General features: G+C 35.7%; 2 pseudogenes; one reads left to right on the plus strand and one right to left on the minus strand.

Moving 5' to 3' along the window:
• Positions 1 to 1,694: 1,694 nt before the first annotated feature.
• Positions 1,695 to 45,613, minus strand: LOC149566685 (DNA replication licensing factor MCM4-like; annotated as a pseudogene).
• Positions 45,614 to 46,363: 750 nt separating this feature from the next.
• Positions 46,364 to 47,859, plus strand: LOC149566686 (cullin-1-like; annotated as a pseudogene).
• The last annotated feature ends 13,741 nt before the right edge of the window (positions 47,860 to 61,600 follow it).

Here is a 61,600-nt window from a genome sequence, read left to right on the forward strand (position 1 = left end):
AAAATGGGATCTAAGCATTATTCATAAGATCATAGTGAACCTAGTGATTTCAAAAAGAAGGATCCTAGACTTGTTGGATGTATCAAAAGGCATCATGCACCTGAGAAAATCATTGGAGATTAGTCAGTTGGTACAATGAAAAGGAAAAAACTAAAAGGTACATGTTTTCTTACTAAATTTGATCCTAGATCTATAAAAGATGCATTAGAGAATGAAAGTTTAATTGAAGCAATGAATAAAGAAATTGATCAAATTGAAAGGAGTAAGACCTAGAGTCTTGTTCCTAGACCCAATGATAAGAGCGTAATTAGCACAAAATGGGTATTCAAAAATAAGTTGAATGAGAATGGATAAGTTTCAAGAAACAAGGCAACACTAGTTTACAAGGGCTATGCTCAAGAGAAAGGTATTGACTATGGAGAAATGTTTGCTACTATTGCTAGGCTTGGAGGTTTTAGAATAATCCTTGCATATGGAGCACACAAAGAATTCAAAGTGTATCAGATGGATGTGAAATCAACATTCTTGAATGGAATCTTAGAAGAGGAATTCTACATTGAGAAACTAGAAGGTTTTGTTGATCCTATTAAAAGGGACATGGTTTGCAGACCACACAAAGCTTTATATGATCTCAAACAAGCCCCTGGAGTCTAGTATGAGAGATTTCACAAGTATCTTATGAAGATTAGTTTTCAAAGAACTCATGACAAAAAAAACCTATATATCAAAGAAGGACCAGATAAGAAGATTGTGTTGGCAAGATTTTTTATGGATGATACATTGTTTATTGGAAATGATGATTTTTGCAAACCTTTTTCTGAGGAATTGAGTAAGGAATTTGAGATGTCAATTTTTGGAGAGATCAAATTCTTTGTTGGCTTGTAGATTCATCAGAACAAGGATGGTATCTATATTACTCAATCAAAATACATTAAGAAGATATTGAAGAAGTTTGGAATGGAGGATTCTAGACCATTTGGAACACCTATGTCTATTGGACACAAGCTTTTCAAAGATGATGATTCAAAAGAGGTAGACCAAACTACATATAGATCAATGATTGAAAAATTTCAGTATGTGGTGCATACAAGACTTGATATAACATTAACAGTTGGAATGGTGGCAAGCTTCTCGGCTAATCCAAAAGAAAATCATATGATGGAAATCAAAATAATCATGAGGTATCTAAAGGGTACTAAAGGTTATGGTTTGTGGTATAAGAAATGAGACAACTTTGAATTGAAAGCATTCATTGATGCTAATTGGGCAGGAAGCATTGATGATAGAAAGAGCACTAGTGGTGAAGCATTCTTTCTTGGAAAGAGGCTAGTAGCTTGGACAAATAAGAAGCATAATTGTATCTGTCAATCAACAAAAGAAGTAGAATATGTTGTTGCAGCAGTCAATTGTTCAAATATTTTTTGGTTCAAACAAATGTGAGCATGCACTGTCCCCACCTATATCTGTCTGAGGTCTCAAACATCATCTAGAGCATCTTGCCCCATTTGCACTCTAATCTGTGTTGGCATATGTTAGTCATCAAGAAATAGCTAATAAAGATCCCCAAAACTGATGCTAATTTGTGAGTATGACCATAAATATGCACGGGCTCATCCCATATGATCACTCTTCCTATGATTAAGTCCTACTGAAAGATGGCCTGTAATGCCTCTGTGCATACCCTCAAAATTGTGTCATAGACCACTCTTGGCCTGTGGAATGGTATGTAGAGAATCCTGGAGATGCCCTCTGGTGTCACTGCCATCTCCCCCTGGAGCATGTGGAAAGTGTTCATCTCTGAATGGAGGCACTTCACTAGTGTTGTAAACAGGTTGTGATTCACCAACACTAGTGGAATTCAGAATAGATGCGATAACCCCAATCTGTCAATATGTACCATATTGGCATCATCAAGACTTCACAACAAAGCTCCATATGGTAGGTAATGGGATATAAATCTAATATCATCAAAGAGAACTTGCACACTCGAACAAGTACAACATGAAAATGATCAGTCTTTTCTTGATAGACGAACAAAAATGCAAAATTGCGAAGAAAACATCAAAATTACAACTTTTAATTTTGCAATTATCACTAGATTCTCACGCAAAATTTCACTTCCCCACATGAGATTGCACATCTTTTCACGAGGATGCAACTCTTCGTGTGAGAAGCGATTGAACTATAAGCGAAAAGTGCCTAAAATCTAGCATTTCTCACGCGACACATGGGCATCTCCCATGCAAGAAAACCCATCGTGCTAGGTGAAGAAGTACAAGCCTAGTACTTCTTCACATGAGAAGCGACTTGGTTTGCACGAGGAGATACATCCTCGCATGAGAATCGACACGTCAAACCTTAACAAGCCCTAAAAACATGCTAAAATACATCAAAAAGTGTGAAAAATTAAATACGAGACAAGGTTATTGAACACTCACTAGAGGTCCACACTTCGTTGGCCAGCTGTGTCATTGGGAGCGCTCGAATCGATGAAAAGACACGGGACTGCCATCTTCACCTCAAAGCTCTCTTCTTTACTAAAGACAAAAGTGAAAATGATTTGAAAATGATCTTGTGGGCCCTTATATAGGTTTTGACCTAATTTTTCAACGTGCTGCAATTGGTGTGAAAATCATCCCCTAGCTAATTTGACCATTCTAAATCCATTTTCAAGATCGAATTTGAAATCTGACACAATTAAGCAAATCAAAAACACATTATTTTTTTTGGGATTGACACGATCAAACACTTGTGCAGTTCATTTTTTTGATACTTTGTGAATCTTGGTATCTTTTTGAATCACAATTTCTTCAAATTTTTTGGAAAAAGTTAACTTTGGTCAACTCTAGTTAACTTTTGGTCAAACTTGGTCTCCTGGACCTTGAAATCACTCCGGTTTGACTCCAAATTTTCTTCTAATTGTTTTGATCTCTTCTATAATCTTTTCAATCTTAGATTTCTTCTGTATCTCTCGATATATCACTCTACATCATATTTTTGGTGTGTCATCTTTTGATTTAGCTCCCGAGGGGACAAGATGATTACATCATTGAATTTGGCTTCAACTCAATCTAAACCTTATGTCCTCATCACTCAGGGCATCTCACCACTTGAGGCATCTTGTTCCCCTCTATCTAGCACTACTACATTTAACATCATTTTTTGACCAAAAAATTTGACCATCAACTAAATATATTTAGGTTGGTCGAAATGTAAAGGCAAAAATTTCATTTTTTTACATATAAGACCCGTGTTAGTCAAAATTTTGACCAACATAGGGCTTATACATCTGCAAAGTTAAAAAAACATTTGCTCTATTACATCTTTCACGCCCAGTTTCATTTGACATTTTTGAAGCATTTTCGCATGGTTTTCTCTGAGCCCAATTTCATTTTAGGTTTTCTCCACCCACTTGATTAATGATGCCCGCTAGTCCTAAGAATAATATGAAAGGGGGCCCTGCATTTGCATCAATATAGAGGGGGTGGAATAGTAGTTCGAAACTCTCAATATTGTCTTTCTTTCATTCTTCCTGATGTGCTCGACTTCAAAAGCTCTTCCATTCACGACCTCCAATCACAGCTGCATGTCCGGTGGTGGAGGAGAGGGATTTCTCTTCGAGCATATTTCCATAGGTGCATGTGTATTTTTTTTGTAAGTTTTTATGATAATATTGAAGATGGAAGTGAATACTATTACTATCATTATTATTTTTTATGCCAAAGTTCAACCATTTTTTTGTAATATAAATGGGAGAGTCTCCGCTCAAGTGTTTTTTCTCAGTGATGTTTTGATGATAAGTGTTAAAAAGAGTCTAGTTGAAAAAATAATGTAATGTACTTGTTGTTTCATTTTATTGAAAGTGTGTAGATGTAGATTTATCATTTGGAATGTTGGTCTATTGTAACAACTATTATACTTTTTGTTATAGTAATGAAAGAAAAGAAAGGAAATGTATATGCAGAAGCTGTAGTTGTAAAAGCTTAGAAGAAATAATAATGACAATTTTTTTTTTTTATAAATATAGTTGTGTTGGTATCATATTTTTCTTGTATTTTTGTTTTAATATACATAATTATATTGTATCATTTAGACAATAGTTTCATATTCAAAAAAAGAACAAAAAGAAAAAAAAATTGAGGGTGTTTCTCTCTTCAACTCTAGAACATTCAACTTAAACATCAACACATAAAGATAATAATTTGAAATCTAGTGTGTTTAGTGCTTGGAGTTGTACCCTCAATACCTAGGCCATGTGGGCTATAAAACATGATATTCATGTGATTCTATGTTAGATGATGATGATGATAATGAATAATCACCATCTACTACTAGCTCATGTAGTGATAAAAGGTCTTCAATGCACCTCTAACTACAAGTATGCCATGGAAAACTTGTGATGGAGATGACTCCTCAAACTAATAGACTATCATGGAAATTTTTTGATGAAGATGACACCTAAAAATACTAGACTATCTTCAAAAACTTATGATGAAGATGACACCTAAATTTACTAGACTATAATTGAATTGATGTACTTTGGATCCTTCACCGAAAGTCTCTGTCATTTTGTTAAAAGATGATTTATCTTCTAGTTCAACCAAAAGAATCTCTCCTATATTTCAACATTACATTTAATTGTTGCATTGCAATTAGGTCTTCCCTATAAGGGTTTCCATTTGGATGAATAACAAACTTGTTGGTGTTTTAAAACTACTAAGCAACAAAATGCTTAATACCAAGATGACAATACTCACACAGTCTAAAGACTAGCCAATTCTTATTATCAATTGTATGTGCACACCATTTGGGCCCAACTTCTACAAAACCAAGGGTGGTTTTCTACTCTTTTGGCTCTGCAAAACTAGGGTGGGTATACCCAAGGATGATACAAGACTGGGAAAACTGTATGAAAATTATCTTAGTTTCATTCTGATTCTCATCTCAAATTCTTCAATACATGTACAATTCTTGATACTTTAATAAACACATCCCATATAACAGATATGGCCAAAAATCTTCTATAGGTCTGCAGATGTTCTCAGCAATAATGGCTAACTAAAGCTAAAACATTCCATGCAAACAAGTAGAGGCCAACTTTGAAGATCTACAGGAAATAAAAGTAAAGTTGATTATAATTTTGCATTTTGACAATCATGTGTGACACATTTCTCTTTCAGTTGGATTAAATTTGATCAGTGCCTAATCCATTGGGGTTTAGAGTCTACTACAAATCTCTAGATCTAATTTGTTGCCTTACAACAAATTTTATCAGCAATTCTTATCAAAAATTGTCATTCAAAATCCTTTCCACTACTGCAACAACCTTATCAAATTCATCAAAGCTTTTACTTAATCCATTGAATTAATAGCCATGATAAACAGATATACAACCTAATTGAACTGCATTCAATTGCACAAGCCTTTACTTATACAACATCAAGATAACCAAGTAATCAAAAGAAGACAAAGTTCAGAAAGAACTGATATGGGGACAGTTCATAATTTGTATTCATTTTCCTTAAAAATTGTATACAATTTACAATAGACTCAGAATGACCTTCAGAAAGAAACACAAATCATTCTATATTCATGTATTCTCAAGATCTGACAGAGAAAATAGATCACAAATTTTTGCTCAAAAATGGTGGGCCAAAAACAGACTAAGTGTATCACTTAGCAAATAGAATTTGGACCTTTTCTCTTGCCCTAGAATTTCACTTATATAGTGTGAAATGCAACAAGCTTCAGGCTAAGAGAAATTGACAGGTGTCTTTTAAAAGGAATATCTACATACACCTATCACAAAATGACAAAACTATGGGTAACAGAAGATATCGAAATCAAATCATTCCTTTCGGTGGGTCAGCTTCTGTTACATGTTTTGATGTTGCTAAGTTGGCTATTGATCTGATTTATCTTCATAACTAACTGCTAAATTAGCCAATGATGAAGCTTGTTCTGACGAGGGCACATTAACCTCCACCTGTAGGCTTCCACCACCTTCACTCTGCATGGTAAGGATAAATTCTACATTTTCCTTTTCTTTAATTGTATTGGCATCTTGTGGTCCCGGTTCTGTAACTGAAAGTGAGAGGTTTTTCTTGTCTTCTTCTTCTTATTGGGTTTGAGTAGTGATGGTATCAATGATTTGGACTTCCTCACCCTGCACCTCATCACTGTCAGTTTCATCTACATCAAACTTTCACTAGAAACCATTTCTACCATCCACCTGTCAAATAATGTGTCATCTAGCCAATTGAATTGCAAAATATCCTTCTGTTTCTTTATTATATAATCAGCCTCATTATCAATATCAAAAAATTCCTATTTTAAAGAATCAAAGAATATTTTGGCTTTCACCATTTCTTCTGTTGTGGTGGCCCACCATGCATGCCCTATTTCATTTACGACTTGATTCATTCTTAAACAAAATAAATCATCAAGTTCCTTCGCCCATTCCTCTTTGCTTTTCAAACTATTTTTCTTATCTAGGGCATGAGGAAATAAATTGAATTTTTGGCTCTTATATTTGTCTAAGTAGTCTATTATTATCTTCTATAAATGTATCCTTTTTCTATCAAAATCAAAAACAATGTCAAAGGTTTTTTCAATCTGATCATGAGAATTATTTATAATAGATAGACACAAGAAGGTTATTGCTTTCTCCCTTCTCACCCATTTTTTCACAATAGGCTCTAAAGCCTCATCATCTTCTTTTAACTCCTTCCAGATGTTAATCACCCTGGCCAATTGATCATGGATTAGTGGTCATTCAACCTTGTCTCCTAGATGTGTAAGAGCTGTTCTTAGTTTATCTTTATATTTAGATTCCAGCTCTACATGTAAGGCCCACAGTTTACTCTTTTCTTCTTCAAAATCCTTAGCAATGTAATACTGTGGCCCTTGGGGTGTGTCTGGTATTTCAATGAGGGGGGTAGTTTTGAAAGGTTCAACAAGGGGGTGAGGGTATGTTATTTTAGGCCTGGTGGATTTTCCTAGTAGCTTGTTTTCAAGCTCAACTCTCCTTTTTACCTCTTTATTGTAGGTATTCACAACTACCTCATATTTGCTTTTTAATTCAAACATTTCCTTTTCCTCCCTTTTAGCAGTAGCCAAGGAAAACTAAGAATAATCCACATTCATGTGGGCTACCTGTACGTGTGTGGTATCAGTAACTCTCCTCATAATAATATTCCCTATCAGTCCCGAACCATCAGGCTGTGCTGATACAATCCTGGATCCTCTTCTTAATGACCACATAACAAGAGTAGCTTGATCATCACTAAAAGCAGTCCCTACAAATTCCTTTTTATTTGGGTCTTGTAACTCTAGTCTATTAGAAATAGAGTTGAAAATCAATGCATCTGCAATATCCCAATTAGGCAACAATAGTATGTTAGAAGTTTTTACCATTTGCCTTCCCTCCTCAGGGGTAATGTTTTGGAATTCTTGCATCATTTGCTCCTTTATTTGGTTTTGGATGGAGGCTTCATCCATTTCTGGATGCTCTGTTTCCATGTTCTTACATCTTTCCTCAAAATTGTGGATATTTGCCCTCCAAGAAAATTGATAGAAAGCTCTAGACCTTACAAAACTGTCATCTAACAAAAATTGCTGCCTGGCTTGTTCCAAAACAGGGTCCAATTCCCTTCCCTTAAAGTCAGCTATAGTAAGCTCAAGGCTTGGCATAAGAGGTTCCTAGGGGTTCCCTTCATCGATCTCTACTTAGAGTGACAAAAACTCCCCCTTGTGATTTAATTTGTTCAATTTGCTCAATAGTGAGCTCCTCCTCCCTGGTTCTCAAAGGGGTCTGTGGAGGTGAATACTCCTCAACATGAGAATCCTCCTCTCTTATTATTTTCCTCCTCTTAGGGGAGGGCTCAGTAGGCCTCTCTTCCAAAACCCTACTAGTGGACTCAATTATTTGTTTGCCTTTGTCCATTGTATTCTTTTTATTTTGAACAATAGTATATCCTGACTTTTTTTGGACAGTTAATTGATCTGCTCTTATATTGGGAGTAAAACCCAATATTCCCGTTACTTCCTTGGAATTATCCGAGTAGAACCTAATAAAGAATTGCTTCTTTTCATTCATTGCCTCTATTATTTTAGAAAAATTATTCATAAGTTTTCTCATCTTATCTACATTTGTAACTGCATCATCCAAAGGACTATAATCTGGATCAAAATAATGAATGAAATCCAAAATTTTAAAAAAGGCTTTCCACTTTTCTTTCCTAGTCTCTTGCTCTTGCTCTTGCAAGGAGTACCCATTCCTTATTAAGGCTTTAGGAAAATAAAATTCATGCTCAATTTTACCAAGCTTAATTCTGTGCCTTAGAGCCAAATGATAAAATCCTTCAGAATCACAAAAATGAAGATGGGAAGTGGCCATCTTATAAGGATTCAAAATCTTGTGCAGAGAAAGACAACCTCCTTTTGTGATTACAAAATGATGAGCCACTGTGCAAGTAGAAAAAATTGACCCCTTTTGTCTTTTCAATAGAAGGGTTTCCTCCACTCCTAGCTACCACAATATCTCAGCAACTCCTACCTTCAAAGGCACTTGGTAGGGTAGTAAGTGAGGGCTTCCTTTAAAACCATATATTCTAAATACATTAGAAACAGAATATGGAATGACATCTCCCCAATTATGTGAAACTTTCAAACCACTTGGGTTGTCCATAGGCCTAATGAGATTCATTAATGCTTTGGGGATTTTGGGATTGTCCCTTAATAGGAGGCATCTCAACTTTGAAGCTAAATACCTATCAAACCTGACAAAACTGGCATTCTCTACATCCCAAGTCATATCTACACTCCACAATTGAACTGGTAATGCTTCCCCACTCTCTTCTCTATCTAATTCCATTTCTTTACTAAAATATGTTACTCCCTTGAATAAGAACATGTGCATTAACAAAGAATAATGGCCAAAAGTTTGTTCCACCTTACCCTTAGCAATTCCAATCAGTCCAATGTGAATCTCCTCAGTTAAGTAAGAAGCAAAATAAAAAATTATATCCACACCAAAAGAGGAAATCTGAGTATCATATACATAAAATCCACAGGCATGAACTCTTCTTCATCTCTCCCAAAAACTTTACACAAGGACCTATATATTTCTATAGCCCTAGAATTAAAGTATGCCCTTTTGAAAGGCTCCCTGGAGGATGCTGTTATTGCTGGTAGTGTTCTAATTCTACCTATGTGTGCACTCAATGCTCCTTGCCTAACTGAATCTCTCTTAGACATATACTCATTTTCTAACCCTTTCAAATCAACAGGCACATGATAATCAGTGACAGGCCCTAAACTGAAAACTTCCCTAATCTCTTCTGCGCTGATTGTAATCAAGATTTCACCATCAGTTCTCCTCACTAGCCTAAGGGCTTGGTCATAATTCTAAGCTATAGCTTCCAAAAGATCACAATCCATGACAACATTGGGAACCACCAATTTCCCTAGACCAAAATTTCAGATGTTGGCATGTGGGGCAAAAAGGTTCCTCTCTGAAAACCATTTTTTGAATAAAACAAGACCAATCTATGAAGTTGTTGCATCCCTAACCCAATTTCCTTTGTCATACAGCCCATCTGCTATTTCTAGCCTAGGGTTTAATGAAGTTAGCCTCTTAACTTCTACAGTTTCAACAGTGGAAGAAGGGAGCAATTCAAGCAAATCATCGTGGACATTCCTATCCAAATAATTCTCTTGACTAGAAAATGCTTTCTATTTTGGAGCCATTTTAATTAACTCTCGAAGGAATTGAAATAGTGCAAGGATTATAATGCAAGTACTTACTTTGAATTTCACTCTAGTTCTTCTCAGTGTTATTGCAATCTTTTTGCAAACAAACTGCTTCACAATCTTATCGAATCTAGCGCAGTCTTCTCAACAACTATTTCTGCTTAGAAATGCTCTGAATCTTTGTTCAAGTACGGTGGAATTAAGAAAATCTTCTGCGTTATACTCTATTTTTCTTCACACGCGAAGCTTGTATCTCTCATAAATGCACAGGGTGGCATCACCTTCTATATTCAAATTTACACTGTGGATTTACAAAAAATCCTACGATCCAGGGATGCAACCAAAGATGACTCATGTTCCTCTTGACAAGTTGGCAGTCAACCCAATGAAAATTTTCCATATGTACCTTTCCTTCATTGTTGGCACCTCTGAACTAGACCCATATAACTCTGAGGCCATGTGTCACTTAGGCGCTATCTCGCTATACATAAAGAGTGAGCACCTTGCCATAGCGATATAGCGCCCGTCATTGATCCTGATTTGATCATGCAGATGACATTCAATGCATTGCTCAAAAGAAATATGGTGGGCCCCTTGTTGCCATGTCACTATTTGTAACCTTTGTGCAACTTTCCATAGTGAGATAGCAATGATCATGGATCTGAGATAGATTTGACAATCAGAGTCTTTCATATATTTTGTGAATAGGGTATGGGTCCAATCATTGATGACGTGATGAAATCCTGCCTTTCTGGCATTTGGATTCAAATTTTTGAAGACCTAGCTATATTATCATGCTGCTTGGGGCCCGTATTTGTTTATTTCTCGGCTGGGTGCTATGTCGCTAATGACAAGAAGAACAAGTTCTCGGTAGCAACATAGCGAATCTCGGTGTCTTTTCTTTTTTCGACGTATACGTGTAGCCCATTAGATGCCAACATGTTCTAAAGCTTTATAATTGATATCTGATGGAGTACTTTTTGGGACCCACTTACTCTGAAAATTTTTTGTAGTACTACTTTCCGTCTAGGTGCTATGTCGCTAATGGCGAGAGACACCAATTCTTCGATAGCGACATAGCAATTTTTGGTTACTCATCAAAATTTAGGGTCGGAAAGATAAAGGCGAGTGAAGTCATAACTACACTTGTTAATGCATCTAACACATAATAAAACAACACGTGCACCACATAGCCTGAAAAAGCTTACGATCATTGAAAAATTTAAAAGTGATTGCCGACCATTATTTTTGGTGAAGGCATCATGTCGCTAACGACGAAGTGCCCAATTTCTTCGATAGCGACAAAGCGACTAATCAGAAAAACTAAGATTTTTGTTGACACCTTTTGTACCTCAATGTTGTAATTCCTTTTCAGGTTCTGACATGTCTGTTATAAACGTGATGAAATATCTCTGAAACAATACAATCTTTGGTCACCGTATTTCCAGTTGACGGTACCGCTTTTCAACTTAGCGGTGGTTGCTATGTCGCTAAGGGTAAAATACTTGTATCTTTTCATAGCGAGACAGTGATTGCCGTAGATCTTTTAGGGATCGGGCAGTCAAAAACACAAAAGAAAAGATGTGACTCAGGGCGCAGAAAGTTTGAAAAGGATGGGAATCTTCGCATATTTTTAGTTTCACGCTCGAAAAATTTAAAAGAAAACAAGACCTAGGGTTTCGACAAAAAATTGCTTCAAAGACCTAAAATATGACTTGGCTAGAAACCCTATTCACCATAGGTGGATCCCAATCTAAATTCTTCTATACCTTGGACAAAGGAATTCGATTATGCAAAAATTCAGACCAACAAAACTATCATGGAAAAATTGTGACGAAGATGCCACCTACAACTATTAGACTATCATAGAAAAATTGTGATGAAGATGACATTAAAAAGTATTGGACTATCATGTGTACAAGTCACAAAATGATTCCAACATATGAAATTAAGTGTACTACATAGGATAGTGATGACTAAATTTCCATGCCCTCCAAATTTGGTGGTTGTAACATTTACACCAATTTCATTTGTTGGATACACACTCTTGATAAGTTAGTTAGCCTTGCGACTAAGGTCGATGGGGAATGTTGACACATGCAACTTGAGCATGATTTTGAATTTGGTATTTCCTTGGAGATATTTACTTATTTTCCAAATAGAAGGTATCATCTCCATTTTGTCTGTCATGATAAGTTGTCACAAGTTTTTTGAATGAATTTATTTTCTATGTGTATTTCTTCTCATAGAATGAACTTAGCCGAATGAAGCTGAACATGTGAATGCTTGATGACCCGGTTCAAGAATATTGTGTATATAGAGGCCTTGTACATTCTAGTATAATGTCTTCCTCATATAAGGTCACTTATGGATTCAGGAAAATGTAAGATGCATTTTCAAAGGGTGTCTTTTGTTAGTTTTGAGACACCAATAATTATTGAAATAAATAATTTATCCTCAGCAAGATATTACTTCAAATTGTCATAATCTGTGACTTTTGTTGATAGGTTTAGGCATCTCTCTCACAAGTAGGTCATTGAAGCTAATTACAGATGATACCAATCTAGATAATACATGCTCAAAGGAATTTTCTACTATTAACATTAGGAGTGGATAAGAGTAGGTAGTTATTAAAACCATTTCAAATGACGTGGTGATGTATGAACTCCCATTAAATTTCTCACATAAGCATGATTAAGATGTTGAATTGAGATCTCCAATCGAACATGTTCATGGCAGTGAAGCTTGCAGCTCCAACAAGACTTGTCATACTGATAAATTAGGAGTACATCTAGAAAATCATCCTAGGTGGAAAGGGAGACATAATGAGAGTGAATCACAAGGAAATTTAATGGTGGATTCTACCAAACACATAGAGATCATAATCAACTTCTTTCTGGAATCAGTAGTAAGACTCTTGATCATGTACATGTGAGCAAAAAAAGATCAATTTTCCCTTAATTCTTTTTGATCTTTTATTTAGGGTATTTTGAATTACAATTATGCTGATAAAATTGAATTTGTATTGGAGATGGAAGAACTGGTAAATAAAGGCATATTTGTTATGGTTGTTAAAAATATCAAGCAGTGGAATTCAAACTTCTTTGAGGAAAATCTTGTGTTTCTATTTCAACTAAAGAAAGTATTGAGATGTTCTCATTGATTATAATTTTTAGTATATTTGATATAAAAGGATGGTCAATTATTTGTATATTCACAATTATGATAATTTTAGACTACTAGTTATGATATATAGGTTGAGTTTCTTAAACTTGTAAGAGATAGGGATTATACGGGGACTCTTAGAGTTTCACGATCTGGCATGGGTCCTTTTTCTTAAAGATATTCAAAATTTTTGAAACCTTTGAAAGAGATAATACTGACATTGACAAAGCTATATTATAGTGCATCAATAAATTAGTGCATTTTTTAAATTTTTCTTGCGACTTCGTTTCAGGTATGATCTAGAATTTTAATGACACAACTATTAGTGATGTTATGACATGAAGGACTTGCTATTTTGGTGCATCATTTTCTTATTAATAAACTTGTGCTATATTAGAAATGCTATCATAGTACAACATGATTATTTTATCTCTAGCTTAACAATTTGTCTTATTTTATCACCACATATTTCATCTCTAATAGTGGATCCTACTTTTCAATCGATGTCATTTCTTAGATTACATACCATCTTATATCTATGTTGTATATTTATATTTGATGTCTACATTGCTGTGTAGAATCTTTACTCCTCTTCCATGTGAATGTGGAAAGCAGATTCCATTCATCCATATCTGATGCACCACATATTGCCTTCAACGTAAGACTCGTTTCAAACATGGAGATATTTCTCTGTCATAATCATCTTTACCATAATCTTCAAGTTGTAGATGTGCTTTACACTCCATGAAATTAAAGACTTCTTTTACTGCAAAATTTTAGTAGAATATAATCATATCTTTCTGACATGCCCCGTGTAGGGCCATGTCCCTACCAGGCTTCACCCACATAGCATCTTATATAGACTATCAAGATCGCTGGTGATTGGAAAATGCAGAAAACAATATTGAAAGTGATTTCAAGAAGATACTTACAGTTCTAGCAGTCAAACTATATATGCAAAACCTGCAAGAAAAATTGATTAATCACATCATCAAGAAGATACAAGTTAGTGGATCCATCGCATTAAGGGTATTCATATAATTTAAGAAGGTATTAAATGTGATCCTAATTTCCTTAAAAAATTCAAGCCGGGGACAACACACATTGGTAATGGAGGAATCTATTCATTAAGCATCTTTCCATGTTGCTATATTTTCTACTAACATTATGCACACCCACACATTGCATAAAGAAGTAGGCATTGTATTAGATTTACACATATAATATGAGAACTAAACCTATTCATGAAGATCAAAATTAGCTAATACTTCTGTAGTTTCTTTTTCAAAAAACGTTTCAATGCAATATTGGTTTGATGTTTTAATTTTGAACACCCCTTTTACAAACAGCTTTGTTTTTTACTCAGTTTTGATTAGTTTAAAAAGTCATTGAAGATAAATTGATGTAATAGCTCAAATGTTCAATCAAATTTACAGGGAGATTACTCCAAACTTTGGTTTGGTTTGGATCAATGACCTAAAAATTTGGCTTGATCTTCACAAGGAGAGTTACTAACACTGTGTGATTTGTTTGGGATGGTAAGCTTCCAAGAGAAAAGAACAACTTACCAAAGATTGGTTGAATGGTTTTTAGCAGTTTGGTCTTGTTGTGGAAACATGACATCATTAACATTACCTTCATGAATCTTAAGTCAATATTCAGTTGAAGATCTTGCAGTCTCATTGTTTTGATCCTAAATCATAAATTGATCTCAAACTGTATTTGAGATCAACTGAAGCATGAATCTTCATGCATATTGTGCAGTATTTGACATTTTCTTATTAATAGACATGAGCAAAAAGAGTAAAGAGATGTGTCATGTCACCCCTATTCGACATGCCCATATTGTTCTTTCTCCCTTCAGATGGTTCACCAAAGCCATGAGGCTCTGCGATGGGCTTTCTGATGGTTTGATGTATTGTTATTTAATATTTATCTAATTAATAATATTATAATTTGATTGATCAACAAGATAATAAAAGAAGTGCTAAAAAATTACTATGTGGAACCATTATAATGAGGGTTATAAATACCAATCATGGAATTCCTCAAAACTAAAAGAATTGATGTTCATTCTTTGAAAGTTTCAATAATTTCAGCTCTGTTCAAGTGTCCATTATAAGAAACTTTCAATAATAATTTCAATACCATTACCGAATCCTCAGCACAATTCTATGGCAACCTCGAATCTTGAGTCTCTCTTGTCATATATTACTTAGAATAGTACTCCATGCACACACAACATTTGTTTATAAATACAATATGTTCAGCCACTTATGTCAAATCATTGGCAATTCAATCAATTGTAAATGCCTTCCATTAAATACCACACTGCCACGTTATCATTGAAGACAACAAAAATTCAAGTTCACTTTGAAATACACATATGCATTCTCTTGAACTTGCAATCTACATTGCAAAACAACAAATAGTCAATGGTATGGAGTCTAGAGTTCAATTTATATACATACAATAGATACAAAGTCTAGTTCTTGTTACCTTTATCAACTTTGCTGGGCATAGTACAAAACTTATTAATGCTCCACCAAAAGCCGTAGAAAGAACAACAATCTAAAGTTTGGGCTTGCCGCTGCCAGGATCTCCTCCCTTTCCAAAGAACCCCAAATAGCAAAAGCAAACAAACAAATTCAAGACCGTTTAAGCTTTACCCAATAATAATATCCTAGGAGTCCAAGAACAACATTTGACTACAAGGGTGGGGCAGCATCCCTTCAAACCATATAAATTCTTCTACAGTTCATGTTTTGCTTGCCAAAAAAACCCAAAATTAACATTAGAATCCATGGTTTGAATAATATAAAGTCTTAGAATCAATCAATACAAAATCCATGGTTTGATTGCTATGAAAACTTAGGACCAGTACTAAATTTCATGCTTTGAATGCAATAAAGACTTAGAGTAGTCATATAATGTTTTGTAACTCAACATTGCACTCTTCCCTGGAACATCCAATATAAAACCCTAGGTCACATTGCACTCTACCCTGGAACATCCAATATAAAAGTCAAAACTCATAAACAAAAAATCAATCAATTTCATTTCTAGGGCTTTTATAATTCCTCAATAAAGTTTGACTCATGAGGCTTCACCAATATGTCACTTTAATGACTTATATAACTATTTTTTGTGTTTGAATTAAGTTATGTCATTATTAAAGGCATACTTTTCCATTAAATATAATGGCTCCTCAATAATACTTTATGAAGATAAGTAATAAATTTACAATATAACCATTATAAATAGCTTTATTACTATTACTATGATTTTAATATCTCATTGATTACTCATCATCTCTCTGTCTCATCTGAACCAGTTGGTCAACCATTGCTTCCATCGCATAATCAACTGCCTTACTAAAAATATTAATGGTTCTCTCTATTAACTCCTAACCTACTATAACTAGTAATTCCTTGAATATTTGATAAAATCAGTAGTGCCAAGGGTCGTCACTGTGTTGAGATTAGTCCAGGTGCCTTGCCAAATGTAGAAATGTTGGATACATAACTTACTATAAATATTAAGTGTAGCTGACTGAAACAAACGAGGAGAAATCCTAAACACTTCTGTACTATAGAAGGGAAAGATCCTCTTGTTTTGCTAGATGGGGCCCTCTAGCCATCAGCCTTAACCTATGAGGGCCAATAATAGGTCAATCCAAACATAAACCATGGCGAGCTAAAATGAGCACATTACACTTTATAACCAATCCTACTTGTCAAAAAACACATAGGACACTTCAACAAACACTTTGACTTAAATACCTTTAGGAAATTTTGGCAACTTGACCACATTATGGAACCACGGGAAAGGTATGATGACACATCTAAGCAACTCTTGGCAAGGGAATGTCCATTTGGTGTTTCTCAAATCAAATATCATGGTTAATCTAATTTGACATTCAAACACTTTCCAATACTATACATGAATTCGATGTTCAACAGTTGTGCATTTTAGGCATGTAACATGTATCCTTGTGATTTGACCATGTGTTTTCATTATGAAAGTCTCTATGATTTAGCATTCAAGGTCATCCCATTTGACTTGACAGTGATAATATTTTATTAATATTATGAGATTTCAATTATAAGACAAATGTATTAAATACAGTTTGCTACCTACATTGCTTCTGATGTTTTGAAGAGTATAATTTGGAGATTAGTTATCATACAATTGTCAAAGTGGATATGTAAGACCAAAATACCTTAAAATTTGAGAAAATACTTGCATAAAAGCTCTTGAATTCCTAGCTCAAACTTTGTTTCTTTAGAGAAGCAATTATTTGGATTTTGTGCCTGTACAATTGCTACAAGAGTCCATGTGGCTACTATAACTGGAGAGTGTACAAGAGGGGTCTATTGAAGAGGGATAACTTGTGATCTTTACAAATACACTAGAATGTATTTCAGGTTAGTTCTGCTCAACATATAGAGAAAAATGTTCAAGCATTCCTGTTAGTGGATGAGAATCTCTCTCACTTTTCTTTTCATGTTTACTTTTGAAATGATGATTTTTGCTAGTTACTTTAGACACTTCAAAGAATGTAATCCATGGTTGATCTGATATGATTACCAATTTCTGTAGTATTATGGAGCTGGCAAGGGAACAATTGTATTGATTTATATGACTGATTCTAACATGTATTTTAATTTATTTTAAATGTGTCCCAGTTGGGCACAACTTACAATAGTTTGTATGGTCTCTTTCACTTTAAACTTGAGCATAGATGATATGTTATAGGAATTGATACCTCAGATTTTGTGAAGCATAGAACTATTTTCAAGTTGACAGCTATATTAAAATTAAAAAAAATCGTTTGCTTTTTACAAAGACTACTCTCTGCAGCAAAACAACAGTTAGGGGAGATCATCTGAGCATTTGAATTTCTAGATCATTCTTCTCCAAACATGGTAAACACAAACTTCAATTTAAGATTATCTGCATGGTGGCAATTTCTCAATAATGATATTTGTTTATTTAATATTCAGACAAGGAGACTTTTGAAATATGTTTCAGTATTATTTTTCTCCATACTAACCTATTTGACATTTTGTCTATTAGTAGTGTTATTTAGTAGATGTAGTTTACATTATATTCTTAGATGAGACTTACATTTGGGATGCTGTATGGTGAGCAGAAACACTCTGACCGAGCAGGCCTGCATACCTCTCTCTGATTTGGAGAGATCTGTTAAAGACATTGAAGGGTTATTTGCTAAAATAGGTATGTTGACCCAGGCCTTTTCAAAGATTCAAAATATTTTATGACATTACAATGCGTAGATTGTTAGTTGGACATTTTTATGCTGATTGTGTCAATTTATAGAAATGGAAATCAATATAGGGAATGGATTCGAAATTCCATACCTTGTAAAGTAGCAGTTCAGTGTTATGGAGGGTAATCATGTAGGGACACCGTATGAATCAGATTTTCTAGTGTTCCATGTACAAACATACCATTTTTATAAGATGTTCCACACACTCATGTATTATATTGCTGCCAAATATTAGTCATCCTTATATTTTTGAACATAGATATTAATACTCATTCTATTAAGCATTTGAGATCTATTTTCTATAAGCTACATTGCAAGATTCTCCAAACCTAAATAATATGATAATATTTCACCTACTCACTGCCATGAAACTATCATATGTAGTTTTGATAATTTTGATTCTGTTATTCATAACTTTTAAACTATACATTATTATACCAATCACAATGGCGAGATTGTGTATATTCAGCCTTCCTAAAACATATCCAAAAATCAGAATCATCCAATAGTTAGATAGAAATTTATGGCCTCTGCACTGAGACCGATTATTATTGTCATAGAATTTATGAGTTTTGCCCTCTAGAATGTCAAATAACTTCCAAGATACAAAACCAAACAATATCAAAACAAATTTATTTGAAAGATGCATGAATCTTATTTCCCAAAAGGTAAAACTCAGCATTTTTCCATGGTCAAAATGTGTTATTTAATCAAACCCTTATCACTAGGTCTGTAAATAAGAGTTTCAAGACAATTTTTACAAAAACCAAAGGATTTGTCAATATATTTCTCATCCAAAACCTCTAATTTTCTTCAAATGAAAGAGGATTAAATATACTTCACTTCCAAATAGATTGAACTTATTTATCAATCCATTAACATAACAATAAATGCATGAAAACAGGATGTAACATGACTACAAACAAAAAGATAGTTTTGAATTTACACAAATCATATTTAAAATTTCCTTGAATATTCTTACAAAGTTTAGCCAAATGGTTTTATTCATATGTTGACCCTTTCTTTACTTCTTTAAAAGTCTTAATTCACGAAGCTCCTCTAAGTCCCATTGTAGTTGGGTTACTCATTCCTTCTCTAGCAAGACTGGTTGATTCTAAGTCTCTATGCTTTTATGCCTGTAATTTCATGCTCACCATATAGGTCTGAAATGAGACAAGACCATCTTTAAAAGAAGTAACAGTACCAACATTATATATTTCTCTTCCTTTGGAGGAATTGGCATCATTACCATTGCTATCAATATAAAAAATTGGGATCTCATTAGATTATTTTTCTCCCTCTTAACTTCAATGAGCCCTATTCATCTTTAGAGATCCCATTTTTCATCACCAAATCTCCATTAAATGATCTCTATCTTCTCACAGAGTCCTATATTAGAAGCTTCATACATAGTATCACTTCCATCATCTGCAATAGCCGGTGATAATCCAGATGTAACCAATGCACGATTGCCAGCTAAAGAAATACTAGAGCCAATGTTGAGATCTAACTCCACAATAATAGCTAATGAGTTTCCATGTTTTTTTATCAATGGGTTAATCTATTGAATTATTAGAAAATTTATGAGTCAATTAAAAAAACTCATCAAATCAAGCTCGGTGTTATTCTTAATTATAACAACAACCATTTAGGCTAACTGTTCGTAAACTACATATTGATATTTGGTTCAAACTCAATAGCTTGGATGGTGAATCTGATAATGTTTTTATGGTTGTAGAAGAAGAACTCATTTTTAGCATATCCTTGCTCAAAATAGTTTCCACAAAAATTAAGATCCACCAAATATTCTACACCTCAAAATAGAAAATATCAAATGATGCTAGTTGTGCACACCATGTTTACTTTGGTTCTAATTATCTTCCTACCAAATAATAGTATAGGGCTTTTCTATAAAACAATGCTACTAGCTGCCACATTTCTAAAGTGATCAACTGCATGCCACTATCGACTATACTCTTGCACCTATGCTTGGTGCAAGCACTAGTATATAGTACTTAAGATACCACTAAATATCTAAATCATTATTTTTCAAAGAAGCTGTAAGGCATAATTTGAGTGAATTTAAATACTCGAGGCAATTCTTGAGTGCGAATGTTTCAATTCCTTAGTGTCAAAACTTGAATATATTTCATGCTTATCATTTCCTCTAGCAATTCTTACGTAAAACATCATTAAAATAATTGTTCCCTTTGACAGCGTCAAAGGGTGTATATATACAATATTTTTGAATTTTTTTTGTGCTAAATGAACCTTTTGTGATCAAGTCTTGTAAATATCTTGGTTGGTACAATTGCAGATTTCTTACTGGCTTTGTACTAGTACCCAAGATTAACATTGATGACATTAGTAGAATTCCAAGTTTTGCTCTTGTATTCCTATTAATTGTACTTGATTGTCGAATATGTTAAAGAAGAAACAAATGCCAGTTAATTTACAGACTGTAACTACCTGAATTGCTTGATGTATTTTTTAAATGTTGAGATGCATATACTAAGAATTTTTTGTTGCTACAGGCCAAGCCACAGCTGACCGACAGGTCAAAGCTTCCAACTATTGTGGATCCTGTGATTAAAGAGTTGTTGAAATTGAAATATCTTAAGCAAGTAAGTTGCATGCAAAATATTTTTTTTGAAGGGAATTGACATTATTTTTAAAAATACATTTAGTTTATACAATTTTACTCATGTTTTGGTGGATAAAAACTTAACGTTCTTCCACATTTCTTGCCCATTTTATTGCATATCTGAAATAAGACATAATCTTTCCATTTTCCAATAGCTAAATGTCTTTAACTGTGATTAGAATTTGGCATAAAATATATTTTTAAGCTTAGATTGTTAGCTAGTTCTGGTTGATCGACATTTGAAAATTAGAGGTGCTAATCCTTTCATTGAAGATAAAATTTATAGTGCACTACATACCATCACACTTACCCAAAAAAGTTGAGGCAAACATTTGATTATCTAGATTGAAAGTCATTGTCCACTTCATAATCTTAGCAAGAAGAACACCATAAGCACTTGTGAACCAAGTATTTATGATGAAGCAAGAAGGAAAGAAAAATGAAAAAATGTGTTAAGTCGAGAGATAGACATTGGAAAGAAAGCCATTGATTATAAAAAGTATTAAGATCAAGTTTAAAAATAATGTTTTAATTGACAAGAACAAAGCAAGATTAGTAGCTAAAGAGCAACAAACTTTCCTTGTACATCCGTGCACTATCTCCATGATTCCATGTTTGGTCCTGAGCCTCTTTGCAATAACCACATGATTGATGATTGCCAAATAGTGCCAACATACTATGCGGAAAGGCCCTTTCTAGATCATATTTCAATGCAACAATTTATCAAACGATGGCGCTTTGAGGGGACAATGGTCATCTTCAATCGTGTGACTTTGGCTCATTGCTTCAAATTTCTTAGAGGATATAGAAACTTACTGACTGTGAACAACAAGTATGTTCTTAGAAAAAAAACCCATACTCATTGTAAACAACAGGTATGAACTTAATGCATATTTCATGATTTGTGGTTCATAAAAACCCATACTCATCAGCTTGAATTGTTTTTTTTAATACCCAATGCATTGAGGTGATGCTTACAATTTGAATTCATAACAACCATTTCTCATCAACTTGAATTGTTTGTTTAGTACCCATTACATTGACGTGACACTTACAAGGTTGAAGTATTGCAACTTCCTAGAAGGTCTGCCTACTCAATTCTATGATGATCCAACTTTCCTTGATCCTTGGGAGAATGATGTAGGAGCATCAAGGTCAAGGTTGAAGGCATGAGAAGAGATTAAGGTCTCAAGATAACCAACATGACCATGTTAGAACAGTTGATGTAATAAGACCCTGTGAAGGTCCTTTTTGATATGTTTGTAATCATTTTAGTTACATTTGAAAATATTAATTAACAAAAACCATATGTGCAGATATAAACATTAATCACAACATGTCCAATTTATTTGTAGGTATATTTTCCTGTGAAGAAAGACCACACCTAACAATATGAATCCAGAAGAAAATAATGAGACAATGGCTGCATTGTGGGCTTAGTTCTGAAGAAAACTTGATAAATGTTATTGTCCTCGCAAAAAGTGTAAGGGTTAAAGAATTGAAGAATTCTAATCACAACAGCCCAGAGTCATTGTAGGCAATATGGTCCTGTTGAAGGGGGCCACAATTTTTGTCCATTGCTGAATGTGGATTTCCTACTGGAGGAACATGGAGGTGTGAATATCCAAGCTGAGGATAACACTCCCATGGAAGAAGATGATAATATGCTAGAGGACATGATTGAAGAAGATGGTATTGGGGTAAGTGATGAAGAGGCTCACAATGATGGTACTAGCGAATCTGATAATAATGATGAAGATGGTCTTGATATACCTTTACTTGAGAAGGCACACGAGCCCTTATACCCAGGTTCCCAAACAACTCTACTGTCGACTATAGCGTTGTTTGTGAACTTAAGGGTTATGAATAGTATATCCAATGTAGCAATATCACGTATGCTAAGGTATGTCATTTTTGTCATCTTCAATGTTAGCATACAATTACTATCCATTATATTAACAATGCATATTTGTTGTTGTAGGTTGATTAGTGACTTTTTGTTACCACCATCAAACATTTTGCCTCATTTGTACTGAGAATTATCTAACATTATGGACTAGATTGGAATGAAGTATCAAACAATAAATGCATGTCCCAATGATCACATTCTATATCATAAACAACATAATTTGCAATAGAATGTCCTGATTGTCATGTTAGTAGATATCAGTCAGATCAAATAACAAAAAAAGTGCCTCACAAGGTTCTTCAGTACATTCTCATTATTCCACATCTTGAATGGTTATTCAGGTGCGCTAGCTTGGCACAATTTATGGATTACCATGCACGCAATAAAAGTCAAGATGACATTATGCGAATACCTATGGATGGTTCTACATTTAAAGAGATAGAAGAAACATGGTCACACTTTAAAGAAGAAGATCATAATCTGAAACTTTCATTGGCAGCGGATGGTGTCAATCCATATGGAGATATGAGATTTGTTTACTTAGTATGGCCTATTTTTGTTATTAACAATAACATTCCTCCTTGGATGTCCATAAAAAGGGAGCACATAATATTGTCAATGATTGTGCCAAGTATTTTTTTATTTAATAGTTATCTAAATTAATTTATAAATAGTGCATAAAAATGGTTATAATAATTACGTAATGTTTATGTTCATTCAATTGCTAGGTAAATACCAAGTTAAAGATATGAACATGTATATTGATCCCCTAATTGACGAGTTGTTGAAGTTATGAAATGGCATCACTATGTATGACATCTCTAGACTAATAGGACATCGACAATTTAAATTCCATGCAATGCTTGTATGGACAATACATGATACCCTTGAGCTAACTCATTTTTGCGGTATGTTATATTGTTAAGATCACAAATTTTTGGTCTATTATAGTGCTTACACATTACTATCAAATGCTTAAGTTAGGCATGATAATTGTACATGATCCAATTATACATGATATTTTAGGTCTTCAGAGAAAGGGAAAATTTGCATGTCCAGTTTGTGGTCCGAAGATGAAATGTCGTCATTCAAGAAGTTTAGGAAAGCAGGTGTTTGATGAGTTTAGACACTTTCTCCACAATAATCATATGTATCAAATTTTTGAAAAACATCTTTTTAATGAGAAAGAAGAGACATCATCAAGGTCACGAAGAATGACACCTCATATATGGAAGTTGGAATACAATCGACTAAATCATCGAGGTAATGTCCAATTTGTCGTTCGAAGTTTACAATTTGTATTTTGATATTGTCTTATATTTACTAATGTTGTAATTGATGCTCATGAAGGTCGTCAAGGCATCAATGACCAACTTCTTAGAGGAATGAAGAGTTATCCTACTCAATTAAGTGGGTTACCATACTACAAGGATCTCCCAATCGCGCATTTTTTTGATGCTATGCATATTGGAAATAATGTAACAGAGACACTATGGAAAATGTTGGATGGAAGGCATGATAGAGAACAAATTGCTAAAATTTGTACTAACATTCATGAATCTAATCATGCACTAAAAGTTTTCATTGAATCAAATAGGAATGGAGATCACATAAATACAAGTGCCCTCCCTTGGTTATTAATGGAGCAACAAAGTGATGCATTAAAAAAAGCCATAAAAAAAACAAAATTTCTAATAGGATTTGCTACAAATATAAGCACCCTTCTATCAAAGAAAGGTGATTTTGGGCTAGGGTTGAAGACACATGATTGACATACCTTTCTCAAGGTAAGTCATGTTTTCTATTTACAATATATTTGTAAGATTGAATGCAGTACCAGTTGCATTATTTAATAATATATTGAAATGATCATTTTTTAATTATTGTAGTTCATCCTACCTCTATCCCTTTCACAATAGTTTGACAACAGTATTAAACAAGTTATATATGATCTTGAAAAATACATGAGGTTATAAGAGTGTTTTTTCTTAGATTTGTAACTTTTTATCTAAAATCTATTGTATAATTTTATTTGAAATCTCCTCTATGTGTTTTTGTGTGTTGAATCTCATTTAGGTGGTTATCATCTAAAGAAATTGATAAAAAAGATATAAAATATTGGAAGAGAAAAATTCCATAGCTTATGTGTGAAATGCAAAAGTGTTTACCTCCAACATTTTTCAATGCCCAAGAACACTACCTCATACATCAAGTTGAGGAGATTGAATTGTGTGGACTTGTACAAGCTAGATCAATGTGGATGGTTGAGAGGCATTTGAAATTTATGAAGGGTTTGGTTCGAAAAAGAGTACATCCTGAGGGTTCTATGATAGAGGGATATATGATATACCAGACCATGGTGTATATTAGTGAATATCTTCCAAAGTTTGTAGCAAGTATCCATCTAGATCGCATTTGGGATCCCAACTATAATGACAAATTCAAAGGGGAGTACTTGACGGGGAAAGGTAGATTGAGGAGGGTGAGAAGTAATTATAAGTTTTTTTTTGTAATTTAACAATTCTTATCCATCATCAATATATATAAGTTGTTTCTAACTGGTGCAATTGTCTTCTTTATAGTTGGTCATGAGTGAGATGCACTACACTTGTATATTCCAAACAATCTTGATTGGACGATAGTGTGGATTGAATAGTCTTAAGAAAATGGTCGCTCATTAACATGAGATGGTGTTGCATCATTGGGTAAAGAAACTCATCGTAATGGAGATCCCAATGTTATGCCAATGGTACTTGATCTAATATATGGCTTAAGAGATACAAAGGTATGCATAAGATTACTAATCATGAGAAATAAGTATAATATCAACTCACAGATCAATGAGAAGATTCTTGACATGTTTGAATAATTGTAGGTCAAACACCACAGAGCTATATACTACCATGGCTATAAATTCCGCACAAAAAAGTTAGATGAAATGAAGAAAACATGTGATTTTGAGATAAGTGTTGTCTTCACAGTCACCAATATTTCATCTAGAACTGACATACATCCTCAACAATCTGAAAATTGATACTATGGCATTTTGGATGATATACTTGAGTGCGACTTTAATTCATTCAAAATAGTTCTATTTGTCATCAAATGGTTTAGGTTACAACTAAATCGAAATGATCTCGATAGGACTATTATTGAACATGACAGTGGATTTACTATGATTAATACAAGGCCATTTGAGCTAGTCGGAGATGAGCCCTATGTTCTTCCAAGTCAATGCGAGTAAGTGTTTTACTTTGGTGTTCCAAAAAAACCAGGTTGTTCATTTGTTGTTAGACATGACCCAAGAGGAAGGCCAGTAAAGTATAATGTGATCGAAGAAGAAGATATTGAAGAAGCACAAGAGGAAGTAAATGATTATCAAGAATGACAATTACCCAGTGATGAAGAAGAAGAAGATGGTGATGATTTTGGTCATGCTATCGATAATGGTGATAATGATGATGATGATGCTGATGACGATCATGATCATGGTGATGAAGATGGTGATGTTCATGGCGATGATGGTCATGATGATGATAGTGATCAAGAGGATGATGATGGTGATGAAGATGGTGGTGGTGACAACAACGATCAAAGTGACAAGTATGATGATGGTGATGATGATAATGATGATGATGATGATGACATGGATGACGATCATGATGATCAATGAAATCTTCAGGTACGATCAATGTCAACTATGATGGGGTCTTGTATGACCAAATATTTCTTTTCAAACCATATGTGCACATATAAACATTAAGTAGAACATGTCAATTTTTTTTATAGATATAAACATTAGTTACACTAAATTTTTAACTTAAAACAAATGATTTACGTATACAATCTACTTTATTATTAATATTTTTTTTTTGTAAGTCTATTTTTTCATAGGGCGATATGGATGCACCATGTCAGACACCTTCAGTAGAGGTAAATATTAATTATTTTAAATTTTAATGTTAATATAGAAACAAATGTCCTATTATTATGTTCTTTTCTTTATGGCTTTGGAGTTATTTTAAAGAAAGTATACGAATATTTGATGTCACAAATGATAGGAAAAGCTACAATGATCGCTGATCAAATGCAATCTGAAATATGGGCATCATATCTACATGACATTGGCCTTAGTACTGACCTTGTATTCATCACCCAAAAAATGACACTAAGATACACTGATGAGCTTGTTCAAATTATCATCAAGGGTGACAGAAGTGAGGAGAAAGAGGCACTGAGAATAGAATTGGACTGTAGAATCCAATCTTTGAAAGTAAGCAGTAATTCGACTAAAGCAGTAATAGAAGTTCAATAGATATTAATATTTAATAGTATCTTATGGATCATGATCTCTGATTTTATGTGTTCTTGTATAGACATATGTGCCAGTTGCGACATCACATGCTGAACATGGTCAGGGTTGTGTCACAGTACCTTTATGTAAGTAACACTTTGTTTGTTTTGATCAACATTATAACACTTACCTTTTTTTTTGTCGATGTTTCTCGCTAGTATCCCATTTGATCTTTATCCATTGCAAATGTCTTTGCTAACAATATTCTATTCTTCAGCTCATGATGAAGTGCAGACTCCTCCTTCGGTTGGCAGTCCACTATTGTCTTCTGCATTGTCGGCAACAAGGACCATGCAAACATCATCGTCAATTTGTCATGGAGTCATTGTGATAACCTATAATTCATTTAGGAGAACAAGTTAACATAACATGAGAATTGCCTTGCATCTAGATGCATTCTTCAGTAGAAGTATGATATATACTGTTACTTTTTTCACGTGTGTAACTTGTAAGCATACTATACAGAAATTGAATTTGAGAATATATTGAGCTAACCTTCTTGCTACTGCCAAGGAAGTTTCCTATCCTACGCATTTCAACATAACCACGAATCAGATCTTCTGCTGCCTCATTAGATATCTTAGGATGTATATGTTGTCTTGCATAATTGATATACGAAGTGAGAGTCAGGAGGTCAAATGCATCTAGCATTTGGTCCTAGAATCATAATGTAGTTCACATCAAAAATATTAGGTCATTGGACCCTCCATTAATTACTACATAGTATTGACCAAATCAGAACTTACCTTTGGCTCGTCATAATGTAATGCAACAAGATGCCTTGCAAGGCGCCTATCCGTTTGTTCATCAACTTTATCAAGCACTAGGTAGATCAAATCAAACCTATAGGCATTTTTTGTGATTCTTTTATACTTGAGTGACAACAAATAAATTCTCCAGCTTGAATTCTAAAACCAAACATACTCCACCTAGAAAGCAATGTTGGAGGAAGTTGGATATTGTCAATCACTGACAATCTAGTGTTGTAGCGTAAACCACTAGGATTGGCACAAGCTAAAATAGATGTTCTTGCGTGCAGAGATGCTATGATCCCAGCTTTTGCAATTGACATTGTTTGTTGTTCCATAACCTACTTCAAACGAATGACCAGACATTGATATACAAGTCAACCAACAACATAGATTACGAAGTCAAGAAACTAGTAAAAGCACATAATTCAAAGAGCTCGAAGAAAAATCACACCACATGTAACATGCTATGAGAATTGTTTGACATCTTGTCAAACTCGTCTATGCAACAAACACCCCTATCACTCATTACCAATGCTCCACTTTCTAGAACTTGTTCTTAAGGAAGAGGTTAGTGGTCTTAAGGAAGGCTAATCAAAATTAAAGAAAGATTAGAAGATTTTGGAAGAGGTTAGTGGTCTTAAGGAAATTGGCCAAGTTTTGGACAAAAAATAAATAAATTATTTTTTTGGGATTTTTGGTCAATTTATTAATTAAATAATTAATAAATAAGAAAATAATGTTTAAATAAGATTTAAACATTTTTGGGAGGGATTCCTTAATTAAATATTTTTAATTAAGATAAAGGGATTTAATGGCATAAAAATAAATAAATAAATAAATAAATTAATTAATTAATAAATGATGATGTCATCAATTTTTTTTTCAGAAAATAAAAATACTTTATTTTCTAAAGGATTTAGGTGTCTACATTTTATCCCTCTTTGATGTGATGCCGCAAGTGGCATGGCATCAAAGATAAGAAAATAAGATGCCCAAGGCTAGAGTAGAAGAGGAGAGAATGGATTGCGAGATGCCCCCTCAAGAAGGCGGCAGGGAGAGAAAGTGAGGCTCAACGGCTTCTTGAAAAGTAAAAGAATCTGAGATGAGCAAGGAGACTCAGATTGGCTTAAGAGAAGAGGTTTAGTTAGCTCAAGCTCTTATTGCAGGAGAATGATAAAGGGAGAGTCAGAGGCATAAGAGGAAGCAAGCTTAAGATCTCAAGGATTGTAGAGGATGAAGGAGCAAAGCGCTATAAAAAGGATTCCAGGATAGGGAGATGGATGATGGGATGATAAAGCTGATGCAACAAGATTTCAAAGAGTCAGATTGGCAGAAGATGGGTTTCAGAGATCCCTAGGACTAGGATTGTGGAGCTCAAAAGATGAGGCTTGGTGGATTAATTGGATTGGTGGATCCTTAAGACTAGGATTGTGGATCCCTAAAGCTCAAAGTACAAATTGATTCAAAGAGATATTGATGCATAAGCTGGGGTAGGAGAGACAGATGCTAGATATGGATGGGGGATAATGGAGATGAAGGGAAACCATTGAAGCTTTTTTGAGTAGGGGGATACTTCAAAGATAAGTACCACCATGTAGTTGAGCACTAGATTTTCTATAAGACTGTTGGTTAATTGCTAAGGTTACCAAGAACATCAAGGCCTTTTCACCAACTGTCAAAAGGACTGATGGATTGACTAAAAATAAACATGCAAGGATTGCCTCAACATCACACATGAATCCCAAAGGAAGCAGCGTGGAACCGACACTGGGCAACCCACAAGCAGAAAAGAAAAAAGAAAAAAAGACCTGATCAAGACCTTACACTCAGATTGCCCCATTCACATTATACCATGATATGGAATATCGTGGCAACTTTGAGGAGGGAACAAGGAGATTGCTTGGAAAAGATACTTCAAGACCCAAAAGGGAAGATTCCAAATCAAAAGAAAGAGAGAATCCAAAAGAGAACCATTTGCCAACGAGATGGGTGGGATGAGGTACTAACGGACCAAGATCAGACATGTGGAAAGCTATATCCTGCAAGGATCTATCAGAGAGCACCTAAGCTGATGGATTTTGGATGAGTGATGCGTCTGGCAAGCTAAACTAAGAAGGATAACACTTTGGTGATAGGAGATCTAGCTAAAGGATGCATTGGAATAGCTAACCAAGGGTTGTGCGATGTGTGCAAGATGCTGATCAAGGAGGAACTGACACACAAGCTGGATAGATACAATGGTACTAAGCTAAAGAGGATGTACAAGCTGATGGACCAAGATATGTTATAAATGTACAAGGTTTGTTCATGTTTTGGTTTTTGTGAGATGGAAATGTTCGTGAAGGGTGGGATGTCTACAATAGTTGATAGGCGGATAGGTAGATGGTTTGCGAAAAGCTTAAGAAAAATGAGATTTTTTGTGTGCATGTGATAGGATACAAGCCAGGATACAAGATTTGGCATATAATACAAGCTAGAATATGGTACAAGCTTTGAACAAGATTTGGATATACAAGCTATGATACAAGATTTACAAGCTGGAGTACAAGATTTACAAGCTGAGGTACAAGATTTACAAGCTGTACAGTAGGTATTTACAAGCTTAATTAGATTTTGGATATTTGGTTGGAACACCAAGGGAACAAGCAGGTGTGTTATGGGATGGTGGGTGAATGGATGAGGGATAGGACAATGATAGATAATAGATTATTCTTAGTACATAAGGCACCTGAATTACCAAGTTTTCACCAAAGTACCTATCCAAGGCGCTTGAATTGCTAAGTTTTCACCATTGGACGTTTATTTCTCTTTACTATTTTTTTTGTATTTTTCAAAAGCTGGGTATACCAAGGATCTTCAAGCATAGAAATTTTTGAAATGAATGATGTTAGTAGGATCATTCAAGAGTTCTCCTTCTGGTGTAGATAGCTAATAGGCTCCAAAGCCAAAGGATGTAGTGACAACATAAGGACCAAGCCATGTAGGTTCAAACTTGACTTTCTTTTCTCAATTAGCTTGGACTTTCATATTTTCTTTGAGGACCATGTCACCTGGCTGAAAGTGTCATGGGAGCACCTTCTTGTTGAAATTCCTTTTGAGACGAGTTTGATAGATTGTGAGATGATCATAGGCTTGTTGTCACTTCTTGTCTAAGAGATCTAGCTGGGTGAACCGAGCTACTCTGTATTCTTCATATGATATTTGCCCCTGCAAAGATATGTGCAAGGAGGGAAGTTCAACCTCTATGGGTAGTACCGCTTCGACACCATAGACTAAGGAGTATGGAGTTGTTCTTGTAGATGTACAGAAGGAGGTTCGATAGGCCCATAGGGCTTGATTTATTTGTAGGTGCCAATTACAACCGAAATCATTGACAACTTTCTTTAGGATTTTGAGGAGGGTTTTGTTATTTGCCTCTGCCTAGCCATTACCCTGTGGGAAATATGGGCTAGAAAAGCAGTAATGGATGCGGAGGGAAGTGCATAATTCTTCCATGTTGAGATTTTCAAAGTTACCTCCGTGGTCGGTGAAGATGGTGGATGGGATGCCAAAGTGGCAAAGAATGTGGTACAAGATGAACTTGGAGACCTGAACTCCTGTAGCTGAGACTAGGGGGACTGCTTCCACCCACTTAGTGAAATAGTCTGTAGCTGTTATTATCCATTTATGTCCATCAGATGAGAGAGGTGTGATAGTTCCAACTAGATTAAGGCCCCAACAAGCGAAAGGCCAAGGTGGTACAATAGGCTGTAGACCTTGTGCTGGAGCGTGCACGAGATTTGCGTGCTGCTGAGATGGGAGACACTTTCTGACAAAGTCACATGAGTCTTCTTCAATGGTAGGCCAATAGTAGCCTACTCTAAGGATTTGTCGTGCTAGGAAAATACCACTCGTGTGGGCACTACAAAGTTTGAAATGTACTTCTTTTAATGCCATCACAGCCTCATTTTCATCTAAACATCGAGAGAGAGTATCATGATAACCTCGACGATATAGGGTATTGGCTATGATAACATAGCGGGATGATTTTTAGATGAGATTCTGGCGTTGGGTACGTGTGAGGTGAGGGGATATGATACCATCGTTAAGGTAAGTGTGAATCTCATGGCACCAAGGGGATTGGGGACCAACTAAGATACAAACACGGTTTGAATCCTCATTCGCATAGGCAGGTGTGAGGAGCTACTTGACTAAAAACTCATACTGTGTAGCTACTTGGGGAATTTCCAAGAGCGAGCCTATAGTAGCCATAGCATCTGTTGCTTTGTTCTGTATTCGAGGCACTTGTGTAAACTAAAGCCTTGTAAAATGTTGGGTTAGCTGATCAACTAGCTCTTTGTAGGTTAATAGCTTTTCATCTTTGGTTTGATATTCATTTAGGGCTTGCTTGATGATGAGTTGAGAATCACCAAAGATTTGTAACTCGGTAATGTTCCATTATGTAGCTATCTTTAATCCTACTATGAAAGCCTCATATTCAGCTATATTGTTGGTGCTAGGGAATTGTAGCTTGAAGGCTTTTGGAATGTAATCTCCTTGAGGTGTGACCAACAATATTCTTGCCCCTGATCCATGAGATGTGTGTGAGCCATCAAAATAAAGTTTCCATGGGGGTTGTTCTTCAATTAGACAGACATGTTCATCTAGAAATGCCTGTAAGTGCTATTTTGGAGAGCATATACTTGAAAGGGTCAATCTTGGAGACTAGTTGGATGGTATGACTTAGCATGTAGTGGCGAAGCTATTGAGTTGAGAAAACAACTGCCAAACAAGCTTTTTCCATAGGAGTATAATTGAGTTCATAACTAACTAGGGTTCTACTGATGTAGTAGATGGCTCTTTCTCTGCCGTAGTCATCGAGCTGTGCTAGAAGTGCCCCTAGAGCAGTAGGCATTGTTGATATGTACAAAATTAGGGAACGACCAGGAACTGGTGGAACCAAGATAGGGGGATTGGTGAGATACTGCTTGAGCTAATCGAAGCTGCACTGACATAAAGGATCCCACTTGAAGTTCTCATCCTTCTTCAATAAATGTGCAAATGGTGTAGACTTATTTGCAAGCTGAGAGATGAAGCGTCGGATGGATTGAAGCTTTCTCTAAAGAGAGCGAAGCTATCACAGTGTCTGGGGAGAAGGCATGTCTAAGATAGCCTTGACCTTCTTGGGGTCGATCTCTATACCTCGTTTAGAAACTATAAAGCCTAGAAGCTTGCCAGATGTCAACCCAAAGACACACTTCTTGGGATTCAACATGAGATGATATTTGGCTAACCTATCAAAGACTTTCTCTAGGTTAGCAAGATGATCCATGAAGGTATGAGATTTGACCAAGATATCATCCACATAATCCTCCAAAATGCTATGGATAAGATCATGAAAAATGGCTGTCATAGCTCTTTGATAGGTAGCCCCAGCATTCTTTAGGCCAAAAGGCATCATGTTGTAGCAAAAGGTTCCCCAAGGGGTAGTGAATGCTATCTTATGCTGATCTTCTTATGCAATCTTGATTTGATTATACCCAAAAAATCCATCCATGAGGTACAGAATTTCATGTCCAGCTGTAAGGTCTACAATCATATCTATGTTGGGTAAGGAAAAATCATCTTTTGGACAAGCTTTGTTAAGATCTCTGAAATCAGTGTAGATTTTGATGTCACCAGAAGGCTTAGTGATGGGGACCATGTTGGAGATCCACTCTGAGTAGTCGATAGGTCAGATAACCTTAGCAGCTAACATTCTTTCTAATTCAGCTTTGACTAGTAATGCCACCTTGGGGTGCATTTTTCTAAGCTTTTGTCTGACAGGCCTGATCTTTGGATCGACTGCAAGATGATGAACTACAAGCTTTGGATCAAGTCTTGGCATGTCCTGATATGACCATTCAAATCGGCCAATGTTCTCTCTTAAGACCTCAAAGAGGAGATCAACTTGGTCTTGTGATAGGGATGCAACAATGTGAACAAGTTTGGGGATCTCTGAAGAACTGATGTTGACTTCTCTAGCATCCTCAATTAGAATAGAAGATATCTCTGATCGATTATCTTGAGGAGGCAATGCTAAATCCTCATGTTCTTCTTGTGACTCTGGATTTTCTTGCTGAGGGGTTCTGTTCACTGCCTTAACTAGTCTTGGTTTCACCTTAGTTCCAGTTTTGGGTGTGTCAGAACTAGGTTGGGGATTTTCTCCAAAATACCCCTTGGGATCTAGCTTATAGATATAGGCAAAATCTGGCTTTTTTTTCTTGTGAGGATTTTCGGCTCCCATGAATCTCAAAAGTGCTTCCTTTGATGTGAACTCATCAATGTGTATGACGCTTGGTTGGTCCCAATCTATGAGTTGTGGATGGGCGAGTGGTAGGTCAATGAAATGGATGGATATTTCTTGGAGAATAGAGTCTCCCAGGGAGATTTGGTCTAGGATATTGTCGTAGGCTCTCTTTTCAACTTCTTTAGGAATGTCTTCGATTTTGACAAGGTCGCGGTGAATGTTTGAAAAAGCATTACCGTTCTCATTGGTGCCCCCTGTTGTGGGTATGCCAAAGCCAAGACCTGACTTCGATTCCCACTTGTGTGTGTTGATGGGGCACTACATGCCTCTTTCTTCTAGTCCTAGACCACCACCTTGATAGTTCCATTTGTCAGTGATGAGCTTATGTTCTTGGAGATACTTTTGGCTGAAGTGATCAAGGCGTGCTTGATTTCTTGGAGGTGCATCCTTATGTAACCAATTGTTGATATCTGGAGTGAGCTCCTCATGAAGAGGGATTTTTGAGGATACAAAGGTTGTTGGGCCAAACTGTTTGTATCGAGGAGGTGGAATCTCCTTAGCTTTGTGATATGTCGATCGTCCATGGTTGTGTGGATCAAGTGGGAGTGCCCCAACAACAAATGCATCTCATAGACTATACTCTCCACAACCTTTGTTATTGATCTTCACGGTAGATAAGGTGGAGGCGAGGATGGTTTCTGGGTCATTACAAGTGTGGGATGCACTGGCGATGGCTGTGCCGATATCAATTCTAGGGCAATGGTTTGCATATGAAGCTTCAACTGCATTGCAGTAAGCAAAGGGTTTTGGATCGGCATGGATGGTTACCTTAGTGCCCTGATGCAAAAATTTGATGCATTGATGGTAAGTGGATGGAACGGCTTTCATGGCATGAATCCATGGGAAACCAAAGAGGATGTTAAATGGTAGGTTTAGATCAATAACATGGCTGAGTGTTTCTTCGATGACTGGCCCAACCTTGATTGGTAGAAAAATAGTTCCTTTTGTGGTTCTTTCCAAGTTGTCATAAGCTTTGATGGTGATAACCTCATTGATGATATCTGGCTCAGTATACCCAGCTTGTTTTATGAATTTTAGGGTGCAAATATTCAAGGCTGATCTATTATCTATCATTACTCTTTTTACGGAAAAATTGGATACCATAACGGCTATGCAAAGTGGAAGGGTGTGATCTGGCTCGACCACAGGTATGTCAGTGGGTTTGAAATAAAGGGCACATGAGGAGGATAGGTGTCCAACGAGATTATGAAAATCAGTAGCGTTGATATCTAAAGGAACACAGGATTCTATGAGAGCACTGTCAAGGATGTTTTTGTACACAGGAATAGTGTGAAGAAGGTCTAAAATGGAGATTTGGGCTGGCATGTTCCCAAGGTGTTCCAAGATATTGTACTAGCTTTTTGATGGAGCTGATGGTGCTGGTGAAATGGGTGGGCCTGCAATGTTAAATCGTGCTCTTCGAGTGGTGACTGTACACTCATTGTTTGCTCCTTGGATATTGATAACATTGACAGAAGGCTCTTTCTTGAATATACAACCTATGAGGCTACCATAGTCTATATAGGATGAAGTGTGGTCATTTTTCTTTCCATGCTGTTGGTTTGGCTAGCGGTTGTTGGTTTGGATAGGTGTTTTTTCAAGATTTTGATTGTTGTGAGGAGGAAAAGCATTTTGATAGATCTATAAGCCTGCATTGGGAGAGGTTTGGGCACCAACGGTGATTTCTTTCCGATCAATGAGGTCCTAGACATAATCTTTCAGTTTAATACATCTGAGGGTAGTCTGACCTTTTACCCTATGAAATTTGTAGTACTCATTATCTTTGTACCATGCAAGTTTGGATTGGCTTGGGTCAATTTGTTGGGTAGGAGGAAATTTGATGAGGTTTTCCTTAGTCGATTTCTCAAAAATGACATCCAATGGCTCACCAAGGGGTGTATAGTTTTTAGGTGCAGGTTGGAATTTGGGCTTTTGCCCTGTAGCTACATTGATGGCATTAGCTTGATTGTTAGACCTTTGAAAGTTGGGTCCTGGATTGTGGTTTTGATAGCTTTGGTGATTCTGCTGTTGGTAGTTGAGCTTGTTGATTGTTTGGTTGATAAGGTGGGTTGGATTGATTTTGGGAAGGACCAACAATATTCACATGTTTCGTATCAGTAACCCCATCTATTGCAACGTACTTGTTTTTGTTCCAATACCTAGACTTGTCATTTGAATGTGTTTGATTTTGGTTGGCTTCTTTGTAGATCTTGACCACACCATCTTTAATGAGTCCTTGCTCAAGAATCATTCCTTTCTCTTTGATATCTTTGTAGGTCTACAAACAGTTCATAGTCATGTGGTGAGCCAAGCTGGGATGGGCATTATCGATAAACATTTTCACCAAATGGTGCTCTAGCAAGGTGCAAGATATGCAGGTGATAAGGGTTTGCCATCTTTGCAAATATTCAAGAAAGCTTTCTCCACCTTTTTATTTAGTGTGGACAAGATCCACTACTGATAGCTCTGTTTCAACAAGATGGGCATATTGGGCTACAAATGCCTCAGGCAATTCAGCAAAGTTTTTAATTGTGCCATATGGTATTCTATAAAACAATTCAAGAGCTGGTCCGACCAAGCTTTTGGGAAAGAGACACAAGAGGAAGACGCCATCATATGCCACTTCTTGGCAGTGCATGTAAAATTCTTTGATATGTGTGACAGGGTCTCCTTTTCCTCTGAATTTGTCAAACTTGGGTGTCTCAAAATGCTTGGGGAATGGAGTCATAGTAATGGCTATGTCAAATGGGTAAGGACACACATTCTCAAATTTGAAGGTTTTTGGATCATTTCCTTCTTGGATGTTCTTCAAAGCTATCTTCATGGCTTCCCATTCTGAATTAATGGGTGATGGCTGGGGTGCCCCCCATGTAGGAGTGCCCTCAAGTACATATGTGCTAGATGGGGCAATGGAATATGGATGGCTTTGAGGTATGGGCTAGTAGGATTGTACATGGCTTGGTCAACTGAATGGTGGATGATGGGTTGCTGTGGTGGAGGTGGCACATATTGCTGGATGTGTTGTGAGGCTTGCTGTTGATATTGGATTTGAGGTTGGGATTGAGGAACATAAGCTGGCTATGGGATAAATGGATTTCTTTGTGGAGGTAAGGTATAAGATGGTTGTGAAGCTTGGGGAAAGGATCGAGGAGCTTGTGGAACTTGACTTTGGATTTCAAGAGTTTTACCAATATATGTGGGTTGTGCCCCCATTTGGGAAGGTATCTGCATGGAAAAAGAGGCCAAGTAATTGGTAGTTGGTGGTGGTGGATTTCCTCCTAGAAGTGGCAAAGAAAAATAGTTGGTAATAGGAGGTAATGGATTAGTTGGTGGTGGAGGTGGTGGAAATTGAAAGCTTGGAAATGGAACTGATGGGGTTTGATAGCTTGGTGGTTGGATTTGAAAGCTTGGTAGAGGGGTGGTAGGAGCTTGGGTCACTTGAGACCTTGGCAGAACATTGGTAGTAGCTTGTGGGGTTTGATAGCTTTGTAGAGTGAGGGTAGTAGCTTGTGGATTTGTGGTTGATGGCACTGAGCTCCAAGGACCTAGTGGAAATGATGGAATTGTGTTCTGAGCTGAGGTAAACAAGCTGGGGGTGATGAAGGGTTGATTACTTAGCCCCATGGGTGGCATCTTGGTTGTATATTGCTGAGGTTGGCCAAAGATGCTAGCACTGATTTGGGATATGGGTGGATTTGGAAGGCTGGGTTGGAGAGCAGTAGCAGCAATAGTGAAGGGAGTGAATGATGAGGTGTTTTGGGTGAAAGGGGCTTGGGATGGAGTGGTATGGACCAATGGTGGAATGGTGGTGGTTGGATTGGCTTGCGAAAGGGAGATTTCAACTTGAGTGGAGGCTGGTATGTTTGGGTCTGTTGGATCATATGGGGTGGGTTGTGGCTCTTCTTTTGACACATATTGAGGATAATCTGAATCATAAGAGCCTATTGGGAGTGGTAGTTGTCCAAACAATGGGTGAGATAGATCTGATAAGGGAGGAGGTCTTCCAAAGTCGAAGGCTCCTATATTGTTCCTTCGAAAGTTAGCCATGATTATTTCTTTGTTTTTGTCTATAATGGCATTCACCAATACTGCATTTCCTAGTTGGTTCATGAAAGCTTCAATGTTAGTAGGTGATGATATAGTGTTCTCTAGGCTGAAGGATGGTTGGGTGCTCAAGGGGAGCGAAGCTATTTGATCCAAATGATAGGGATCCATTGTTTCCTTCTTCTTCTTGGCTAAACGAGTGATAGGTGGCATGAAAATGCAGAATGTTCCTAAGGATGAGATGCAACAATGCTGATGGATGCAAAGGAGGAAGGCTTTTCTATGCAAATGATTTCCTAGGTTGAGGCAAAGCTGTATGAAAAAACCTAAGGAGGATTGGATTGGGGATTCTAACTTCAAAGATATGTTGCCAAAGCATGAAAGGTCTGCTTTCGTATGTGCAAGTTTGGTGGTGATTGTGTCAACTTAAGGATAGACTGATGATCCTTTAGGAAGAACACGAGATTGACCACTTGTGGATCCCAACCTTTAGCTCAAGGTGATGAGGGATAACAAGTGACAAAGCTAGATTACTCTAGACAAAGCTCTGTCAAAGGGATAACCTTGGTGAGATTGGTGGATTTGGAAGATGTTAGGAATGGAAAACTTTTGGCAAAGTGACAACAATTTTGAAGGCTTGGATGTGAAGATTTTGGATTGCTGGCTAGATGGTTTGGTTCTAAATGAGATGGATTAGCTAAAATTCTTAAGGGGAGGACTAAAGATGGCTGGCTTACCTACAATGATGACTCTAAAGTGAAGCTTATGCAAGAAGATGTGGAGAAACAAGGGGGTCTAATCATAGAAATCATGCCTAGTTGGTAATGCATAAGCAGGGTTAACTCCTGGATGTTGGTTAAGTTGGATAGTGCGATCTAACTAGGTGTCTTGAAGGGCTTCGTCGAAAACTTTGTCTACTTTGTGTAGTTTGGCAATTCGAGGGCTTGGTGTTATTTGCTTTCTCTTGGCTAAAAGTTCTTGGTATGCCTGAGATGGCTTGAGTTTGACTTTGTGAAACTTCTATTTGGGTTTGGGTTGTTCTGACATAAATTCCTGAATGTGCTTGGCTTAGAGAGCTTTTGGTTATTTTGCTTCAACTCGTTCAACCTCTAGAACAGGAAGTGACTACACTAAGTGTGCCCTAAGCTAGGATTGACCAAGTTTTGCAAACATTCATTCAACAAGTAAAAAATCAAGCAATAGATAGGAACAACCAGATAGAAGTTTATGATTCTTAGAATGTGATACTTGTGCCATGGAGTGTGTATGTTCTACAAATGTTTTGATCAGTCACTTCAAACACATTAACATCTTAGATGGTTTTCTACAAGGCTGACAGTTGGTTTAGCTAAGGAGTCCTCGATATACCCAAGGTACGTGAGGCCCGAATTTGTAGATGAAACCAAAATAATGTCACACAGCCGAGAGGAGTGGTAACCCACTTCTCCTCTTTCACTTATCAAGGGTATAAAGTTCCTTGAGGCTTAGCCCGAGTGACAAAATCTTGATTCCAAGAGAGGTGTCTTTGGATTCACCTCCCGATCTTTATACTCCGCCGGAATGCTAGAGTTGAGGTCATCCCAAGGGGTGATGAAATCCCCAAGCAGGCCTCCTAAAACTTAAACAAGATTTTGGATCCTAATCTTATGCACCCAAGATGGCCTCGAAAGATGACAAGGGGAGAGAAGACTTGGATGATCTTGGGCTAAAAGATAGAATTATTTTCCAATTGATGTTTAAGTTTTCTAATCTATACCTTGCAAACACACATGTTTAGGATGCAAATGTTCAATTCCAACTTGAAGCGTTAACAAAAGTAAAATCGATCGAAGAATGAATACACCAAGAAGATTTAGGGTCAACAAAAGTAAACTCGCGCGCTCGGAGGCCCTCCACATCAAGTATCAATTGATTTTTCTTTAAGGCATTCAAGATTGAGTGTGAGTTTGTTTTAAGCCCAAAACAAAGATGTGTGAAATTCGATTTCAAGCGCACGCTCAGAGGCCCTCCACGTCAAGATTTGTTCAATTTTTTTTATGCCCAAATCAAGTGTTAGCGAGACTAATGTGCATTCAAAGAATTTTATAACTTAGAAAAATCAATAAAAGCTTAAGTGAGTGGAATTTAATTTTTGTGGAGCACTTAACACCTTCTTAGGTAGACCCATCCCCATATATGGCGCTGATATTGCAACCAATGGTTAGAATGATGGGTGATTAAAGAGGGTGAGTCCAACAACAAATTTACTCAAAGTGTCTTTATTTGTTTTTATAATTTAGAAAGTTTCTAAAATGTAGATTCTTTTTATGCCCCAAAAGATGAAGTGTGAGATATTGTAATGATTAATTGACCTTTTACATTCAAGATTGGATTTGTTTTTTTAATCATGCATTCATAAAAAAACAAACTTGATTTTAATCCATGACACTCAAGAGTGATTTTAGCAACATGCATTCAAAGACAAGTGATTAAACATTCAAGTTTTTTTTCTTTGAGCATTCAAGATTGAGATTTTGTGTGTTGTTTTAAGAACTTTGAAGTGATTTGTTTTAACTTTAGATAATTCAAGATTGTTTTGGACTCAAAAGTGAACATGACTCTTTGGACTTTGCTTTCCATTCAAGATTTTGTGTTCTAGTTTGCATGTTTTAAGCCCAAAAATGATATTTCTAAATTTTTTTGATGCATGAAAAACTTAAGAAACATTCAAGATTTTGCAACAAGACATTTGTTTGGAACAAATAAAAAAGCTTTTAGGACAATTTTGGCAACCATTTAGGACTCTTAGTTTTTCATGAGATTTTTAAAAGAACTTTAAAATACTTGCAAATGAGGTTTGTTTTATCCTTGATTGATGCTTTGAGTTTGATTTAGATTTTAGTGTGCACTTAGTGTTGATTTTGAACCTTTCGAAATGAAAACTTGAAGTTCTTTTTAAATTTTCAAAAATGAAGTGTTCCTAACTTTGCATGAATGCATCTAAAACTTTGATGTTGCAAGGATGCAAATGATTGGATTGGTTTAGTTTCACTTGTTAAAAGATTTATTTTTTTTGCAAATTTTTAGTTTTTAATGGATTTAAGTATGATTTGGGGGTTCATTTTAAGCACTAAAAAGAAGTGTGTATGATTTTGCTTCCTTAAAAAAAAAATGGCCAAAATCTCTCACAAGAAGAAGAAGAAGAAGTAGATGGAATAAGAAGAATATAGACAAGAAGAGGAAGAAGAATTCCAAGTGCTTTGTCTACCTATAAGCTTGAAAAATCTGCAAACACTATGAGATAGACTATGAGTTCTTTTGTCTTCTTCATGCTCATGTGGACCTACAAAACCAATTTATACAATCCTACCAATCACAAAAACAAGCAAAATTAGCCAAAATTAGCAAATGACATACAAAACTTGACTAAAAAAGCTAATGAAGATGACCCATGCGGGGTCCCACCGGGCGTGCCAAAATGTATATGAGCAATGTTAGTATGCTAATAGAAAGCAAATTTAAATATAGCTTCTACAAACTAAACAAAATTCATAAAATTCAAGATAGACTAAGATGAGCTCTCAATTGAGAATATGGGCCATTAATGGGCTCTCTCAATAAGAAGCTCTCTTGTTGAGTGGCTTTGTCTAAATAGATAGGATGTATGATCAAGCTTATGCTTCAAAAAGGGCTTCAAATGGAGTTGGAATTTGGGTGTGAGTGTATGGTTTTGATGTAAAATGGCTTCTTAAAATGGCATTATGACTTTACTTCATGGATTGTGTTCTTTTGCAAAGGGGAAGGATCCAATTTATAGGCAAGAGGCTTGAGGGATTGAGGGCTAAGATGCAAGGATGGGGAAAAGCTCATGGAGGGCTCATATTGCATGAGAGGAGAGCACATGGATTATGCTTCCTTACAACCAATCAGGGAGGGACACATGCCACAGGGTGAGAGCATGGAGGAAAGGGGAAGGATGAGTCAACAAAGGAGGCTCAAGGGATAAAAATCTTCATAAAGACCCTCATAATGGCTTGTAAGAGCAATGAAAGGATTTGGAAGAGTCATTTATGGCCTAGTGGACTTCATAAAGTTTTATGGTTGGGATATTTTGAGGGAGATGAGAGGAATTTCGACTTGGGCTTGATTAGGAAGGTTTTAAGCTTGCTTAAGATTGTGCAAATGATTAGAAGATGGATTAGGATGGTTTAGGATTAGCTTAGGCATAGGCAAGTGGATGACATTTAATGAAGGTGGGTGAAGGAGGAGATATTTGTTAACTTTGGCTTGGGTTAGTAAGTCTTAACCCATTTTTAGGGAATGTGACAAGGTTAGGAGGGGATTAGGATTAGGTTTAAAGACATCTTCTAGAAGAGTCTAGACTTTGGATGAGGACGAAGACTTTCTAGAAGAGTCTAGAACTTCTTAGGATGAGGATAAATTAGATTTTTAGGAAATAAATAAAGTTTTATTTATTACAAAGGTTTGGGTTGAGGAGATATTTATTAAAACTTTTTTAATAAACATGAGGATTACTATTTAATCTTAATTAAATATTTTGAGTTGGGATTAGGGGTAGGAAATGATGGGATTAGCCTTTAATCAAAATTAAATAAGAATTAGAAGATTTTGGAAGAGGTTAGCGGTCTTAAGAAAATTGGCCAAGTTTTGGGCAAAAAATAAATTAATTATTTTTTTTGAAATTTTTGGTCAATTTATTAATTAAATAATTAATAAATAAGGAAATAATGTTTACATAAGATTTAAACATTTTTGGGAGGGATTCCTTAATTAAATATTTTTAATTAAGATAAAGGGATTTAATGGCATAAAAATAAATAAATGAATAAAATAAATAATTAATTAATAAATGATGATGTCATCAAGAATTTTTTTAGAAAATAGAAATACTTTATTTTCTAAAGGATTTAGGTGTCTACAGTACCTAGATCCCCAACAAGTAGGATGTTGATATCAACACGAAAAGTAACGCCTGAAGCTAGTTTTACTGCAGTTCCCCTGAAAAGCTGTTTAAGAAGCATAATGGTTAACATATGGTTCAAAGAACATGCAACAAATTACCAATTAATCGATAATGAATGCAAAGAAAGATACCTGGCATAAGATCCCTTTCTTTACATCTTCTAGCTCCCAAATACTCAGAGCTAAGGACCTAGTTAGCCTCTCATAGATATTGGGCATGCGAGATAGTTCTTTCAACTTCTCAATTTGGAAATTGGCAGTCAAAATTCAATTTTAGAGCTTGCAAAATTCATGTTATATACAAAAGGTAAAAATTATGAGTTTATACCTTAGCTTCATAATCAGCTGGTGACATATCACCCTCTTGAAAAGAGGCAAAACTATCACTATTGGTATCATGTTCCATTGGATCTTCGGCTTGCAATCTTGTCTTGTCTGCCTTTTTCAGATGAAGGCAATTGATGTAGGTCTGCACCAGCAAATGATTTACAAATTAGAATTAGAAATCATAGAATACAACATTAAGGTCCTCATTTCCAACTTAAATGGATTAAGATAGGCTTGAGAGCTTTGCTTTAAATAGAGATTTGACAATCCTTTGGTTTGGTCCCACTCTAACTGTCATAGCTCTGAAAATCCTAGTAACCTACAAAAAAAAACCAATGTCAACCTTCAAATGCTAACACTTGACAATAAAAATGAGTGTAGAATTATTATATCATGTAATGTCAGACACACCTCGATTCAATCACCAGGTTTGGCCGCATCAACAAGTTTGTCGTGCATCAACAAGCTAACAGTGTGCAAAATTTCCTCCTCTGGAATGGCATCAGGCATTTCTTGTAGCCTTAAAATATGCTTATCAGCAAACCTAACCACAAAGTAAAAGGATATAGTTGTCTTCAGAGTCTTGAAAATGCAGCTTCAAATCATGCATAAACTAAAATCAACAAGTTCCTACCTGCATCTGTTATGCATCAATGTCAAATAATTCATAGCAGCACATTCTGGCCTTGCACAACGTGTAGTTTCATCAATCTGACCTGAGCATTTGAAGCATAAAATAGGATGTGAATACAAATCCAACAAAAACACTTTTAGACAGCAAGTACCATTGTACGTAGTGAAGCAAAGATATGAGATTTTTTTTAAAAGCATGAAATACATTTGACAAAATTCGGTAGAAGATTCTCATGGAATATGAGAATAAAATTTGGTGTGAAAGTTCTCATACAAGGATTTTTTCACACTAAAAAAATGTGCTCTCTCATATATAGCTTTCATCAAGCAAACATCTCAATGTTAGAAGAACCTCATGTACGGTGTCCTATTAGTTCCAATTAAGGTTACAGAGAGCAGATCAACAGTGGCTGTGTCACAATAAGGAGTAAGATCTTATTTGCAAAATCTTGGAATCTAAAAGCTTCTGAGATCACTTTCATAAGCATGAATCTGTTTAAAGCCGTAGATTCTCCACCATAGTTTATGCAAAATAGAATTGAGAAACAAACATAACATACAATGAAGACACAATTAACTATTATATTAAGAGTTCAATTGCAATCCAATGAATTACCTCTATCAACAGGTATTGGTGCTGGAGCATATCCACAAACAAGGCACCTAAAGAATGCCTCTTTGATTTCTGGTATAATTGAGCTGCACCGAATTATCATTCCTTTGACTGAAACCATCTTCTCAATATCTAGATTTCATAGACAACAAAACCCCCTTATTAGATTTTTCAAATAGCATTGAACAATGAAGATGTAACTTTAAAAAGCATTGCCTACCTAATGGATTCAGATCTTGCATGTTAACTGTATCTCTAAGATTGAATATTCTTGCTTGAATGCAATGGCAGTTATATGTAAGTCTGAGGCATATTTATGTGCATAAATAAACAAAATCTGAAACAACAAAGTCATTAAATGAAAACATACTAATTGACAAAACATATTTTTCCAAAAATACAATTCAGTCACTTGTATGTGCTTCTCCCACAAAGGCTTGAGGTGAATAGCTACATCCATCAATACAATGTCAAAAATGGTGAGAACTTCAGGAGGATATCTGACCATCTTGCCATAAAGGTCTTCATCATATTCGAAGATGTTCATTGCATCAATATTCAACGAATCACCTTCGACTTCCATTGTCTAAATGAGAAATCAACTAAATGAAGTGAATACAAAATAAAATGTGCTCAACCAATAATTTGAAATGAGACTAGATGGTAACCATAAGAAGCCAGCAGGGACAGATTTGAACCTGTTCCAAGAGCCTCATGTATTTCCCCTCGAGGTCTAAAGGATCATCCCTAAAATTCCTTAGAAAGTGTTGAACTGCTTGATTGACATCTTGAACACTTATGTTTGTGCCCCAAACAAGCATAGGGGGGGTTTCCATCAAGGTCACCCTCGGAAGACTGGGGCATCTAATTATAACAACCAAAAGAGGTAATGAATGTGTGTTTCAACAGAACATATTATACAAATTGAAAAGAAACGATTGACTCAATTGATAGGCAGCTCTCTGTCCAAAAGTTTTCTTGGTACAAGGCAATATCTTCAAAATAGGTTTCTTTAATGTAGAAGGCACCAAAAGTTGGTACATAGGCATCTGCTATGTTGATTCCCTGAGGAGACAGTTGCTTGGATAGTCAATGTCGACCACCCATTGAGGTTTGTAGAATAGAAGGGTTTTCTGGTATGACCCATTTGATAGGACCCTGGGAATCTCCATGGTTGAACTAACCTAGAATTTGGGTGTGCAGGCTAACATACCATTAATATAGTTTTTAATGCTTCTCACCAGCAATAAAGAATGTTTTATTAGCCCATTATTTAGCTGGTTCACCTTTATTACTTCAAACAATCTAATCCAATGTTTATAAAAGTAGAGTTCTGTTTATTAGAATATGATACATTTTCTATTTTGGTATGTCCAGGTTACATACTCCATATTCTTAATAGATGGTTCAATTTCTTTTTGTACTAGTCTAGTTTTAATTGCTTTAAAAAATTTTAAATGACTATTGTTTGGAATTATCAAGTATAGATTAACCCAGACTTTGCCAAAGGCCATAAAGCATGAGGAATGGAAACTTTACACATCTGGAATTCATGATGTGAATGAAAACTTTACAATCTAGAATTCATGACGTGAATAACAATCTTCATCCATATAATGCTATTTTAAAATTTAGGACTTTGTCTTGTTATGTGTTGTGATATATAATTAATATTTGTTGAAATTGCAGGAAGAAGCTTGCACAAAGACTTTTTTTTGATAAAAGTGCAAATGATGATCATGAAAGAAGCATATTGAAAAAGCTGAAGCAATAGTTTGGTGGCCAATTTACTTCTAAAATGAAGGGAATGGTATGCTGCATCATACATAAATAAAAAACTCACTTTGATTCTTATCAATGAAGTTAATCTAATTGTAAATTGTGTAAAAATCTGTGTGCTTGTATGTAGGTCACAGATTTAACATTAGCAAAGGAGAACCAAGGGCATTTTGATGATTATATTAATGAAAATTCTCAAGCACATCCTGGCATAGACTTGACTGTGATAGTTTTGACAACTCGATTTTGGCCGAGTTACAAATCATTTGATCTTAACCTGCTTGCCGAAATGGTATGCCCATTTTGTAGACAATATACCTTTTAAATTTGCCAATTTTTGAAGTAGGTTAACATTTTGACCTTTGCTACTTAATGCAGGTAAGATGCATAGAGGTGTTCAAGCAGTTCTATCAGACAAAGACAAAGCATAGACAACTTACATGGATATAATCTCTGGGTACTTGTAATATTAATGGGAAGTTTTACCCTAAGCCTATGGAACTTGTTGTTACTACTTACTAGGTAATTTCCTTTTTGGTTGATTACTGGCTAACAGTTAGATTCCTTGATTCATGTAAAATGGCATTAAAGGTCATTTTATACTGATCATTACTGGGAATTTCTTCTTCCAGTTTCTGGTTAAGAATTAGTTGGGTAGGATAAGTTAAAGCAATGGTTAATGTCATTAATTGTTAATGACCATACATTGATAATTTGATTCATTTTCTACTTATGCTATCTGTTTAAAGGAAAACTAAAATTGATGTGTTATAGAAACCATAAATATGAAAAGTGAATACATCACATTTATCAGTGTCAGTTTCCTTGATATATCTGGAATTCACTTCTTTTTCCTTGTGTAACTTACTCTGTGGTTATGATATGCAAGCATCAACATTCTTGCTATTCAATGCATCTAAAAGGCTAAGTTACTCAGAAGTGAAGACTCAATTGAATTTGACCGATGAAGATATTGTCAGATTGCTACATCCTCTTTCATGTGTGAAACATAAAATTCTCAATAAAGAGCCAAATACAAAAAATGTGGCACAAACAAATGTCTTCGAAGTCAATTCAAAATTCACTAATAAGATGAGGAGAATCAAGGTATGAACTCTGATATAAAAAATTGTATAGTATTTTGCCTATCTATTTTTAACAAAAATTAATGCATGTGGAGATCACATGGGAATTGGTTTCTACCTGATTGCAGATTCCACTCCCACCAGTGGATGAGAAAAAAAAGGTGATTGAGGATGTGGATAAAGATAGACGTTATGCAATTCTAATCAATAAATTATGAGTTAGCTAAAGATCAATGCTAATATGTTTTCTCATGAATCTTTTTCCAGGGTGTTGCTACTCTAACTCCTAGATTGATTTCACTTCATTTTAAAGTACTGGCATTTACTCCTAGACTGATTTAACTTCATTTTAAAGTACTGGCTTTGAATTTGTATTTATTAGACATCATTTTAGAGTAGTAAAGTTGTAATATGGATAATATGGTAACAAAATGTGATCAATGCCAATGGTAGTCACCTGGTGTTAAAGAAATCAGGAAAATCTTAGAGGAGACTTGGAATATTGTATTGGCTATGTCATTTGTGGTTCTTCTGATAAGGTGTTTAATTGTTGATAGAAGCAACAAAAGTACTTCCTCCCAGACAAATAGGTGTTGAAGCTCCGCTTCTTGTCCTCCAAATGATCAGAACTTTTAATATGGATAATATAGTAATCAAAGTTGATTGAATGGTATTTACCTTGCATTTAAAAAACTGGCAATATTCGAATAGGAAAATCTGGAGCGAAATTTACCATACAACATTGTTTAAGAGCATCACTATGTTTGTTCATCAGTCACCCACTGTTCCTTTCTCTGTTCACTCTTTATAGGAAATGAATTTGTGAATAGAGGGACATTTTTTGCTATGTGAATACTAACAATGATGATGCTCGAACACATAACGTTGTTCAGAATTTGCAAGTGTCTAGTTGTTGTATCAAGACTAAGGAAATTGTGACGAATTTGGGTTTGGAGCTTCAAGAGGAGGGCATTAATCAAGCTCCTCTCTGGCTCCATCTATAGCAGATGTGGAAACTTGACTAAGTGTCAAAAAAATCAACTTTTTCAGACTTGAAAAATGATTATGTTGGTAAGGACAGTGAGGACAGTGCCATGAAGCAACAATGGTTATGAAGGTGTGAAAAGGTCACACTAGTACTGAAGCAAAATTTCAATCAAAGAATAAAAAGTTAAAACTTAGCATCTACTGGATGTGTAATCCAATGCTTTTATTCTGTTGAGGAATGTTGTGTCACTGTTCACCCTGTTGCAAGCAGGTGCACATGAGGATGAAATAAAAAGTAAGTTCCACCCTTGAAAAATGATTATGCTGGTAAGGACAATGCCATGGACATTTATATGCAGCCTGAAAATGGTGTTATTGAAGTTTGGTTTTGCAAGCATTTAACTTGAGGAACACAAACGAGGTTTAGAGCTTAATGTGCTTGTTTTATTAGCTCCAATGAAAATGGTTCTAATGATATTTCTGGTATTCATGTTCCCTCTTCATGAGAATTAGCTCAATTTGATGCTTGTTTATGATAACACATTACAAATGATTAAAGGAAATGACTATGCAATGAATCAAAACATGTACAGCTAAATGATATGGCAAAATATGAGTTTATTGTTTACTGCTAAGAATGAAAAGAGAGATTACAAACCTATTATTAGTCACAAATCAAACTGTAACAATTCAATCCATTAGTTTTAATGCCATATAATCAACATGTATCACATCCAGATGTTAGCTAGCTATTGTAGGCTTTTGTAGACCACTTTGGGACTAGTAAATGACCACTTTAAGGTATGATATGAAGTATGATCTGCAACAGAAAGACTAATATTATCCTACACGGGTTTGATATGCAATTTCTAGCCATCATATTCAGTGTCATGAATCTAATATGCACTTTCAATGTGAGGCCTCACCCGATCCGTCATAGTACCAATGAGATAATTGCATTACGGTGATTTTAATCCTATGTATTTATACACTTTTGAGACTATAGGGTTATGTCATTTAGATATCTGCATTTTGATGATCCGCAATTACCTTTGCATATTATGACCTAATTGATGCATTTAATGATTCTATTCATGTTTTAAGCTATTGACATTGCTTTAATAGAAATTGAATGGTAGAAATGCTTGTAATGTAAGAATGTAATGTTTAAAGTTGAAATTAGAGTTAAAAGATAAATTTTGTTATGCATTGAGACCTAACCTGCATACCTAGGGATTCAATAGTTGTGAAATTTAGCATCTTGTTGCAATGATTAAAAAAATAGACTATAAAGTTATTCAGAATACTAAATTGACCATGTTATGTTGATAAGTAAAGTTTGATGTTATAGTATTTTGAGCATTTTACATGGAAATTATTAGGAAAAGTAATTTAATTAAAAAGAATGAGGTATGGAACTCAAATGTCGAAATGTGGTATGTAAGTTTTGATATTTTAATATTTTGAAGGTTATATTTGAAATGATTGAGAAAGGGAAAGTTAAATTGAGATGATGAAATATATGCAAGTCTAATGTTGAATGAGATAATGATTATTTCACTTATGTACTTATTATTTACATGATTTTCTTAGACTACTGATGCTTGAGTTTAGTGTGCAAAAATTTGACCATGGGTTTAAAGGGGAATTAAGGCTCAAACTACTACAAACATGACATAGCCAAGGTTGAATCAGTGGAAAAGATTCAAACCTCATTGTAATGTGTTTTATTCGTACATGTGAATTGTATGTGTGCATAGTAGCCTAGTTCATGTATTATTGTAAAATAGGTCATTTTTAATGTAATGTGATGTTTTGTGTGTATCACTTGACACTTGTGTTGTCCTTGTGGAGATGCCATGTCATTCAAGGTTTGTCAAGAAGTAACCTAACCTAAACCTAACCCCGATGAAGAACCCAAGTTAAACTCACATAGAAAAAAATGCCATGAGGAGTCTCAATCAAAGGAAATTCGAATTTGGCCTTGGCTAGGGTTTTTAGGGGTCATTAGGTGGTCCCAAAGTGTCTTTTATGAGAGAATAAGCTACCCATATGATAGTATAGCAAGTTAGGGGCCTAATTTTGGTCATGTGAGTACCTAGAAAGCCTAGAGGGCCCTTTTACCCATGCATTCTTCCATCAATTCGAATTTGGAGTTGTCATATCCATGTTCCCACTTAGTCAAAAATAGAAAAGTTAGAGGAGACAAGTTTGTAAGAAGTAGTGGCTTAGTGTTTTTGCTAAAATAAGTTAGTGAGAAGGCTTTATTAGAGGGTCTTGTCCAAACTAGTGGGGTATCTACCCACTCTCTAATTTTAGAGACTGTTAGGTTTTGGAGGGAGATTAAGGGAGCTCTACTACAACTATCCTTACCATAGCTTGGACCAAGGTTGGTGTCTCAAAACTTGTTTCTTTCTCATTTCTTGCTTTTAGCATGGTTAAACAAATTTGCAAGTGTGAGAGTTCATTAATAGAGTATGCATTTGCATTGTAAATCTTGTGATATGGATTTTTGGGTATTGTGTGAAAGTGTGGTGTTCTTGTTGCATTATGAGCATTGTATTGTGACAATGTGAGAATGTGTGATGTTCTTGTAAATTTCTTGGTTCACCTTCTTGGTTTTTTTTTTGTTGGAATGGAAAGAGAATGTGTTTTGTGCTTTTGGAGATCCTTTCTTGGTTTTGTTTTGTTGTTCTTCATTTGTTTTGATGTTGTTCTTGTTTGAATGTGAGTGTTGATTGTGATTATGGGTGTGAAGGCTTCACTCACCCTTGGGAGGGCAGAGAAGCCTTGGGTGAAGGGCATAAGTTGGGCTTGACATTGCAGGTGAGAAAGAAAATTTTGTTTTTACCTCATGATGAGGTTGTTATTATGGAGCATGGGCTCCTTCATGGCCATGAATCTTGTTGTTTGGGAGGTACAAGGAGGTTTGGTGGATGAGGAGAAGATGGTTGTTTCCAAGGCGTTGAGAGGCAATGCAGTGGTAATATGTTGTTTATGTTGTGGTGGCCTTGAGAGGCAAAATGTATTGGCAATATGATATTTATGAAATTCTCCTCCTTGAAGAGCCCACCTTCACCCAACGTTTTATGATTCCAATGGTGAATCATTGTGCAAGCCATGGGAGGGTGTTGATTGTGTTTTGTGTTGTGTCTTCATGCAAAATTTTGTGATGTATGTGTGAAACCTGGTTTGAGCCTTGTTCCCCTAGGGCGAGGGTGGTCTCCTTGGAGGCCTATGGTTGGGTGGAAAGCACCCATGGTCCTTGTTGTTTTCTTTGTGATGCATTTGTAGATGTGTGCCCAAGGGAGCAATGGAAATGGCTTGGAATGACCACCTTGCAGATTGATGCTTGGATGAGAAAACTTGACATTGTGCCCCTCCTTTGTGAAGGATGATTCACTAGCTTCTTCATGTTCTCAATGATCATGATGATCAGTGTTCATGTTACTCATTGTTCATGTCCTTCAATGATCATGTTTCATAAGAATTCAAAAGGTCTCGTGTTGTCTCATTGCGATGAAAGGAGATTGTATCATTGTTACCTAATGTATATGTTGAGGAAATAATGGAAAATGTTGTATATGTATGTTCCTTATATGATCATGAGTCATGGAAGAGTAGAATACCTCGGCATCATTGTTCCATTGGATAATTGTGGAAGGAATATGTTAGTGGGTAATATAGTTAAAAAGAAAGAAAGAAAAGCTACTTCCTATTGTATTTAGTTGTGATTTTGGAATCAATTAGAAAATTGTATACTGTTGTCCTTGTATGGAAATATGTTCTCATATGGAAAACATTGATTGTGAAGGAAGACATGTTGAAATCTGGTGCACAAGTTTCTGCACATATGAACTTTCTTGTTAGTTAAAGTCAAACCTCACAAGGACTTTACATAGAATAATCCTTGTAACATTATGCAAGGTAGATTTAGCAAAAGTCATTGTAAGTTTCACAATTAGAGATTTAATGTAATTCTGGAGAAGTTAAGTAATGAGACATTCTTTCTTATTAGAAACATTTCATAGATTATTGTGAGGAAGTTTCTTTTCTATTGATATAGTTGTCTCAATTTAAAGCATAAGTGATGGGCTTGTAAGATCCTATGTTATCACAAGAAAGCATTATATTATTAATGGAACATTGTATATGCATGGTAGATAATGACATTAAGAAAATTATTAGATTATGATTTAAATGGGAAGAAAATTAAATCTAATAACTTTATGATGAAACTCACCACTAGAACTCTAAACCTGAATGTGCACATTTTCTCTCTGGAAAATGTATGGAAGGAAGAAATAAAGTTTTGCCAAGAATACAGAGAAATATTATAATGGAAAGAATATCCTTAGGATCATATGCACAAATCAATAATAAGAGAATAACTTGACATGGGGAAATCCCCACACTAGCTAGCTCTTAATCATGTAAAAGAGCTTCTCATTATACCCGTGACCCTTATGTCACCATCCTAGAAAAGAAAATACAAAGAAATATATATATATATAAATTTTATATGCTCACTAACTAAGACCACTTAACTTTCAAGACTCAAATACAAAAAAAAAAAAAAGATAAATAAAGGACATAATAATGAGGGTACTCCCCAAGGTCGACCACCTTGGGAGCCTCCCCATCACATACCCCCACCCTCTCACATGGGAACTAGGTGCCAAGCATAGTTTAGTGGGAAAATCCAAAAAAAAGGGTGCTGATTTGACTAAGGGATCAAATGTATCCTACATCATCTAACCACCAAAAAATATGATTACAACTATGTGTCCTAGGTAGCCACGTGGACCTAGGAAGGATAAGCACTGAAGAAAAAGTCAAATCAAGCCTTAAAACTAATTCTGACGCCAGCTATGGGAAAGTAAGATAGGCGCCAGTTTTAGAGGTAGGAATCATTAAAGGGGATACATATTAATGCTTGGATTGTAGTATTGTTTAGGGTCTAGTATTATTGGATGAATAAGCACGTCAAATAGGATTAGGGAGTAAAGAAGAAAGTGAGTTGTGTGGATAGTAGTTAGGTAGGACAATTATATAGGAGTATTAGGAAGAATGGTGGGGAGTTAGTAGGTAAATAGGATTGTTTCATTTTTATATAGCTTATGAAAAGTTTGATATTAGGTTAAGTGGGAAATGTTTTTTTATGTGAAGTTAATGATTATAATGCTTTATTTTAGTTGGGTATGTAGAAATTTGGTAATGATAGAATTAATTGGGGATATAGAAAACATTAATATCCTTTTAATGAGATTTGAAATTATAAAAATATATTGAAAACATAATCATAACTCCCTAAATGGTTATGGGTACTCTTCAAGTATTAAGTTCGTAGAAGGAAGTTGATATAAAAGAAGCTTTATGTGAGGTTGGGGGGGGTTTCTTGTTAGTATTAAAAGAACATTAGATGCATGCACGCCTAGCCAGTTTTAGAATTAGATAATTAAGTAAATAAAATTAAAATGCTAGAATGAATAGAAAGTAACACATTATAGTAATTGGGAGTATGAGTTATTGTCAAATACCTAGTCCAAGGACACCAATTTAGTTAACAAAGGATAAATATAAGAATTTCAGTAAATAGCTATACCTATATCCTATTAAAATGGATCAAAATCAGACATAGGTTGTAACAAGTAAGGTCACATATATACATATAGTAAGATGACCTAAGATAAGAGCATCTAGAACAAATAGAGACATATTTTCAATTCACAAACTATTATCGCAACTACATGGATACAAAATTGATAGGGATTAGATGTGAAATCAAAAAGATAATATTTTCTAGTTATAACTTGGACTTCCAACGAAGGTTAGAAAACTAACCAAATTTCCCTAGAAACTTGAGGTACTAAATGAAAGAAAATTCTTCGTCATAACTAAATTAATTATCTCCCATTCAATGACTGAATAAAGTAACATTCCGATAATATCAAAGGATATAAGTTATTCCTGACATCCCATAGTTTGATAGAATACTCATAACAGAGTATGGGTCTTCTTATGTGCTATCATTAGTTCATCCTTCAAAAAAAAATTGGTTGTGTTTTATCTCATAAATTTTGTGCATGACATTCAACCACTATATCCCTTCAGATATGGTAAGTTTGAATGACACCAATTTTTTCTTTGCTTCAAGCGACTTGGAGGGGTGACTTGGTGAGCTGACTCGGCGAGCTGACATGGCGAGTAGACTTGGTGAGGCGACTTGGTGAGCATACTTGAACAGTTGACTCGGTGAGTCGACTTTGGGAATAGACCTAGCAACTCGACATTGTCAGCGGCCTTAAAGAGGCGACTTGGTGGGGCAGATTGGTGAGCCTACATAGAGAGCCCCACTTGGTGAGACAAGATGGTGAGTCAACTTGGAGAGCTAACTTGGTGAGCAGACTTAAGGAGTCAACTCGTTGAGGTGACTCAGCGAGGTGACTTGATGAGCGAACTTAGAGTCAACTTGGTGAGCGTATACTTGAACAATCGACTTGTTGACATGACTTGGTGGGGTGACTTGGCGAGCCCACATGGTGAGCGTACTTGAACAGTCGACTTGGTGAGCTGAACAAGTGAGCTGACATGGTGAGTGGGTTTAGAGAAGCAACTCAATGGGCCAACTTGGAAAGCACACATAATGAGCCAACTTGCCGAGGCAAGGTGGTAAAACCACTAGGTGAGCCGACTTGGTGAGCTGACTTAAAGAGTCGACTCGTTGAGGTGATCGGGTGGGGGTGGACTTGGTGAGCGAACATAAAGAGTCAACTTGGTGAGCGTACTTAAATTGTCAGCTTGGCGAGCTGACTAGGGGAGTCGGCTTGGCGAGCTGACATGGCGAGTCAACTTAAAGTGGCAAGTTGGTGGGGCAAGTGGGGGTGACTTGGTGAGCTGACCTAGAGAGTTGGCTTAGGGGGCGGACTTGGTGAGCGAACTTAGAGAGTCGACTTGGTGAGTGTACTTCAATTGTCAGCTTGGCGAGCTGACTTGGGGAGCCGACCTGACGATCTAACATGGTGAGTGGGCTTAAAGTGGTAACTTGGTGGGGCAAGTTGGTGAGCGAGCTGATTTGGTGAGAAAGCTCGATAAGTGGACCTAAAGATTGACCTTGATGAGGCACTTTGGTGGGGTGACTTGATGGCCAAACTCAAAGAGTCAACTTGGTGAGCATACTTGAATAGTCAAATTAGTGGGGCAAGTTGGCAAGCCAACTTAGCGAGTCCAATCAATCAAGAGGAAACAGTTGAGAGCTTAGAGTGACATAATTTTTAGATGATCATATGAAATGAAATGGGCGTGCGAGTAGAAAGAAACTAGAAAGAAATTGTGTACAGATGAAGGCATGAAATGGATGGTTTTGGAGCACTCAGCATAAACACTCAACATTTAGTACATATCATTATTTGAGATCAAATGGGTGTATGGGTTTATATGCATAGTGAATAATAAAGGAGGGAATTGAACCCTCCCTGAGGCTCATAGTTGTTGAGGTCCACTTCAACAATGACCCTTCCTGTGAAATTGTCATCTAAGACCTTTCTAATGAGATAATGTGTTATGAGCTCTTCATCAGTGGGATGGAACATGAATCCAGGAGGCAGTTGTGCCTCCTGGATTCACGTTCCATCCCACTGATGAAGAGCTCATAACACATTATCTCATTATAAAGGTCTTAGATGGAAATTTCAAAGGAAGGGCCATTGTTGAAGTGGACCTCAACAATAGTGAGCCGCAAAATTTTTTTGACTAAGAATTGGTCGAAATTTCGACCAATGTCATGTAGTTTTATACCAAGCATTGGTCAAAATTTTGACCAATGCCTTGTAGTTTACTACCAAGAATTGGTCAAAATTTTGACCAATGAACTGGTGATTTCCACCAAGCATTGGTCAAAAGTTTGACCAATGAATGGCAGAAAAATGCCCTAACAATCCCAACATTTTTCAACCACCATATTGGTCAAAAATTCGACCAACCTACTCATTGGTCAAATTTTTGACCAACAAATTTTCGACCAGTACCTTGCAGTTTTCCACCAAGCATTGGTCAAAATTTCGACCAATGCCTTGCAGATTTCTACCAAGCATTGGTTGAAAGTTCGACTAATGAATGGCAAAAAATGTGGTCACAATTTCAACTTTTTTCGATCAACATATTGGTCAAAATTTTGACCAACTAGTAGGTTGGTTGAATTTTTGACCGAAATTTTTTTGACCAATGTGTTGGTCGAATTTAGTAAAAGTTTGGTCATAAATTGGGTCAAAATTTTGACCAATAAAGGTAAAAAATTGAGCCCAAATGTACTAGTGTAGCATCTACATCATCTATCTCATCTTTTCATTAGTTGATCACATCTTATAGTAGTTTTTATCAAAGTTCGATGGACAGGTATCGAGACAGTCTAAACGTCGACTTTTGAGGGTCAAGCCTTGTTCTGGGGATGAGTCTATGACTCATGGTTGGATCTTGTTATCTTTTTATCAATTTAGGTATCTATGTGTTTTATTTGGATCCCTTAAGATTAAGCTCCATTTTGGAGATAATCTTTAAAAGCTTGTCAATTTAGGTATCTAGGTGTTTTATGTGGATCCCTTAAGATTAAGCTCTATTCTAGAGATAATCTTTAAAAGCTTGTCAATCTAGGTATCTAGGTGTTCAATCTAGATTCCTTAAGATTAAGCTCCGTTCTGGAGATAATCTTTAAAAGTTTGTCAATCTAGGTATTTAGGTGTTCTATCTAGATTCCTTAAGATTAAGCTTCGTTCTGGAGATAATCTTAAATGCTTATCAATTTAGGTATCTAGGTGTTCTATTTGGATCCCTTAAGGCTAAGCTCCATTATGGAGATGATTTTTAAAAGCTTATCAATCCAAGTATATAGGTGTTCTATCTGGATCCCTTAAGGTTAAGCTTCATTCTAGAGATAATTTTTAAAAGCTTATCAATTGATCTCTGTGTCATCAATTGCAGAACAAATCTCATTTCTTGATCTGTGCATCATACCTTTTGATTTTCTTTAAATTATTCATGCTGCTTGCACATTTATTCAAAGAGTGGCAAATGTAATACCCCAAAATTGGCTCATTGCCATGGCAACCAATTCTAGTCTATTTGATCAACCCTAAAGTCCTATGTCACTAGGCAATTCTCGCTATTTGACTTAATTGTCAAATGCAGAAAAACCCTAATATGCATTAATCACACTCTTTATGATGTAGGGGACTCTCCTTAATACCATAAACTCATAACATAAACAAAGAAACAACAACACATGCGAGAAAAAAATATGAACTTCTTATTATTGCTACAAATGCAGAATTACATAATTCTCAATTACAATATGAGAACCCAAATGGGATCCTTCATTACAGTAATTTGCAAGAGAGTTATGTGAACTATCCCTAGAGTTGTCCTAGACAATCTTTGGGCCTTTCTTAAATAGGCAGTTTTATGCCGCCCAGAAAGGTTCTAGATGTTTAAACTTAATACCTAGGGCTAACAAACCCTAACAATACACATAGAGTCGGCCAAATACATCTTTGACAAATTATTTTAGAAATTTCAGTAGCCCAACTTTCGAAGGCCATAACTCACAAACCGTTATTCTGATTGGCTATTATAACCACTTTTCGAAAATGCCAGCTTCTGATCTACAGTATCAGAACTACACTAGCGCCCTTTTGTCGAGCTTTCGGATCTCATTTGGGCACTGTAAGGCCTCCAACGGTGAGCTTGAAGATTTTTCCGCAAATTTTTTTCATCGAAAATCTGCAATAACTTCTTTGATACTAATACTTGAGCAATTAGATTTTTATGGTAGGCTTACAACTCTAAAATGAACCTTCCTATAGAAAATGAGAACATTTTGAGCTTGTATGACAAAATTACTAAAAATAGTAAGTTACCATAAATAGTAACCACCCTGTCTACTAGTCCTTATTAAAATAAAAAAGGCTGAAAATTAAATATTTTTGGGTGATGCAAGATTGCCCTTACACCTAGGATGCTCCTGCATCACTTTATTTGATTCCTAAAGTATAGACTCAAATTAGCTACATTGAACCTATTGATTAAATTTAATTAAATTTAAAGTGTTTATACTTTGGTTAAATTAAATTATCTCCTAAAGCTAATGTACTAAGGAATTAAATTTATTTAATTTAATAATGCTCTCACTTTAATTATTGAATGTGATTATTCAATTAATTGAAATATACATTTATGAGGTCATATCTCATTTTTAGTAAACTTTAATAACCTTCTAATTTCTTCTCTTTAGTTCAAGAATGGGAATTCCAAGTGATCTATCTCTCAAATTGGAATTGGCTTAATCCACTCATTCTCACACTCAGGTGAATTTCAGTTAACTCTCCATGGCACTCAGGATTTGAGTTAGTTAACCTCACCTACACTAGGAATTTTCTATCCTGACTAGATCTCATTGTCAATCTTGACCGTTGATCTGAATTGATCTCAACCGTTGATTGATTTCAAGAATTCTATATAAGAGGCTTCTAATTCCTTATAATGGGGGTTGGAATTTGAATTGCATTGAATTACTGTCGAATTGCATACTCACTTGTCTACAGTTATCATAGATTTTCTTGCTTAGTATCCATATCATTTAGTTTAATACAATGCATACATATAGATTAAATGCTTTTTCTTATTCCTAGATTAAACTGCATCTCTCATTTGGATTAATTGCATTATCTAGTTGCATAAATCCTTCATACTAAAAGGTTTGGTTGCTTGCTTCTTGGTCTAACAACAAGGCAAAATCCTTCTAGTTAGAAGGCAACAGGTCGCGTTGATCAGATTACTCAAATGAACAATTCAATATTCATTCTGGGATGATCTCTTAGGTAAAGACCATGTTGAAGTGTGTGTGTGAGAATTTGAGGCCCACTATTCACGCATACAGTATCAGAGCATGCTTAAGAGACAATTATATCAAATTTTTTAATAATATACACATACATATTTTTGAAAATATTATACTTATCAAAATGGTGAATGGAATTACACTTGAAGGTGCTTCAAAATTTGAAGCTTGCAAATTGCAAATGATGCTAATACTAAGAAACCATGAGTCAAAATCAATCATAGAAAATTCTCCTAAATCTAATGAGGAGTCAATGGGAAAAGGAAAACATCATAGTAATGGAATTATTAGTAGACATAGTAAAATATCATCTACAACCTATTATCACAAAGTTAGATTCTGTAGATGACATGTTCAATTTCCTGGATAACATGTTTAAGATCAACAACACTAGTAGGATTCTTACTCTTGAAAATCAATTCTCTAATATTAAAATGAATAAAGGAGAGACCATCACCTCATACTTTGTGAGGATTGTTTAGAATTAAGAAATCAACTCTCAACAATTGAGCACATCTATGATGGTAAAGAGTTAACTATCATGACTTTAAATGGACTCCTTGTCTCATGGGAAAACTTTAGAGAAGGAATAAGTTCTCGTTCCAAGCTCCCCAAATTCGATCCACTAACAATTGACGACATGCAAGAAGAGTGTAATCTAATGTCTAGAGGAATCGGTATGGAATCCACAAATGAAGACATTCAGATTCTCACCACCAATTTGAAAAGGAAAAAGACGAGGATTCAAATTGGTAACAATCATTCAAGAAATAGAAAGACTATTCTAAACTACAATGTTTTTTATTAAGGAAAACAGGTTTTAACAGGGCCCTAAAACCCATACATTACATAGAACTGACAAAAAAAGAATGCTTAAAGTAACAAAAGAAACTAAAAGCAACCAACTGAAACAACTCCCCACACTAAAGGATAAAACTAGTAAAAAGCTAGGGAGTCAAGAAAAAAAAGTAGGACAAGCCAAGAAAAGCCAAGGCACTTAGAATATATCTCTCAGCACTTCTACTGCACTGATTTCCAACTTTGATAATCTACCAACTACCTCCTTCATGTCTGAGAGTTCCTAATTAGGTTCTAGGGTGTCCTTCCTCATGCTGGATCTAGTACATTTCTTTGAGTTATCATTAAGGGTCCTTTCCTTTGCACTGTGGGGGGCAGGGTCCTCCTCCTTACTAATTCTTTGCTCCTTTATTTTTTTAATGAGCAACTTAATATTCTCATTGGCTTCTTTGAGAATATTATAGCTTTGTTCCACTATAATCTACATTGAGCTCTTCATTGTTTAAACCCTTTTCTTGACCTCCTCCACTCTGTTTGCCATGCTCTTTTCTTCCTCCATTATCTTGTTCTTCAAGTTGTAGTTATCCATTTCCAAGTTTCTCACCCTATATTTGAGCTCTTGGATTTCATGAAAAATCCACTTGGCGGCACAAAAGCTATCCACCATGCTATTTTTGGCATTGTTGAGGACATCCATTTCTAGGTTTTCCTTATGGTTTCATTAAAAATAACTAGGGTAGGGTTGATCAACTCTTCCCTTTGGATTTTACCCTCTTCATTCTCTTTGACTAGAGTTATGATCAACTCTCGATTGATACCCATTTTAGTAGAAGTTGTGTCAAAATTTTGCCACACCACATTCGTATCCTTTCTCGTGATCGAGCATCTATATTTGTTGGTTTTGAATTCCTCGTAGCCCTACTCCTACTCCTCCCTTTCACTCTGATTGAGGTCCCCTTCAACCCCCTCCTTCTCCACCCCCTGTTTATCCTCCTTGGCCTAGAGAGTTTCCTTTTTGGCCCCAGGAAGTCTGGATATCATCCTCTTTGTTTATCAAAATTTTGATGGTGATGATTCTCTTGCCCCTCTCCCTCTCCAAACCCTCCCCTTCTCTAATACCCTCCTCTCCTTCTTCACTTTCTTCCCCCATATCCATGCCTTCAACCCTTTCATTATCATCCCTGTCCGAGGAGGTGTCAAGGCCCTACTTGGGTTCGTAAAAAGCTTTTTTCTCCTTCCTTTCCATTTTGATGATTTTTTTACCAGAGCTATGTTGTGGGGAT

Source organism: Cupressus sempervirens, chromosome 3, assembly GCF_028749045.1.
Source record: "Cupressus sempervirens isolate cs-2001-9-10 chromosome 3, ASM2874904v1, whole genome shotgun sequence".
In the NCBI taxonomy this organism is placed as follows: Eukaryota; Viridiplantae; Streptophyta; class Pinopsida; order Cupressales; family Cupressaceae; genus Cupressus; species Cupressus sempervirens.